The sequence below is a fragment of the Lagenorhynchus albirostris genome, chromosome 15, assembly GCF_949774975.1.
Source record: "Lagenorhynchus albirostris chromosome 15, mLagAlb1.1, whole genome shotgun sequence".
Lineage (NCBI taxonomy): Eukaryota > Metazoa > Chordata > Mammalia > Artiodactyla > Delphinidae > Lagenorhynchus > Lagenorhynchus albirostris.
In genome coordinates, this window is record NC_083109.1 from 27,058,597 (window position 1) to 27,130,685 (window position 72,089).

At 41.5% G+C, this 72,089-nt stretch overlaps 2 protein-coding genes across 2 annotated transcripts; one reads left to right on the top strand and one right to left on the bottom strand.

Moving 5' to 3' along the window:
* Positions 1-602: 602 nt before the first annotated feature.
* DEFB124 (defensin beta 124) lies at positions 603-2,590 on the top strand. Its single transcript, XM_060123916.1, has 2 exons — positions 603-660; positions 2,436-2,590. The coding sequence occupies exons 1-2, from the start codon at positions 603-605 to the stop codon at positions 2,588-2,590; spliced, it is 213 nt and encodes a 70-aa protein (XP_059979899.1).
* Positions 2,591-20,370: 17,780 nt separating this feature from the next.
* DEFB123 (defensin beta 123) lies at positions 20,371-20,779 on the bottom strand. Its single transcript, XM_060123917.1, has 2 exons — positions 20,764-20,779; positions 20,371-20,516 (listed from the first exon to the last, which is right to left on the bottom strand). Exons 1-2 carry the CDS (start codon positions 20,777-20,779, stop codon positions 20,371-20,373), a joined length of 162 nt encoding a protein of 53 aa, XP_059979900.1.
* Between the last annotated feature and the right edge of the window lie 51,310 nt (positions 20,780-72,089).

Here is a 72,089-nt window from a genome sequence, read left to right on the forward strand (position 1 = left end):
ATAAGTTATAGGCGGATTGTTGACTGCCGTTGAGGGTTGGCGCCCCTAACCCCTGTGTTGTTCAAGGGTCAACTGTACATGCTTGTTTGAACGCGTCAGTGAGTTCCGGTTCCGTGTCTTCTGCATGGGAAGGGAACCTCCATATATTTAGTCTTGCAAGGGAGGCTTGTCATCATTTCCATGACAACCTGGAGCTCAGAGAGGCTAAGTGACTTGTCCAAGGTATCATAGTGATTAGAGGGAGATGCTGGCATTGAACCAGGTCTCTCTGAAACCAAGGCTTTCCCCACCCTCTCAGGTGGGGAAGAGGTACGGTTTCTGACCCCAAGCATTGCTTCAGGACATTCTGTCCCCAGCTTCAGAGCTCAGCAACCTCCAGACGGTATGGCTGATCAGTTCCCCACGTAGCTGGCTGAGATCCACTCTATCCTTGGGGCCACAGGGCCTCAGGATCCCACTTAGGTCTCCTGCTGCCCACACTCCTGCCTTGATCTGCAGCCCAATAAAGGCTGGGCCATAGGCAGCAAGACTCAGTGTGCTTGGTTCCTCCTCTCTTGTGTTCTCCCCAGTGGCCCCCTGCCCTGCTCTAGAGCCCTGTGGCCATGACACAGCTGCTTCTGCTTTTTGTGGCTTTCCTGGTCCTGGTTCATGTGCCGCCAGGTAACATCACCTGTGTATGTGTGTGTGTGTGTGCGTGTGTGTGCGTGTGTGTGCGTGTGTATATGTGTATGTGTAGAAATGAAGGATAGGTTCTCAGCTTCTGGGGGACAGAGGAGGCCTAGACCAGCGTTTAAGTTCTGGCCTCACCACTGACTTGCTGGGCAGCTTAGAGTGAGTTGCTGAATCAGCCCATACCTCTGGTTCTTCATTTTTAAAATGGGATTCACTCAACAAATATTCATTATAAAGACATTTACTCTGTTCCAGGCACTATTACAATGTCTGGGGATCAAGCAGTGAAAGCAAACAAGGTTCTTGCTTTCATGGAGCTGATATTTTAGTCAGTAGAGACAGAAAATAACCAAATAAACATATAATATGTTAGAGATAAGTATTGGTACTACGAAGAATAAAAGCAAGACAAGACGCTAGTGTGTCAGGTGCATGTGGGGAGTGATGGAAGAGCTGATGGGGATGGTTGAAAAAGACCTCTGATACTTTTTTTTTTTTTTTGCGGTATGCGGGCCTCTCACTGTTGTGGCCTCTCCCGCTGCGGAGCACAGGCTCCGGACGCGCAGGCTCAGCGGCCATGGCTCACGGGCCCAGCCACTCCGCGGCATGTGGGATCCTCCCGGACCGGGGCACGAACCCGTGTCCCCTGCATTGGCAGGCGGACTCCCAACCACTGCGCCACCAGGGAAGCTCCTTGGGATCTCTTTTAATCCAGGGTGAGGCAGGGAAGCTTTTTCCCTCCATCTCCTACTCAGTCCCAGTTCTTCCGAGTTGCTGGGTCATATATCTAGAAATATCACTGTGACAGGCCTAAGTGGTCCTCCTCTCTCCTCACTTCCCACACCTGCCCTAATTGCATCACAGCACCCTGATCACTTATTTCAGGGCACTTACTGCAACTCTACTTACTGTATTTATTTGCTTGGGTTTTAACCCCCTTCTCTGTCAGGTGGAAGCTCCTTGAGGGCATGGACCATGGCCACCTTGTTCACTGTGATACTCCCAGTGCCCCATGTTTGCTGAATTAATAAATGAAGGAGGTGCCCCACACCATGCTGTGACCAAAGACCCTTGGAGGGGATATTGACCCAAAGCCTCACCTTTTTCATGGCCCATGGTTGGAAATTTCTTCACTAAATCGTAACATTAAACAGGTCCCTATGTGTGCAATGCAGTTTGAATAATGGTTACAAGTCTGGGCTCTGGAGCCAGATGGCCTGGATTTGAAGGCTGGCTCTGCTCCTTTAATGGCTGTGTGACCTTGGGCAAATTTGTTAATCTTTCCGTGCCTTGGTTTCCTTAACCCATATACTGGGATTATAATAAGACAAACTATAATTGAATACTGTTTTTATGAAAAGTGCTTAGAGTGTACCTGGGGTGTGGGTTAAGCTGAATGAGAAATTCATCTCTGATTTGTAACCAGTGGTTAAAATTATGATGTGTGGGTTAACCTCGACTGAGATCTGTGGTCTAAATTATAACTGATTGTATTATTTATGGGTAGTGGTCTAGCCTGTTACCTCTAGTCTAACCCTTGACCTGTGGTCATAGCTCTTCTTTTGTGGCCTAACTTATGACCTGAGGGCTGCTCTACGACCAGAGTCTATCTAACAAATGACTACAGAGCTAATTGGTAGCTTGTAGTCTAACTTGTGGTCAGTGGTCTAATCTGTGACCTTGATCTCTTGTTAAATCTGTGACCAGTGATATAACCTGCAACCCCTGGATGGCTCTGTGACCCGGAGTCTTCCCCTGCATAGGGAGAAGTGAATTCAAACGGTGCTGGAAGGGCCACGGGGCCTGCCGGCCTTACTGCACGAAGTACAAAACCTACATGCAGCTGTGCCCGGATGCCTCCCTGTGCTGTCTCCCCTATGGACTTATGCCTCTGGCCTCCAAGCCTGAAAATGTTTAGCTGGTTCTGGGGCTGACATCCTTGCTCTCCAGTAAAGCACAAGCTGCCAGCTGTCTCCTCTTGTCATTGCCTCGCCACCCCTGGGGCTGGGGTGAGGGGTGGGGGAGGTCCAGAATGTGGGAGGGATGGAGGGATGGTTGATGGAGGGAAGTGAGGTATCCAAGGAGAGTGGGCATTAATGACCATTGTAAATGGTTCCGGTTCAGCCTGTATCACTTTCACTCTATCTAACTCCGGAAAAATTACTCTACTTCCATAAGCCTTCCCAGTCTCCTCATCCGTAAAATGGGGATAATGATAATATCAGGAGATTAGGAGTTTATAGAAGGAATGCAAAAAGAAAGATAGAGTTAATAGTAATGATAACAAGTTAATAATGGTAATAATTAACTTAATAATGGTAATAACTTAATAATGGTAATAATTAGTAATAATAGAGTTAATAATAAGCCTCTGGTATTCAGAATGAGATGGTACATTCCGCTTGAAAGGCAGGGCCTGTTGAGAGTGAAAGGATTTTTCTGTGTTCATTTATCCTCTACGTTAGTATTTCAAGAGGCTGTCCAGGTAGGAAGGACCATGAGGATTTTATGAAAGTGAAGTTTTCACATATGCAGGGAGGGGTGACAGAGGAAAAGTCTGTTTCTCCCAGGACCAAGGAACTGGGAACAGCAAGGCAGGGAGAAAACATGAGCAGAGTCCGGGAAGTGGGTAGACAGACATGCATTCTAATTACCCCGTATCGGGATTGTGTTTGGCTGAAAAAAATAAGAAACTCAACTTGTAGGGGCTTATGATTCTTACATCAAAAGAAATCTGGAGGTAGGCAGCAACCATGTTACCTCCAGATTCAGGGCAAACATCTGGGATCCTCTTGGGTAACAAACGGCTACCAAAACCTCAGGCCTAACGTCCTTGTTTAAAGCAGGAAGTGGGGGAGGGTTGGCATGGGCTAGTTTCTCACTTGCACCAGGAAAGCAAAAACTTACCCTGGAATCCCCCTCAGCAGACTTCTGCTTACTTCTCATGGGCCAGAGCTGTGTCACATGGCTACTCCTGCTGTAAGGGGAGGCTGGGAAAGAAATTATCCAGCTGTTTTAGCCTCTATAGTAAACTTGAGCTTGGGAGAAAGGGAGTTGGAGAAGGCCCTCGGTGTTTGCCCACCTTCTCTCTGGGACTGAGCCCGGAAAGGGGCAGGCACATTGCATAAGTTGAGGGGAAGGCCAAGGGCAGAAGGGCTCTTGTCCACTGTCCTTTGAGAGTTTTTGGAGAAGGTCGGGGTAGCCTTGGAATAGGAGAATGGACCTTGCATGGCCAGGCTAAGAGAGGAGTGGTGAGTTTCAAAGTACTTAACCTCAGAAGGGATGCTGAGCCTGAGGCTGGAGCACAGTCTTGGAGGCTGCCTGCTGTGCCAGGTGTTAACTCCTTAGTTTCTGATATGAGAGGGATCTGGGGATCCCTAGGTCAGACAGAAGCAGCTGGAGTGGAGGAGGAGACACCCAAGGGCTTGGGGCAGCACCTTCTACCAACCAGGAGGGAAGCACTGCATTATTTAATAACAAAGCATCCCACCGGAATATCAGTCCTGCCTCCGTACCTTCCTTAGTTTCTGGGTGGCCTAGACATTGAACTGATTGCCAGTGGGCCTGTTTTAGGACCCAATGTGTTGGGGGCGAGGTGGGCTTGATGTTTAGAGCCTAGAAAGAGGATAAGAACCCCAGACAAGGCCACAGAATCACAGGGAGCTGACATGAAGTGACGTGTCAGTCTCCTGTCCCACTAGGCCTCAGTGAGTCTGAGGGATGCCAAGACCAGTTCACCAGCGACTTGACCTTAGCTGGAAGCAGTGGGTGTTCTCAGTGACAGACTCAAACTACCCAGACTCCAGCAGATGCCAGCCAGCACTGGACCATCGCACCTCCTCATTCCCGGCCACCACAATTGGGAGGAGCAGGGAGAGGAGAGGAGGAATCCGAAACCCTGAGCAATTTTACCGAATAGATTAAGTCCCTCAGAACTCAGGAAACCTCAAGAGACTATTTAAATTGTTGAATTAAGCTGGATTGAACTAAATTTAGTTCTGTACTCAGACCCCTTCCCCCTCAGTTGTTTTACAAAGAATAAAGAAGCTGTGTTTTCTTTGTATACTCCCAGATGTAGTGCAAGGGAATTTGTGACCTTCATGCGGTGGAGATGGTAATGATTTCTAGGAGTGAGGAGTCAGACAGACTCAAGTTCATACTCGGACATGTACAGGCCACAGGCCGTGTGATTGGGGCATGTCACTTCCCCTGTCTGATGCCAGGATCCTGCTCTTCAAAATGGGCGTAATGACAGGTCTTTGCGGGGTAGCTGTGGGGTCAGATGGGAGCATCTGGCACATTATAAGTGCTCAGCAAGTGAAAGCTGCTGCAATCGCTATCACTTCTATGGAGCAAGAGGCCCGCCGCTGGCCTTCTGCATGGAATTTCAGACCTACCGAAAATCTGTAAGAATAGCGCAACGAATTCCTGTAGACCTTTCACGCAGTTTTTCCAAATATGAATATTTTACCACTATAACCTTTTCATTTCCTCCCCATATATATATACATATATACACATACATATATAATTATATGTGAATATAGTTTCATATATATATGAATACATATATATACATATGCACACATACATATGTAATTATACATGAATATAACTTCATATATATATATATATATGGCAGATATGATACCCTTTTATACCTAAATAGCTCAGTGGATTTTTCCTAAAAACCAAAGGCATTTTCTTATATAACCACAGTACAATTATAAAAATCAGGACATTAACACTGACAAATTTTTATTGTCTGATCTTTAGATTAGCTGCAGAAAATCCCTGGATCACATATTCCATTTAGTTGTCATGTTCCTTTGATCTCTTTTAATCTGGAATAGTTCTTTAGTCTTTCATGACATTGATGGTTTTGAGGCATCCAGGCCAGTGGCTTTGTGAAATGTCCCTCAGTTTGAGTTTGTCTGATGTTTCCTCATGATTGGCTCTAGCTTTGGCATTTTTGGTGGGAATTCTACAGAAGTGATGCCGAGTTTCTCTCCGTCACGTCAGAGGTAGCCATTGTCCTTCTGAAGGTTGAAACAAGACAAAACAGATGAGATAGTTGTCTGAAGCTTACACATTTGCAGGGCTATTTCCCACACAGTATCCTAATAGACCCTCATCTAAGCCTATGGCCAACCTTCTAAACCCTAAGAATACACCTAAGAAGCCAAGAGAAACAAGGCAATTCTAGGGTGGAAGATTCCTCAAGATAATTTACAGATGAGGCTCCCAAGACCAGAGAGGGAAGGTAACTTGTCTAAAGCCACAGAGCTCCCAAGGCACAGAGCTAGGACTTGCACTTAAAGCTTTGGACCTCAAGTCAAGACCAGTTCTGACACAAAAGACCCTGAATAGACAAAGCAATCTTGAGAAAGAAAAACGGAGCTGGAGGAATCAGGCTCTCCTGACTTCAACCTATACTACAAAGCTACAGTAATCAAGACAGTATGGTACTGGCACAAAAACAGAAATATAGATCAATGGAACAGGATAGAAAGCCCAGAGATAAACCCACGCACATATGGTCACCTTATCTTTGATAAAGGAGGCAAGAATATACAATGGAGAAAAGACAGCCTCTTCAATAAGTGGTTCTGGGAAAACTGGACAGCCACGTGTAAAAGAATGAAATTAGAACACTTCCTAATACCATACACAAAAATAAACTCGAAATGGATTAAAGACCTAAATGTAAGGCCAGGCACTATAAAACTCTTAGAGGAAAACATAGGCAGAACACTCTATGACATAAATCACAGCAAGATCTTTTTTGACCCACCTCCTAGGGGATGGAAATAAAAACAAAAATAAACAAATGGGACCTAATGAAACTTAAAGGCTTTTGCACAGCAAAGGAAAACATAAACAAGATGAAAAGACAACCCTCAGAATGGGAGAAAATATTTGCAAATGAAGCAACTGACAAAGGATTAATCTCCAAAATTTACAAGCAGCTCATGCAGCTCAATATCAAAAAAACAAATAACCCAATCCAAAAATGGGCAGAAGACCTAAATAGACATTTCTCCAAAGAAGATATACAGATTGCCAACAAACACATGAAAGAATGCTCAACATCATTAATCATTAGAGAAATGAAAATCAAAACTACAATGGGATATCATCTCACACCAGTCAGAATGGCCATCATCAAAAAATCTACAAACAATAAATACTGGGAGGGTGTGGTGAAAAGGGAACTCTCTTGCACTGTTGGTGGGAATGTAAATTGATACAGCCACTATGGAGAACAGTATGGAGGTTCCTTAAAAAACTAAAAATAGAACTACCATACGACCCAGCAATCCCACAACTGGGCATATACCCTGAAAAAACCATAATTCAAAAAGAGTCATGTACCATAATGTTCATTGCAGCTCTATTTACAACAGCCAGGACATGGAAGCAACCTAAGTGTCCATCGACAGATGAATGGATAAAGAAGACGTGGCACATATATACAATGGAATATTACTCAGCCATAAAAATAAACGAAATTGAGTTATTTGCAGTGAGGTGGATGGGCCTAGAGTCTATCATACAAAGTGAAGTAAATCAGAAAGGGAAAAACAAATACCGTATGCTAACACATATATATGGAATCTTAAAAAAAAAATGGTCATGAAGAATCTAGGGGTAAGACGGGAATAAAGACGCAGACCTACTAGAGAATGGTCTTGAGGACACGGGGAGGGGGAAGGGTAAGCTGGGACAAAGTGAGAGAGTGGCATGGACATATATACACTACCAAATGTAAAATAGCTAGCTAGTGGGAAGCAGCCGCATAGCACAGGGAGATCAGCTCAGTGCTTTGTGACCACCTAGAGGGGGTGGGATAGGGAGGGTGGGAGGGAGGGAGACACAAGAGGGAAGAGATATGGGGATATATATATGTATAGCTGATTCACTTTGTTATAAAGCAGAAACTAACACACCATTATAAAGCAATTATACTCCAATAAAGATGTTAAAAAAAAAAAAAAAAGAAAGAAGACTAGTTCTGAAGTAGAACAAGAGCCACCCATTGGTAGGACAGGCCAGAGTGAAGGGGAAGCTTTGGGAGGAAGGGAGCTCCATGGCACTGGAGATGTGCAAGGTGAGCCAAGTGGATGGCGGATGCTAGAGAGGAATTTTTGCTCTGTATAGGTGCTTAGAAGTACTACTCAGAGCATAGACATTCCCCAGAGAATCACTGAATGGCCGAGCTAATGATAATAGATCAGTTTAGTAAGTACCAACAGCTTTACTTACATCATCTCACTTAATTCTCACAGTCGTAGGATATTATTATCCTCTCTTTTTCTATAAGGCAACTGAAGCTCTTAGTTAAGCAAGTTGCCCAGGTTGTACACCCAGTAAGTGGTGGAGCTGGCACTCCACCCTGGTCCTCTGGACTTGATTTTGTCTTCCATGCTCATCCTTTTTGTACTTTTTTTTTTTGCGGTACGTGGGCCTCTCACTGCTGTGGCCTCTCCCGTTGCGGAGCACAGGCTCCAGACGCGCAGGCCCAGCGGCCATGGCTCACGGGCCCAGCCGCTCCGCGGCATGTGGGATCTTCCTGGACCGGGGCACAAACCCGCATCCCCTGCTTCAGCAGGCGGACTCTCAACCACTGCGCCACCAGGGACGCCATTTTTGTACTTTTAAAATAACATTTTTCTTCTAATTGTAGAAGTAATACATGTTCAATGGAGAAAACTTAGAAAACAGAGAAGCACAAATAAGAAGGCAAAAGTCGTCAGTATTTTTGCTATACATAAATACCCACAAATAAAAAAATACATAAAATGTGATTTACAAATAAAATGGAATCAAGCTGTACATTTTTTTGTCTTTTTTTTTTTTAGTTGCCAGTGTATCATGAACATTTTCTATATGTGCTTAGTCTTCCAAAACAAGATTTTTAGCGCTAAAATGCCTCCTGAAAATTTTTAAAAATTTCCAATTTTTATAACTTGAGTAATATGCTTAGAACACATTATGGGAAAATAAAACATAAATGAGCTTCAAAATATTCACCACTTTTTCATAATCCCTGTTAGCTTTTGTTACATATTTTGTCAGAATGGATATATACATTTTTATATAACTTTAAAAATGTTATATGTATATTTTAAACAGTTACAATATGTTTGTGTATATATAGTGCTCATATATAAAATATGTAATATTCATACATATGTGTATTTTCACATGCGTCAGAGTTTCTTCAGTTAGAATAGAGGTTAGAGGAGTTTCTCATCCTGCTGGTCAGCTGGATCCCTTTGGGCTTACAAGAAAGGAAAAGAACAAAGTTACAATGATCGATAGCGTAGGAGGTTCAGGGTGGGTTTTTGTGACTCCCCACCCCCTTCCCCACCTGGGTTCTTGATGGCAGAGTGTTGAGTGGAATTTTTTATTGTGTCAGAGCTACATTTAAGTCTGAGAGCCAGGCGACAATCACATATGGCCCAAATTACTCTTGAAAATGGTTCAGGAAGTTGCCTTTCCGGAGACTGACATAGAGAGCTTTCCTCCATCAATGGAGCACATTGTGTTTCTCTGGTGATAACACCAAAGGAAGTAATAGTTTATGTTTAGGGGCCATTTTTATGAAAGATAAATATCTCTGGGCAGTGGAATCACACAATGAAGTGTGATGTCTTCATTGACAGGTACCTTCTTTGTGTAGGGATTGAGACAACTCCCTTCTCCCACTCATGCAGCCACTGGCTCAAGGAGGGATTCTCCTGGTTTATTTGGACTGCTATTGTTCATATTTGCAAAACATTTATCTGACAAAGGACTCATTTCCAGAATATTAAAGAATGCCTACAAATCTGTAAGAAAAAGGCAATCTAATAATGGAGTGGCCAATATTTAAACAGACATTTTACAAAAGAAGATATACAAATGGCCAATAAGCCCATGAAAAGATACTCAAAATCAGTAGGCATCAGGGAAATGAAAATTAAATTCACAATGGGATGCCATTACATACCACCAGAATGATTAATGTAAAAAAGACTGACCACAGAGAGTGTCAGTGAGGATACAGAGCAACTGGAATGCTAATATATTGCTGATGGGCATGTAACATGGACAACCACTTTGGAAAAATAGTTTCAGAGTTACTGACATGAATAGAAATATGTATATACAAAGACTTCCCTAATGTTTGTAGTGGTTATATTTATAATATCCCATAACTGGAAATAACCCAAATGGATTGTATTTATTTATAATATCTCATAACTGGAAATAACACATGAATAGATAAATTGAGTTACATCCATATGGTACGATAACAGTAAACAACAATAACAATACACTGAAACATACAACATGAGTTAATCTCAAAAAACATTATGCTAAGCAAAAGAAGCCAGATACAAAGGTGTACATACTGAATGATTCCATTTATGTGAATATTTGAAAAGCTCCCAAGTGCCCATCAACAAATGATTGGATTAGGAAGATATGATATATATCAATGGATTATTACTCAGCCATGAAAAAGAACGAAATACTGCCATTTGCAGCAACATGGGTGGACCTAGAGAATATCATGCTTAGTGAAATAAGTCAGACAGAGAAAAACAAATATTATATGATATCACTTACATGTGGAATCTAAAAATTAATACAAATGGATGTACATACTAAACAGAAACAGACTCACAGACATAGAAAACAAACTTGTGATTACCCAAGGGGAGAGGGAAGGGGGGAGGAACAAATTAGGGGTAAGGGATTAACAGATACAAACTACCATATTTAAAATAGATAAGCAGGCTTCCCGGGTGGCGCAGTGGTTGGGAGTCCGCCTGCCGATGCAGGGGACACGGGTTCGTGCCCCGGTCCGGGAAGATCCCACATGCCGCGGAGCGGCTGGGCCCGTGAGCCATGGCCGCTGGGCCTGCGCGTCCGGAGACTGTGCTCTGCAACGGGAGAGGCCACAGTGGTGAGAGGCCCGCGTACCGCAAAAAAAAAAAAAAAAAAAAAAAAAGATAAGCAACAAGGACTTACGGTATAGCACATGGAATTATACCCATTATCTTGTAACAACCTATAACAGAATTTAATCTGCAAAAATACTGAATCACTATGTTGTACACATGAAACTAACACAATATTGTAATCAATTATACTTCAATTAAAAAAGAATCCTGCTTGAAGGATCAGGTAGACAAAGGAATAAAAAAGAAGGCAAAATTAATTTGATTTAAAAAATAAGAAAATATCAGTAAGTTGAATAAAAAATCAAAACCCCCCTTGTCTCGTTCTCTCTCTCTGAGCACGCATAGTTGAATTTGGGTAAGTTATCTTGTTTATGATGCAGCTCCATTTGTCTCAAAAGAATAGACGATTCTGGGAGAGAGGACTGTTAATGGCCAGATTCTCAAAGGGGAGATACTGCCCTCTAGGGGTTACTTTGGGAATTTTCCGGGGGCAATTTTTGATCATCCAAATTAATGGACCCCCTACTGGAATTTGTAGACTGGGGACCCGGCAAGCCAAACGGAGGGGGAAGGGTAAGCTGTGACAAAGTGAGAGAGTGGCATGGACATATATACACTACCAAACGTAAAATAGATAGCTAGTGAGAAGCAGCCGCATAGCACAGGGAGATCAGATCGGTGGTTTGTGACCACCTAGAGGGGTGGGATAGGGAGGGTGGGAGGGAGAGAGACGCAAGAGGGAAGAGATATGGGAACATATGTATATGTATAACTGATTCACTTTGTTATAAAGCAGAAACTAACACACCATTGTAAAGCAATTATACTCCAATAAAGATGTTAAAAAAAAACAAAAACAAAAACAAACGGCATGCAACATGCGTGACTGCCCTGGAAAATGAAGTATTGATCCATTTCCTCCCCAAAATTCAAATGTCCTGTTAGATATTTATGTAGGTGAGAGCCCATTTGTAATTCTCTGAGCCCAGAATCTAAGGCTGTTTTGCAAGTATTTTTTGCACATTGAATTTTCCTGGAATGACATTACGGTGTAAATCAAGGAACAATTGTATTTTGTTTTGGTTAGAACTTTACCGTTTTGGAAAGCTGTTCACCGCTTTGGAAAGTCAGGACACAGATAGCAAACACTTTAGGTTGTATTTGAATTTGCACACATAACACACCCATTGGGGCCTGCATTTGTGTTTTTTGTTTGTTTGTTTGTTTGTTTTGGTTTTTTTTGCGGTACGCGGGCCTCTCACTGCTATGACCTCTCCCGTTGCGGAGCACAGGCTCCGGACGCGCAGGCTCAGCGGCCATGGCTCACGGGCCCAGCCGCTCCGCGGCACGTGGGATCTTCCTGGACCGGGGCACGAACCCGTGTCCCATGCATCGGCAGGCGGACTCTCAACCACTGCGCCACCAGGGAAGCCCTCTCCTTTTATATTATAGTTTATTTTTCTTGAAATTTTGTGAGTAGATAGGTTACAATATTTATGAATTTTATTTTTTAGGACAGAAAATATTTATTATAAACAGGAGCACTGGGTTGAATAGGAGTGAATGTCAAGCTCTTACTTAGTGGGATTTCATGAGGGGCATGAAGAGAGGGGCCATCCCCTTCCTCAGAATTCCATCAAGAATCCCATGTTTCATTGATGTTCATTTCTCTCTAAGCATAGGGACTCACTGTTTCATGGGGAGAGGAGCAGACATACGTATTCCTCCCTATAGAAGTCATTGTAAGGATACAGGGAAGTGTGAAGATATGGGACACTGTGCACGTGCCGGCCATTTATACTCTTCTCTGCTCACAGCCTTGGCTGAAGTGCCAGTCACATGTATAACACAAGGTCCCCTTCCCCTTGCTCCAGACACAGTTGATTGGACACGAGATGTGCAAGCCAAGCTAATCCCATAGGCTGGCCAGTGACCTATGAGATGGGTTGGTACAAAATGATTAACTGGATCAATCAGATTCTCTGTCACAAGAATTTTAATTGGGAAATACAGGGAATAAAGCAGTTTATAAATGGAGTTGAAGCTGAAAAGATGCCTTGGGAAAAGTCAAGACTGAAGAGTAGGGCGGGTAGTGGGAGGAGGGATGGGGTAAAGCATATATGAGGAAGCAGAAACTGTGAGTAAATACAAGTGATTGGAGGGAAGACAGACAGTTCTCTACTTTAAAACATAAACTTGTTCCTGAACTTGTCTTTTAAATCCAGATATCAAAGTATTGTGTGACCTACCACACTGCCTGCCTCACAGATCTCATTTTGTATCTCTCTTCCCTTGTACACCTTTAGCCACACAGCCATTCTTTCAGTTTCTGGAACACGCCACCCTTCCCCCAATGGCCTGAGCACATGCTGCTCTACCTGAAATACTCTTCTGCAAATCCCCTCCCAACTCTTTGCAAGCACGATTTCTCATCCTACAGATCACAGGTGAAATGCCACCTCCTCAGAGATGGTTACACTCGTTACTCATGGAGATCCACCTCCCTCACGACCTCCCTCCCTTATTCTCAATCACTATACTCTTCATAGCCTTTACCACCATATGTAATTTGAATTTATTTCTTGTCTCATGTCTTTTTCTCCCACAGGTTGTAGACTCCATGATGGCAAAGACCATGTTTGTCTTATTTACCAACATGGTGCCTGGCAAATTGTGGGTGATCAATAAATATCTGTTATATGATTAAATGAACAAATGAGTATATGTTTTATGGAGATCATGGTTCAGTAGATCTAAGACATGGTTAAAAAAATCTTTAGTTTCCCAACATTTTAGATGCAATTTTCAATGATATATTTCAGCATTATGTACATGTTCATTAATTTTGCTTCACTTTTTCCTAATTTGAACCTACAGTCCAATGAACATCTGGTTGAGGCTAAGGACCCCTGAGTTTGGCATGCCTAATGATTTCCATTGTCCCAGTTGTATTAAGATTATGATTCCAATCTTTCATGTCACTAGCATTAGCACTCTATTTTTTCTGTTTTCCATTAATTCAACCAATATTTATCGAATACCTACTATGTGCCAGGCATTATTCTAGCTACTGAGGATTCAGCAGTGGACAAAACAGACAAATTTCTGCTCTTATGGGAAAAGTCCCTTACTGATTTGCCTCAATAGAGAATCATGGCTTCTCCCTTAAATTCACAAACCAAGAGGCCCTTGGCCGAAGTGGAGACTGGTCCCTTAGAGGAAGGAAGGACTCTGTAACAATGCTACAAGTATATACTGAAAATCTTCCTTCAGGCTAAAGCACCTGTGGCCATCTACCAGGGTGATTTTATACCTTGGAAAGGCAGTTCTGTTTCTGAGTTGACACTAATAACTAGGGACCCAAAATGCCACGTGTCAAAATTGGAGGATGTATGGAGGTCAGATGATACATACATTTTTGGACCAAGAATATCTCACAATTGAACCATTGAATGCCCCTGAACCCTTCGGTGAGTCCACTCCATTTCTGAATGTATAATTAGAACAGACATATTTTGTAGTTGGCAGAATTTCACATTGGCTCCCTGACCTATGGAGTGAGGGCTACTATTGTAGAAATGGACAAGTGGAAGCCACTGAAACTTTCCCTACATACTATAGTAGAGAACCAACATCAATATTGTTTCCCTGCGGAATTGCAGAGATTAGAGCCACCATCAAACACTTGAAGATGCAAGGGTATTGATTCTCATCACATTCACATTTTATTTTTCCCATTTGCCCTGTGCAGAAGGTAGATGGAGCTCAGAAAATAACTGTGAAACGTATCTATATATCTGTCTATATCTAGATATCTAGATCTATCTATCTATCTATCATCTACCTGTCTATCATTTATCTATCTAGCTAAACAAAAAATGATTTATTTGCAACATAGCTCAGTCCTCATCACTTCAATACAGCACAGGAGTAGAAAAGAGTCACACTGAAAGGATGATAGTTAACTAATTGGCAACTCTGCAGAGACCGAAGTGGTAAATACCTGGACTTCACTCTCTCCTCCAAAAATCTTGCTGAGATCACCCCACTCCTTAAACCAAATGGGAGGCCAGAGGCAGGAGATCCTATTGATGCAGTCCTTCCAGGGGGTCAGACAGCTGGATGGAGAAAGGTGGGGAATGGAACTGGAAGAACTGGAGGGCAGAGGGAAGGGTCTCCCGGCCTTAGGAGTTGTGGCCCCTTCCTGTAGTTACTAACACCTGGATAACTTCAACTTCATTTTTGGCTTCAAGTGTTCCAACAAATGTGTGACCAATTTCCTGTATTAAATCCTTTTTTTGGAAATACCTACTCTGTTTTTTGTTTTCCTGACTGTACCCTATCTTTAGGAAAAATAAAATATTTATTTTAATGCTTGGGTCTTTGACAGATAACTGTAATGTATATTCAGTGTACGTTTATCACATTCTCATGGGGGGTAATAAACACAATAAAGAAAAAAGTATGGTAGATACTGACACACACTGTGGAGAAATTCAAGCCCAAAAGAAGCAAGGGAGAGCAGTTTTTGAAGAAAAATTTAAAATAAGGTATTTAGGAGAAGGCTGCAGTGAGAAGGTGATATTTGAACAGAGACCCAAAAGATGTTAGAAAGAGTCATTCAGAGGATTGGGGATGAGAGTGCCAGTGAGAGGGAACAGCAACTGCAAAGGCTGTGAGTTGGTGAAATGGAGCAGGACCCTATGGTCCTTGCCCCCCATGTCCTCAACCTGTCTTTTGTCTGTGGAAAAACTTTAGCCAAAGGATAAGCTTAATCAGAGAAGTGAGAAAATGCAGAAACAGTCCAACAAGGCTAGATAATAATAGTTTCATCATTAAGCATCGTCAAGGACCTTTAGTTCCTCCTCAAGGGCTGTAGATAGTATTCTGAGCCATATCCTGTGAGCTATCTTGAAAATACTGAAACCCCCCCAGTTGCCAGCATCTGAAATAAAATAAACTTTCCTTTCCTCCAAGCTTGCTCTTTATTAGCTTTATTGGCTTTTGAGCGGCGAGCAGCCGGACCCCACTTATGGTTACATTTGGACGATGCCTGGTGCGTCTGAGGAATAGCAAAGAGGCCAGGATGGCTTGAGTGGAGTGAACCAGTGGAAGAGTAATCGAAGATGAGGTCAGAGAAATAACGGAGTCCAGACTGCAGGGGTGCCTTGTAGGCTATTGTAAGGGCTCTGGCTATACTCTGTGTGAGATGAGAAATCACAGGAGGGTTTTGAGGAGAGGAGAGCCAGAATCACTCTGGTTGCTCTATTGAGAATAGACTGAACGTGGATAAAGGCAGAAGGAGGGAAATCAGTTGGAGGCCAATGTAACAATCCGGGTCAGAAATGATGGTGGTTTGGACCAGGGTAGTAGCAATGGAAGTGGTGAGAAATGGTTGAAGACTGGATGTGCAGTAAACTGCTATAATGTGACAAGTGGGGTTCCATAAATGTCAGCAGGTAAAATACGGGTCTCATCATTGAAATGAGGAGTGTCTGTGCAGCTAGCAGGCTGGAGTTCTCGTCCTGTGTGTGAGGTCCAAATTTGTCTTTGTGATAGCTGGCATATCAAGCCATCATGAGGCGGTGTGGCTTCAGTTTAAGTATTGATGGTGAGGATCCTGAGTGAGGGCAGCGGGGGAGTGGGGGGAGTGGAAGGGAAGGACTGGGTGAACCTTCCAGGATATCAGCAGTGATTCCAGGAGTCTTCCAGTTAGATGGTGCCCAATTACCAAATGGGCAATAGCTATCAGGGAAGATTGGGCTGAAGGAACACCAAAGATTTGGGGTTGATCTGTTGCCTGAAATGGGTTGTCTGCCATTTGTATCTATATTTGCAAAATAATTTTTAACTTGGGAAGTCCTCTAAGATCTAGCCCTTGTCCACCTCTTTGGTTTCATCACATACAGTTCAGTTACTCTATCTCTTTTTAAAAATATCTATTTTCCTTTAGCCTTTTTTTTCTCCTAAAAAACATTGTTTGTTTATTTACTTTATTGAGGTATAACTGACATATAATAAACTGTACTAATTTAAAGTGTGCAATTTGATTTTTTATCATACATGTGCACCCATATGAAACTATCACCAAAATCAAGATAATGGACATATCCATCATCCCCAAAAGTTTCCTTGTGCATCTTTGTAATCCCCTCTTAATACCACTCCCTGTTTCTCCTCTTCTTGCCCTGTTCTAGTACTGATGTACTTTCACTACATATTAACAGTTTCTAGAGTTTTTTACAAATGGAATAATACAATATATGTTCATTTTTGTCTGTTTTCTTTCACTTGGCATAATTACTTGGAGAATCATCCATAATCATTCATGTTTTTCAGAGTTTCAATAGTTAATCGCTTTTATTGCTGAGTAGTATTCCACTATATGGATACACCACAATTTGTTTATCCATTCACTTGTCAATGGACGTTTGGATTTTTTCCAGTTTTTGGCTACCACAAATAAAGCTGCTGTGAACATTTACTTATAAGTCCTCGTGTAGACATGTTTTCATTTCTTCTAGGTAAATACCTAGGAGTGGAGTGGTTGGATCCTGTGGTGTATTAAACTTTTTGAGAAACTGCCCAATTATTTCCAAAGGGGTTGTATTACCATTTTACATTCCCACCAGCAGTGTACAATACCTTCAGCTGCCAACCCTTGTTCCTCATCAGCAATCATTATGGTCAATCATTTTAGACACTCTGATATGTGTGTAGCAGTATTTTATTGTGATTTTAATGTGCATTTCTCTAATATCTATCCATTTTCTTGTGCCTATTTGTTACATGTGTAACTTTTTTGGTGAAGTGTCAGTTCAAATCTTTTGCTCATTTTGTTATCAGGTTGTTTTGTTTCTTTTTATTGAGTTTTGAGAGTTCTTTACGTATTCTGAAAAAATATTTTATAGGATATGTAATTTTCAAATATTTTACTTTCTAGGATTTTTAGCTGATTTAGTTTTTGCATTTTTTTCTTTTCATAACTTTTATTTCCTTTTAAAAAAGCTTGATTTTATTATATATTGAGAAAGCAAAATAATATTTTTAAAATATATAAAAGTATAAAAAGCAATAAGACAGCAAACATCTCTATAACTACCATCCAGATAAAAAAATAGAATATTAGCATTTCCTTTTGCAATTCCTATATTCTTAGAATAACCATTATCCTATATTTGTGCTTTATTGATATTTTTGTCATCTACGTCTATGTCCCTAATAAAATATTTGTTTATATGTGCACAATTTTGAACAGATTCTGGAAAAAATTTTGTTAGTTTTTTGACTGGAATTTCAATGAATTTAGGAAACAATTAGTGTAGAATTGACATCTTTAAGATACTGAGTTATCTAAGTTGTGAAATATTATGTCTCTATTAATTTAGGTTTTTTATAGTGTCTTTCAATAAGGGCTTCTAATTTTCTCCATTAAATTCCTGAACATGTTTTGTTTGAAACATTCACAGTTATCAGGAAGTACTTTTTCTTTTGGTTGTTAACAGTTTGATTATGCTATGCTATTTTGATTTTCTTTGTGTCTATCCTGCTTGGAGTTCCCTAAGTTTCTTGAGTCTGTGGATTAATGTCTTTCGACAATTTTGGAAAATTTTCAGCCATTATCTTTAAAAAATATTTCTTCCCCATTCTCTCTTTCTTTTTGTTCTGAGACTCCAACTATATATATGTTAGACCATTTGATATTGTCCCATAAGTTTCTCATGCTCTGTTCTAGTCTGCATTTCTTTTTTCTCTCTGTGCTTTGACTGTATTTCCTATTGATCTGTCTTTGAGTTACTGATTCTTTCTTCTACTATGTTCAGTCTGCTGTCAAGCATAACCAATAAATCCTTAATTTTAGATTTTGTATTTTTCAGTTTAAAATGCCCAGTTTATTCTTAGAGATTCCATTTGTGATAGACTGATACACCAGTGATCCCCAGTGAATCATGCCTGCAGTATTCATGTCCCTGTGCAGTTTTTTTTCCATATTGACCCTGGGTCACATGACTTACTTTGGCCAATAGGACTTAAGAAAACATAATAACAGAAGTTTGATAAATGATGCATATTGGGGCTTACCCTCTTAGACCTAGCCATCATGTTAGAAGCCAAGGTTAACTTCCTTGAAATGGGGAGGCCACATGGAGAGAGATGTAGTTACATCAGTGACCCCAGATGAGAATATCAGAAGAACCACTTAATTAACACACATAATTCTGAGAAATAATGAATAGTTGTTATTTTAATCCACTGAGTTTTAGAGTGCTTTGTAATGCACTGATAGAAAACTGACACACTATTTTTCTGTGTATTGGTTTAAATTATCCTTTCAGTCAATCTTCTCCTCTAATTTCCTTGAAATATTTATAATGGTTATTTAAAGGTTGTCTGTTGCTTCTACAACTAAAGATATAAAGAAGGAAACACAATGAGATGGGTAGGAGGGGTGGAGTCATGGTAGAGTCAACACCCATAACCCCTGGGGTGGGCGATCCACCAATAGGAGGGTAATTACCACTGCAAGGTTCTCCCCAAGAGCAAGGGATCTGAGTCTCACATCAGGTTCCCCAGCCCAGCAGTCCTTCATCGGGAACATGAGCCCCCAGAATGTTTGGCTTTGAAGGCCAGTGGGGTTTACTTTTGGGACAACCAGAGCACTGTGGGAAATAGAGACTCCAGTCTTAATGTGTACACACAAAATCACACACACTCTGGGACCTGTGGCAGAAGCAGTAATTTGAAAGGAGCCTGGGTCAGACCCATCTGCTGATCTGAGAGAGCCTCCTGGAGCTCACCCTGGGACACAGACACTGGTGGCAGCCATTTTTGTGAGTTAATCCTAGCATGTGGACACTGGTGCTGGCAAGTGTCATTTTGGAATCCTCCTTCTAGCTCATTAGTTCTTGGAGACCTGGCTCCACCCACTAGCCTTTTGGCACTAGTACTGGGACACCTCAGGTCACGCAACTAGCTGGGCAGGGACACAGCCTCACCCCAGCAGGCCTAACTGCCCTAAGGCTCCCTGAGCCCACAGCTGCCTGGGACATGGCTCTGTCCATGGACCCAACCCTGCACACCAGTGCACTAGCACTAACCCTAGGACCCCAAGAGCCCTGCAGCCAGAGACCCTGGGATCCTGCTCCACTCACCAGTGGGTGGGCACTAACCCTAGGACCCCAGCCCTGGGACTCCCAGATCCTGCAGACAACAAAATGTTTTTAGTTTTTGTTGTGTTTCCACATGGGTAAAAGGAAAATTTTGGAATTTCAAAGCAGTGATTTATTAGATGATAACGAGGTTCCAGAGATTAATAATATAGCTAAAGATAGCTAATAAGAGTACCATAGAATTACTGAGAACAACCTGAGTTAATCTCTGAAAATGAACACATTTATACCTTAAGGTTCTATCTTAAAAAATTCTAAAAACGTAAGGATCCATACACACACCTTTCATTAGCTGCCAGAATGATGATATTATTGTGTGTCATGTAGATTCCAGAAAATTTCACACTTGTGAGAAAGTGAGACAAAATGGCAAATAATGTCTTATTATTATAATGAAAATAGTTTTGACTTAATGGACCATCTGTAAGAGGACTTCCTGAGAACCGCTGGATAGACTAACAGGCAAACATAGGGGTCAGCCAGAAGTGTTTATTGACAGAGATTGAGAATCCACTGTGGTCAGACTCAGCATAGCTTCACCTGCCTTTTGATGACTTCAGGTTTCAAGGAACTTAAGCTTTCCGTGGAAGGTTTTTTGGCTGGTACTTGGGCTTCACACAGCACATTTTATTATTTGTGCAGTAAACATAGACCCTTTCCTTCCTGAAACATTTCTGGCGGCATTTGCCATGACGATTCCAGCATTTTCGGGTGCTACCTGAAAAGAAAGAAGAACAGAGACAGTGTCAGTCCTAAGAAGAGGTAGATTCTGGATTTGAAATGTCTGTAAAAGGATTAGAACAGATGTGATAGAGGGTGCTCAGTTTCCTTTGACTCTGACCCTGGTCCTCTCTTTTATTCCCTTCTTCTCCCTTTCGAAAAATTGTGGTAAAATACAAATAACATAAAGTTTATCAGTTTAAGTATTTTAAAGCGTACAGTCCAGCGGCATTAATTACACTCACAATGTTGTGCAACCATCATCACCGTCTAGTTCCAGAACTTTTTAATCATCCCAAACAGAAACCCTGCACCCATTAAGCATTTTCATTTCTCCTCTCCTCATCCCTGAGCAACCACCAATATGCCCTCCTTGCTATAGACTTGCCTAATCTAGATATTTTATGCCAATGGAATCATATAATGTGCAGCATTTGGGGCCTGGCTTCTTTTTACTTAGCATAATATTTTCAGCATTCATCTGTACTGTTTTTATAATTAAAAAAATTGAAGCATAGTTGATTTACAATATTGTGTTAGTTTCAGGTGTACAGCACAGTGTTAGATATTCTTTTCAGATTCTTTTCCCTTATAGGTTATTACAAAATATTGAGTATAGGGCTTCCCTGGTGGCACAGTGGTTGAGAGTCCGCCTGCCGATGCAGGGGATGCGGGTTCATGCCCTGGTCCGGGAAGATCCCACATGCCGCGGAGCGGCTAGGCCCGTGAGCCACGGCCGCTGAGCCTGTGCGTCTGGAGCCTGTGCTCCGCAACGGGAGAGGCCACAACAGTGAGAGGCCCGCATACCGCAAAAAAAAAAAAAAAAAAAAAAAAAAATATATATATATATATATATAGAGAGAGAGAGAGAGAGAGAGTATAGTTCCCTGTGCTATACTGTAGGTCCTTGTTGGTTATCTATTTTATATATAGTAGAGCATATATGTTATTCCCAACCTCCTAATTTATCTCTCTCCCCACTCCCCTTTCCCCTTTGGTAACCACAAGTTTGTTTTGGAAGTCTGTGAGTCTGTTTCTGTTTTGTAAATAAGTTCATTTGTATCATATTTTAGATTCCACGTATAAGTGATATTATATGATATTTGTCTTTCCCTATATGGCTTCACTTAGTACGATCATCTCCAGGTCCATCCATGTTGCTGCAGATGGAATTATTTCATTCTTTTTTATGGCTTAGTAGTATTTCATTGTGTATGTATATATATACACACACACACTATACATATATATATATTTGGCTGAAATTCCATCAGTTTCTTCATATCCTTATTTTTGTTTTGTTTTGTCTTTGCCAAGGCCTATCATCAAGAAGGTGGCTGTACTTACGTTTTTTCAAATGGCGGTAAAATACACATGACATAAAATTTATGTTAACTATCTTAAAGTGCACAGTTCCGTGGTATTAAATATGTTCATATTGTTGTGCAACCATCACCACCATCCATTCCCATAACTCTCTTCATCTTGTAAAACTGAAATTCTATTCCCATTAAACAATAACTCCCCATTCTCCCCTCCTCCTAGCCCCTGGCAACAGCCATCCATTTTTTTTTTTTTTTTTTTTTTTTTGCGGTAAGCGGGCCTCTCACTGTTGTGGCCTCTCCCGTTACGGAGCACAGGCTCCGGATGCGCAGGCTCAGCGGCCATGGCTCACAGGTCCAGCCGCTCCGCGGCATGTGGGATCTTCCTGGACCAGGGCACGAACCCGTGTCCCCTGCATCGGCAGGCGGACTCTCAACCACTGCGCCACCAGGGAAGCCCCCATATTGTTTTTGATACCTTTCCTGTCCCAGAATCTTGGCTAACTGACAAACTCAAGACTTGCAAAAACAGCTCTCAAAAGAACTGCTCTGACAGTTTTGGGGATGGGATTGCACCAATGGCCTCAACCAAGAGGCAAAAAAATCTGGAAGAGTTTCTCATTATTCCAAACACAAGTTTTGCAGCAGTTAAAGATGAAATCTGCTACTTGACCCAAACAAGAACATGCACCCCTCTCTTCTCTTTATTCTATCAAAACTCCAAGCTGCCCTGACTTGGGTCTTCAGCTGCTCCCTGATGTCCATCAGCTGAATAAAGTCTGTAACCTCTATCTGTGTCAGTGAAACTACTTTCTTTAGGCAGCTTGGTGCCGTGACTATTCTTTATTTCATTCATTTTGTGTTTATTGTTTCCTTCTTTCTGTTGTAGGTTTAGACCAAGTTTATTTTGTGATTAGGAATAAGTTTTCTTTGAGATTATTTTTTTGACCAGTATGGGGGAGACTAGGGAAAATTCGTGCTTTAGAGGAAAACTTGGCTCAAATAGGGAAATTTTGCTCACCAGGGGATGTTTGTCAATGAAATGTTCGGAGACGTTTTTAGTTGTCACAACTGGTGTGGGGTGCTACTGGCGATTAATGAGGCCGAAGGTTCTGCTAAATATCTTGCAATGCACAGGACAGCCACAATAAAGAACTGTCTAGCCCCAAATGCCAACAGTGCCAAAATGTCAATCATTGCCAATCGTGTCAGAAGTCCCTGGTCTAGACAGATCACAGACTTCAGAGTTATCTGATTCTGATTATGTGGGAGTTTTACATCTCTATGAGCTCTTGATTCATGATTGTAATGCAAAAATAATTATTTCCTATATATTCAAGTAAATTCTGTTCCAGAGGGGTTCAATTGACTCCCTCCCTTCCCCTGCCCCGTGGGGGAAAAAAGAACCAGTTTCTGTCTTGTAAATTCATTTCAAGAATCCCTTACTCCACTAATACCTTTATGCTTTTTAAAATTTCTCTAAAAAATATTTTATTAGAGTATAGTTGAGTTATAATGTTGTGTTAGTTTCAGGTGTACAGTAAAGTGATTCAGTTATACCTATACATATATTCATTCTTTTTCGGATTCTTTTCTCATATAGGTTATCATAGAATACTGAGTAGAGTTCCCTGTGCTATACAGTAGGTCCTTGTTGGTTATCTATTATATATAGTAGTGTGTGTGTACCTTTATGCTTTAAACCAGTTACAAAATCTGCCTTGTTCTCTCATTATGAGTTAAATAAAATCTCTAACATGTGTTCATTTTTATATCTGTATGAGAATCATTAGTTTACTTTAAAAAATTATCTTTTACAACTTCTCTGGAACCTTGAGCAAACTGTCATCACAAGCACCAGATCCTGAAAAAATAAACTGAGAGAAATCTGGGGTTTTACTTCAGTCAGATGGATTATGGAGACACTAAGATGGCTGTGGGGTATTTCTCAACTGCCTGAAATGAAGCTTGGTAAAGAATTTGACCCATCACATTCTTTAAGTTTCTTTAAAACTTAAAAGCTATTCTAAGACAATATTGGTATGGAACTTTTAATTTGACAGTGGGGATTGCTCCAGGAACTGTCCCACCTATTGAAACCCCCAAAGTCTGGATTTGAAAGCTCCACCACATGTAAACTGGGAGATATTGAGCAAGTGACTTCCCTTCACAGAGCTTCATTTTTCTCTTTTGAAAACAAAAGACATAATAGCACCGATCTTAGAGAGCTGTATGTAGTAAATAAGATATTATAAAATCCGCTAGCATTAAAGATTTCAGAAGTGCAGTGACAGATATAATTAGGAATTAAAGAAAATTCTTTTCAGAAAAAAGTCTAACTTGAAAGGGATACAAAAGCAAATAATCTCAACGGATAATATTTTAAGAGAAATAGAAGAGAAAAAAGAGAAAAAATGTAAAAATTTTAAAAAAGAAATGGGATATCTTCTTCAGGCTGAGATGGAGTGACAGGAGCCATATTGATTTTCCTGCTTTAAACAACAAGATAATTGGACAAAATGTATAGGAAACAATGATTTTCAAACATGATCCCAGAGAGAAGGGAAACAAACAAGATGAGCCCTCTGGTTGCACCAGTTTACGGACTAGAAGCAGTTTCTGGGCTGTAGTGCAGGAAGAGGAATTCAAACAAGCCCTGGTGATCTTACTGAATGGAGGATATAGAAATTGAGGTTCATGGAGTTCAAGGAGGTCAAGTCAGCTAGAATCTGTGGGTCACAGAATCAAAGAAGAGGGGGCTATACACAGACAGAGAGAGACACACACACAAAGGGGGCGTACTACAGAGCTCTGCAGAGCAGTCCTCTAGTCTTTAGGTATTATCTGTGCAAGTGTAAGAGGAAACTACCAAAGGCCTAGGAAAGAACCACCAAAAAGAAGTAGGCAAAACAATTCCCAGAGATCACACAGGGCTGGGAATATCTTGTGTCCCCACCTGCCTGAGTGGAAAGACCTTGTAAAATCTTCAGCACGGTGGGGCTAAATTACCCCTAGATTAAAGGATGTCCCATACCCATCCTAAAAAGATTAAATGCCAATCTTGAAAGGATTCATCTGATTCCAACTAACTTACTGCATACCAGAACAAAAATCAATACTCTTTAAAGGAAAAAAAAAAATCCAGTAACCAAAAGTATAAAATCCACAGTGCAAAGAATCCAAATAATTTTCCAGGCATTAAAAAAAAAAAAAAAAAAAGCAGGAAAGTATGAACGACAACCAGGATAAAATCAATCAACAGACCCAGAAATGACAAAGATTATGGAACTAGCAGACAAGAATGATGAAACGACTATTATAAATACACTCCATAAGCTCTAGAAGATTGAGGAAAACATGAACATTATGAGGAGAGAAATAAAGATATAAAAAATTCACATGAAAATATTTGGCAGATATATACTACTGTATGTAAACTAGATAAACAACAAGAACCTACTGTATAGCACAGGGAATTATATTCAATATCTTGTAATAACCTATAATGGAAATAATCTGAAAAGTTACATGTATAGTCATATATATAAAACTGAATCACTTTGCTGTACACTTGAAGCATTGCAAATCAACTATACTTCAATAAAAATATTGGAAAAAAAAGAAGAAAAATTTTCTAGTTTATCCAATGGTAAATTTGTTCAAATGATACCTATAAGGAGTAAAAATCAGACAAACAAAACTGAAATAAACCCCTAAATGATTAAAAAAACTTGAGATGAAACATTAAATATTAAATGAAAAACATAGTGATGTTAACAATAGAGTAGAACACTGCAGAAGTAAAGATAAATGAACTTGAAGACATAGCAACAGAAACTATCCAAAAGGAAGTAGAGAGAAAAAATATTGAGAAAAAAAAACCCAAAACAGAACATCAGTGACCCATGGGACAATAATAAGCAGTATAATTTACATACAATCAGATTACCAAAAGGAGAGGAAAGGGGAGGGACAGAAACTTTTCTTTTTTTTTTTAAATTTTTGAATTTTATTTTATTCATTTTTTTATACAGCAGGTTCTTATTAGTCATCAATTTTATACACACCAGTGTATACATGTCAATCCCAATTGCCCAATTCATCACACCACCACCCCCAGCCCTCCGCCGCTTTCCCTGCTTGGTGTCCGTACATTTGTTCTCTATATCTGTGTCTCAATTTCTGCCCTGCAAACCGGTTCATCTGTACCATTCTTCTAGGTTCCACATATGTGAGTTAATATACAATATTTGTTTTTCTCTTTCTGACTTACTTCACTCTGTATGACAGTCTCTAGATCCATCCATGTCTCTACAAACGACCCAATTTCATTCCTTTTTATGGCTGATATTCCATTGTATATATGTACCACATCTTCTTTATCCATTAGTCTGTCAATGGCATTTAGGTTGCTTCCATGTCCTGGCTACTGTAAATAGTGCTGCAATGAACATTGGGGTGCATGTGTCTTTTTGGGTTTTTTTTGTGTGTGTGTGGTACGTAGGCCTCTCACTGTTGTGGCCTCTCCCATTGCGGAGCACAGGCTCTGGACGCGCAGGCTCAGCGGTCATGGTTCATAGGCCCAGCCTCTCTGCGGCATGTGGGAGCTTCCCAGACCGGGGCACGAATCCGTGTCCCTTGCATTGGCAGGCGGACTCCCAACCACTGCGCCACCAGGGAAGCCCTGCATGTGTCTTTTTGAATTATGGTTTTCTCTGGGTATATGCCCAGTAGTGGCATTGCTGGATCATATGGTGATTTTATTTTTGGTTTTTTAAGGAACCTCCATACTGTTCTCCATAGTGGCTGTATCAATTGACATTCCCACCAACAGTGCAAGAGGGTTCCCTTTTCTCCGCACCCTCTCCAGCATTTGTTGTTTGTAGATTTTCTGATGACGCCCATTCTAACTGGTGTGAGGTGGTACTTCATTGTAGTTTTGATTTGCATTTCTCTACTAATTAGTGATGTTGAGCAGCTTTTCATGTGCTTCTTGGCCATCTGTGTGTCTTCTTTGGAGAAATGTCTATTTAGGTTTTCTGCCCATTTTTGGATTGGGTTGTTTGTTTTTTTAATAGTGAGCTGCATGAGCTGTTTATATATTTTGGAGATTAATCCTTTGTCTGTTGATTCGTTTGCAAATATTTTCTCCCATTCTGAGGCAGAAACAGTTTTTAAAGAAATACTGGTTGAAGAGTTTCAAGTTTGATGAAAATTATAAACCCATAGAATCCAGAACCTCAGTGAACCCCAAGCAGAATAAAATCTAAAGAAAGCTATGCGGGCTTCCCTGGTGGCGCAGTGGTTGAGAGTCCGCCTGCCGATGCAGGGGACACGGGTTCGTGCCCTGGTCCAGGAAGATCCCACATGCCGCGGAGCAGCTGGGCCCGTGAGTCAAGGCTGCTGAGCCTGCGCATCTGGAGCCTGTGCTCCGCGACGGGAGAGGCCAGAGCAGTGGGAGGCCCGCGTACCGCATTAAAAAAAAAAAAAGAAAGCTATGCAAAGCCATAACATAATCAAATTTTTGAAAATCACGTTAAACATCTTAAAACCAGCTAGAGGAAAAGACACATTAAGTACGTGGGAAAAACAGTAACAATAATAGAAGACTTCTTATCAGAAACCATACACAAGAAGACAGTAGAAAGATATCTTTAAAACAACAAAAGGAAAAAAGACAATCCAGAATTCTTTACACAGCAAAAATCCTCCCCAAATGGAGAAATAGACTTTTTCAGATTTTTAAAAACTAAGAAGATTTGAGGAGTAATGTCAGCAACATTACTCATCTCCTCCTACAAAAACACCAATTTGGCAACCATCCAAACATGAAGATATAAAACTTAGAGCAACCATTAAAAAAAAGAGATATAACTATTAAGGCAATACTGGATACAGATTGGAATCATAAAAAGAGTCAAGTAATCTGAAAGAGGGGAAGCAAAGAAGATAAAGTGAACAAAGAAAGGATAGGCAGATAGAAAACAAATAGACGGTAGGTTAAATGCAACCATATTGATAATTATATTAAGCATAATGATCTGCACATCTCAATTAAAAGGCAGAAATTGTCAGATTGGATGAAAAAGTAAGACCTAATCACATGCTGTCTATAAGAAATTCATTCTAAATGTAGAGACATAGCTATATTAAAAGTAAAAGGATAAAAAAAATACCATGAAATCACTAATCAAAGGAAAGCTGCAGTATTATTAACATATTAGCTATGCTAATATTTAAAAAGTAGATTTCAGAACCAACTAAATTACTAAGTATAAACAGGTCATTTCATGATGACAGTCTCAATTTATCAAAAAGACATATTAATCCTAAATCAAATACACCAAAAAACAGAGCTTGAAAATACATGAAACAAAAAGCTGAAAGAACTGAAAGGAGAAATAGACAAATTCACAATTATAATTTCAGATTTCAACATTCCTTTCTCAACAATTGATAGAACAAGTTAATAGAAGATATAGAATACTTGAACTAATGAGTTTATCAACTAACTTGACTTAAAAGATATTTACAGAACACTCCAAGTGCTCACAGAATATTCACCAAGATATACCATTGGTGGTATATCTCAAGATATACCAAGATATACTATTGGTGGTATATCTCAAGATATACCAAGATATACCATGTATTCTGGGTAATACAGGATCTCAATAAAAATGGAAGGATTGAAGTCTTACAAAGGTGATGTCTGTCCACAATAGAGTTAAACTAAAAATCAATAATAGATATGCATCTGGAAAATCCCTAAATACTAGAAAATTGAACAATGTACTGGTAAATAACTAATGGGTAAAAGAGAAATCAGAAGAGAAATTCGAGATGTTTGAATTGACTAAAATTAAAAGTACAATACATAAAAATATTTGTGGAACCAAGATAAAGTAGTAATTAGACGGAGATTTATACTTTAAAAAGCGTATTTTTAGATAGAATGGTCTTAAATCAATGATCAATACTTATATCTTAAGAAGTGAGAAAAATAAGAGCAAGTGATACCTCATTGTAGTTTTTTTTTCTTTTTTACATCTTTATTGGAGTATAATTGCTTTACAATGGTGTGTTAGTTTCTGCTTTATAACAAAGTGAATCAGTTATACATATACATATGTTCCCATATCTCTTCCCTCTTGCGTCTCTCTCCCTCCCACCCTCCCTATCCCACCCACCTAGGTGGTCACAAACCACCAAGCTTATCTCCCTGTGCTATGCGGCTGCTTCCCACTAGCTATCTATTTTACGTTTGGTAGTGTATATATGTCCATGCCACTCTCTCACTTTGTCACAGATTACCCTTCCCCCTCCCCATATCCTCAAGTCCATTCTCTAGTAGGTCTGTGTCTTTATTCCTGTCTTACCCCTAGGTTCTTCATGACATTTTTTTCCCTTAAATTCCATATATATGTGTTAGCATATGGTATTGGTTTTTCTCTTTCTGACTTACTTCACTCTGTATGACAGACTCTAAGTCCATCCACCTCACTACAAATATCTCAATTTCGTTTCTTTTTATGGCTGAGTAATATTCCATTGCATATATGTGCCACATCTTCCTTATCCATTCATCTGTCGATGGACACTTAGGTTGATTCCATGTTCTGGCTATTGTAAATAGAGCTGCAATGAACACTTTGGTACATGACTCTTCTTGAATTATGGTTTTCTCAGGGTATATGCCAAGTAGTGGGATTGCTGGGTTGTATGGTAGTTCTTTTTTAGTTTTTTAAGGAATGTCCATACTGTTCTCCATAGTGGCTGTATCAATTTACATTCCCACCAACAGTGTAGGAGTGTTCCCTTTTCTCCACACCCTCTCTAGCATTTATTATTTCTAGACTTTTTAATGATGGTAATTCTGACCAGTTTGAGGTGGTACCTCGTTAGAGTTTTGATTTGCATTTCTCTAATAATTAGTGATATTGAGCATCTTTTCATGTCCCTACTGGCCATCTGTATGTCTTCTTTGGAGAATTGTCTGTTAAGGTCTTATGCCCATTTTTTTATTGGGCATATACCCAGACAAAACTATAATTCAAAAAGATACATGCACCCCTGTGTTCATAGCAGCACTATTCACAATAGCCAAAACATGGAAACAACCTAAATGTCCATCGACAGATGAATGGATAAAGAAAATGTGCTACATATATACAGTGGAATACTACTCAGCCATAAAAAAGAATGAAGTAATGCCATTTGCATCAACATGGATACAACTAGAGATTATCATACTAAGTGAAGTGAGTCAGAAAGAGAAAGACAAATACCATATGATATCACTTATATGTGGAATCTAAAATATGGCACAAATGAACCAATCTACAAAACAGAAACAGACTCATAGACATAGAGAACAGACTTGTGGTTGTCAAGGGAGGGGGTGGTGGGGGAGGGATGGACTAGGAGTGTGGGATTAGTAGATGCAAACTATTATATACAGTATGGATAAACAACAAGGTCCTACTGTATAGCACTGGGAACTATATTCAATATCCCGTGATAAACAGTAATGGGAAGGAATATAAAAAAGAGAATGTCTGTATGTGTATAACTGAGTCACTTTCCTGTAGAGCAGAGATCGGCACAACATTGTAACTCAACTCTACTTCAATAAAAAAGACTGTATTTCAATACACTAGCAACAAACAACTGAACCTTTAAAAATATCATTTACAACAGCTTAAAAATACATAACAGTGATGAATTTAACAAAATATATGTGTATTAGTTTCATATCGTATTGCTGCTGTAGCAAAATTACCACAAACTTAGTGCCTTAAAACAACACAAATTTATTGTTTCACTGGGCTAAAGTCAAGGTGCCAGCAGGGCTGGTTCCTTCTGGAGACTCTTAGGGCAGAAGCTATTTTCTTCCCCTTTTCACTTTCTAACAACTACCTGTAATTCTTTGCTTACAACCACTTCCTTACATTACTACAACCATTTTCTTATCTTCTCCTCCACAATCTGATCTCCTGCTGCCCTCTTATTAGGTCTCTTGTGATTACATTGAGTCCACCCAGAAAACCCAAGATAATCTCCCCATCTCAAGACACATGCAAAATCTCTTTTACCATGTAAGGTAACATATTCATGGGTTTTGGGGATTAGGACTTGGACATCTCTGGGGAGTCATTATTCAGCCTACTACAATATGCAAAATATAAAAACCACAAAACATTTCAGAGAAAGAAAGGAAGACATAAAGAAATCGAGAGAGATACCATGTTCATGGATTCAAAGACTTAATTTTGATAAGATCTCAATTCTCCTTAAATTGATCAATGCAGTCCCAAGAATATTTCCAGCAGGCTATTTTGTAGAATTGAAAAGCTGATTCTAAAATTTATATGAAAATGCAATTGACCTAAAACAGATAAAACAATCTGAAAAAGAATGAAGTTGGAAGACTCACAGTACCTGATTTTAAGGTTTACTGCAAAGTCATAGTAACCAAGACAATGTGGTATTGGCATAAGAATAGACATGTAGGTCAGTGGAATGGCAGAGAGAGTCCATAAACAAATCCCAACCTATATGGTCAACTGATTTTCAACAAAGGTGCCAAGGTAATTCAAAGGGGGAAAAGGAAATTCTTTTCATTAAATGATGCCGCACATCCATATGTAAATAAGTGAAACTCAACCCTTACCCCACACTGTACACAAAATGAATCATGGACCTAAAATGTAAGAGCTAAAACAATAGAACACCTGGAAGAAACCATAGGAGAAAATGTTTCTGACCTTGTGTCAAGCAAGATTTTTTTTAGATAAGATACAAAAACATGAGCCACAAAAGAAAAAATGAACACATTGGACTTCTTCAAAACTAAAAGTTCTTACCTTTCAAAAGACACTGTTAAGTAAATCAAAAGGTAATTTACAGTCTGGAAGAAAATATTTACAAAGCATACATCTTTTAAAAAATGTTTATCTAGAATATGTAGAACACACAACTCAACAAAAAACCTGATTAAAAGTGGGCACTACAACAAAGAAGACATATACATGGCAAATAAGCACATCAAAGTGTGTTTAATATGATTAGTCATTAAGTATTTTAGCCATCAGTAAAACAACAGTTAAAACTACATACCCACTAGAATGGCTAAAATTAAAAGACAGACAATACCATGTGTTGACAATGATGTGAAGCAACTGTAAATCTCTTATTGCAAATGGGAATGCAAAATAGTATAGCCACTTTGGAAAACAGTATGCAGTTTTTTATAAATTTTATCATAGCCTTATCATACAACCTAGCAACTACACCCTTAGGTATTTACTCTAGAGAAATGAAAACTTCATTGGACCATTCATAGTAGCTCTATTTATAATAGCTAAAAACTGGAAACTGCTCAAATATCTAACAGCTAGTTAATTGATAAACAAATTGTGGTATGTATTCATACAATGGAATACTACTCAGCAACACAGGGTAACAAGATATGGATACATGAACAACATGGATGAATTGCAAAAGCATTATGCTAAGTTAAAGAATCCAGGCACAAAAGCCATCCTGTTGTTTAATTCTAAGAAGCCAAACTAAAGTGACACAATGTAGATTAGTCATAGCTGGTGGCTGGGGGACCGGGGAGGCGACTGCAAAGGGGCATGAGAGATCTTTTTGGGGTAACGGAAGTGTATTATACTACAACTGTGGTAGTGGCTACCTGGATGTATACATTTGTTGAAACTCATGTTGTATACTTAAAATGTGGACATTTAGGGCTTCCCTGGTGGCGCAGTTGTTGAGAATCTGCCTGCCAATGCAGGGGACATGGGGTCAAGCCCTGGTCCGGGAAGATCCCACATGACGCAGAGCTACTAAGCCCGTGCGCCACAACTACCGAGCCTGCGCTCTAGAGCCCGCAAGCCACAACTACTGAAGCCTGCGTGCATAGAGCCCGTGCTCCAACAAGAGAGGCCACCACAATGAGAAGCCCACGCCCCACAACAGAGTGGCCCCCACTCGCCGCAACTAGGAAAAGCGCACGCGCAGCCAAAAATAAATAAATAAAATAAATAAATTTTTTAAAATGTGGACATTTAATCTTATGTAAATGATAACTCAATAAAACTGGTGAAAAAGAAATGATAAGGAAAAAATTCGATAGAAGGTGAGAAAAATCGATAGAAGGTGACAAATACTGAGGATAGGGAAAGGAGATTCAACAGAGACAAGGTGAGGCCTTGAGAAAGAAAATCAGAGCAAGATGTCTGAAAAAATACTACAAACTATAATTCAAGAAAACCTTCTTCAAATAAAAGATGACTTGAAAATGCCGAAGAAGTACACAGTATATCTGAGAATATTGGTGCGGAAGAAAGAACATACAGAAGTAATATGGAATATTTAAGTACAAATCCTGAAGTCCTCACTTTGAATAGGAATTATCAATATGAAATCATGAGGTATTTCACATATATTCAATGTGTTGATTTTCTCACCTGCTCTGAAAAGATATAGAAAGAAGGGCTAATTTAGTAGCATTAATGTCTCTAGCATCTACATCACAGTTTGTAAATACCATTTTCCTACTTAAAAAATTAGGGCTTTTTGAAGAAATGGCTAATTCAAGGTCTGGTGCAGGAGTTGTACAAGATAAGCCCAGAATATCTTGTCACACCAGATAACCAGTTGTGTACCAGTGAAACTGCTTTTGTAAATTAATAAAAGGACGAAGTGCTAAGAAATCCTGTTTTCTCAAATCACACTTATCAGAATCTTTGTATCTGAAACCATATCGGCAAGGCTGGAACGTTACATTTTTCCCTGAGGAATCAAGTCTTTTTATACAGAAGAACAACCTTGATTTCAGAGCCAGGGACAGAGTGTCAGAGAAAGAGTTTGGGGATATAAAATTCCACATCTCTCTTAATTTTGTACTTCCCATGGAAATGGGACCTAGAACAGATGTTAACCTCTTTACACACCATCCTGTGGCCCTTGAAGTCTATCAAACTCTGCTTCATTTACATTTTATCTAAAACTCTGCTATTCTCCTTAGTCCTATAATAACCTTATTTGTTCCTTCATTTGGTGAGATGTTCCACAGTTCCTTTGGTGTGTATCTTCCTTTGCTTCAGTAAGTTAATATGCTTAACTTTGTCAGACCGCAGGTGTGTCCCTCGTGGTGTTTATAAGATGGACTTTATCACAAGGAAACTACCAAAGACTAACAGGGATACGTAAAATAAGGCTTAGGCTTCCACTGGCTGAGTTTCAGTAAGAATAAAGACTGCAGTGGGGACTTCCCTGGGGGCGCAGAGGTTAAGAATCTGCCTGCCAATGCAGGGGACACGGTTCGATCCCTGGTCCGGGAAGACAAATAAGCCCGTGCGCCAGAACTACTGAGGCTGCATGCCACAACTACTGAAGCCCACGTACCTAGAGCCCGTGCTTCGCAACAAGAGAAGCCACCGCAACGAGAAGTCCATGAACCACAACACAGTGGCCCCCGCTCGCCGCAACTAGAAAAAGCCCGCGTTTAGCAATGAAGACCCAAAGCAGCCAAAAATAAAATAAAATAAAAAACTTATGAAAAAAAGACTGCAATGAATGAAAAGTCATCAAATATATTTAAATCTATGAGTTTATGATGATATTAAAAACTATTTTGTCACATTTGGTGGATGATAGGAAAAGAAATCATTATCTTGTAGATTCACATGTAAAGAAAAATCACCAACCATTTATTCTGTCTTTCTTATATGAACGTACTGTTGAGTAACCAAATAGTAGATGCTGAGGAGTGTCTTTATTATATTAGTATTCCAGCTGACTAGTGAAAATCACGTAATAGAATATCACCGTTTTGCAATAGGCAAAGAATTAACGCATCTCAGCTTTGAGCATTAATTTGTCACTGAAAGAGAGATAACAAACTTATTATTTGCCTTCTGATGAAAAAGGCAAATGCCATCCCCCAACGTTTTGCCAAAAAGCCTAGAACTTGAGCCTGATCAAACCTCTGGATCCAGTCACCAATTTGCAGGAAATACAGAGGTCCGAGGAACACGTTGAATTCACTTTGAATATGCGGTTAGCAAAATCTGTACTGTGGGAAACTATGGGTCAAATGACCCAACAGATAAATTATAGAGACAAGAAAGGGAAGAAGATATAACCAGTAAATTAAAAAACTAAAAATCTTAAGAAATGTTAGATTTTAAAAGTGGGCATGGCAAAAATAGGGTTTCTAGGGATGCAGCCCTGGCAATGAAACTATAAAAATGCGCAAATAGTTGATCGCTATAAAAGTCAAGATAGTACTTAATTTGGGGAGAGAGACAGTTGTGATGGGGCATAGGTGGAGGGGTTTTTGAGGTGACTGTCAATGTTCTGTTTATTGACCTGGATGGTGTTACAAGGGTGTGCGCTTTATAACAGTTCATTAAGCTGCACATTTGTTTTATGTGGTTTTCAGTATCTGTAATTGTGTTTTATTTTACAAAAAAGGTAAGAAAAAAATCCCCACCATTTAACAATGAAATCTCAATTTTTTTTTTTTTTTTTTGCGGTACGCAGGCCTCTCACTGTTGTGGCCTCTCCCGTTGCGGAGCACAGGCTCCGGACGCGCAGGCTCAGCGGCCATGGCTCACGGGCCCAGCCGCTCCGTGGCATGTGGGATCTTCCCAGACCGGGGCACGAACCCATGTCCCATGCATCGGCAGGCGGACTCTCAACCACTGTGCCACCCAGGAAGCCCACAAGATAATACTTTTAAGAACCGAAATTTATCTAGAAAGGTCAGGGATTTCCAAATTTCAAAGGGCTCCTTTATATATTATTAGCTGAGCCTGGTGGATTCAGATAATACCACCTCACCATAAGCCACAGGAGGCAAAGGCTTGAGGGTCTGGCCAAAGAAACTTCCATTTAATATCCTTTACCATCACCACACCCAATAGGAAGTAGAGGGAAATACTCTCCCTAGGGGAAACTGGAGTGCTTAAATCCACTTCCTGCAGCAGCAGCAGGAGGAGGCCTTAGAGCTCCACCAGAGCCCACACCTTGCCTCTGCCAGCCAGGTTGATGATGGACCCACCAGCAAGCTAGAGACAGAGGCCTTCCTCCTGGAAGACAAAGGCCTGCTGGTCGACCTGAACATCTAGGAAGTAGAGATAAGTAATGTGAGAAGGACAGGGGCAAGAGAATCTCTTGCTACATACACCCAGATTGGTCTGGAGAAACTGCCAGAGAAGAGGGCATTTACTTTTTGCCCTCAGACTGCAGCCCAGGAAAATTGCTAACAGCATCGGCACAGCACATTATGGTGCCACCTGGAGGAGGTTTTAGAAATGGCTGAGGGAAGTGGCTGAGCTTCTCCCTCTCCTCTCCTATGGCATAAAATAGACCCAGAAGGTCCCCAAGTTCCCTTGTGTCTCTAGTGAAGACAGGAAAACCAGTGATGAGCTGCGAGCCCGAGAGACCCGTCAGGAGTAGATCCCTATGCAGAAGGCAGTGGGAGGGGCTGTGTGTGAACAGCCTAAACCTAGGGATCGGATGGAAGATTTGGCTGAGATGAAGGGCTGAGTCAGTGGGGCTCTCGACAGGACCAAGAGGTTTCATCAGTCACGGGATCACACACAATGAGGGACATCGTCCTAGAAGTCAGTGAAGGTCCAGCGCCGAGCCCTACCTCCTCACGCTCCTGCCCCAGGATCTTTGCACGTCACGTTCCCTCCAGCTTGAATGTTCTTCTCCACAAATCCACATGGATCACCCCTTATTCTCCCTCAGGTCACAGTGACCCATTCCATGAGCACCCCTTTAAAACAGCAAATCCACACCCCCCCGGTATTTGCTATCCCCTTTCTCACCTATTCTGCTCATTATACTCACCACCTGACATTTTGTATGTTTCAGTTATTTAAAAATTTTTTCTGTTTCTCTCAGTAGAATGTAAACTCCGAGAGGCTGAAGACTTTGCTTACCTTGTTTTGTTCTGATATGTTCACTGTGCTACCTCCTGCACCTATCAGAGTGCCTAGAACATGAAATCCATTCAATCATGTTTACTGAATGAACCAATAAATTAAATCATGACGTATCAAGTTACCTTCTCCTGAACCCAGGGGCTATCCTGGGAAGGAGCAGGGGAGCAGAAGGAGAAGTGCTCAAAGACTGAGTATTTATTCAAAAGAGACTGAATTAACTTGAAATGGTTTTAAACCAGGACTGATGAATATTTATTTGACTGCTGAGTTTAGGCACAGTCCCTAAGTGCCCTCCACCACCCCTCTCCCTAAACTGTCCCATCAGCCGGATGGAAGTTCCTGGGAAAATTTAGATGAGTTATATAAAATGAAGAAGTTACACTTGTTTTCGCATACCAAAATTTCAGTGTGTTCAATGTTGTGCCCCCAAACTGATATTACTATATACACGCCTTTGTTGCAGCAGACTGAGAAGTGAGGAAATTGCAATTCTGAGCCGCTGAGCTGCTTGCTGGAGGTCACAGAGTTAGAAAATGGTTGAGCAGTTTCTAACCTGGGTTCTAAGTTTCTAACCTGGGTTCTAAGGCTTTCCTGTCTATCCCCAGCTGAGTGGTGTTTCAGGCATTTGCCACAGGCAAAATACAAGGGCTGAGGTGAGGAAATGCACACCTTCCGACCCTGTGGACAGGTGAGCTCAAAGCCTTGGCTGGGCAGAAATTTCTGCCAGGTGAGCAAGAGGGGCCAGGTAGGTATGCTAGAGTTGGTGGAATGGGCAAGTCTGACCATGGCCCCCCTCTGCTACAGCCTTCCCATGGCTCCCCCACCTGGCATTCAAGGCTCATCAAGACCTGGACATTGAGTGCTTCCTCAGCCCTACCCCTTGCCGCACCCCTAACCCACCCCTCCGTTCTGTACCAGCTCACTGAAGGCACAGTGCTCTCTCCCACATCCGGGCTTTTGCATTAGAGCATTTCTGCCCGGGACACCCTTCCTACTTCCACCTCTTCTCCTTCCCCTTCTAATTTCTAACCACTTTTCAGGACTCAAGAGTATCCCTCCGGGAGGACTCTCTTGGCCCTCAGCCAGGGCTGGTCCCTCCCATGTGCACCCCAGGACCCTAGATCCCCTCTATCACAGCTCACGGCACTCTGGGTTGTAAATGCTATTTCATCCCCCCTGCCCGTGGGATTCCGTGACCAGGTCTCACTCTCCACAGCTCCCCCTCCCCTGAAGAGGTCCAGGTTACCTGGAGTGAGCTGGGACAAGAGGAGCAGTGCGGCCAGAGTCAGCAAAAGGAGCTTCATGGCTGGAAGTGGCCTAGTGAAGCTGCAAGTCCGATGCGATGGCAAAGCTAATGGGGGAGAGCTCTGGCCTCTCTGGCTCCCGTTCCCTTGGTCCAACCGGAACAGATGTCACCCGCACGTGCCCTCAGCCGCCCGTGGGTACAGCCCCCGCGCCCCCTGAGCCCCACAGAGTGCAGCCACACGTCCTGAAGTGGCACGCTTTCTTTTCTTCATTTAGGTCAAGCAACAAGGTCCGACCTCCAACCAAGGGACCACAAGGGGGCGCCACGCACACGGAGTCCGGAAGGTCGGAAAAACTTCGCCGAGAAGGTGGCACTGAACCGCGCTTTGAGGAATAAATACAAAAACGCCAGGCAGATGAGCCTAAATGGTGTTCCAGGCAAAGGAAAGTCTGTACAAAGGCTTCTGTTGGTGTTGAATATGAGAAGTATGATGTAACTGGGGCGAAAACCGGCAGGAGAACGGTAGTAAGAGATGAAGCTCCCCTGACCAGCCTGGCTGTGCCGTCTCAGAAGTACTAGCAGCCACAGCCCCCTGTCATCTGAGGGCTACCCATGGGGTCAGGCCTTCTGGACGCCAGGCTGTGCCCCTTCCTCGGAGGTCCAAGAACCAGCTATTGGGGGGGTCCCTCCTCTGAACTCTTAGGTTTTGAAAATCCGTTCTCTTCCCTCAATTCCTGCAGCCTGAGGGTGCTAGCTGCATTCTGTGGTTACTAATATCTGTTTCCTCAGGGTCCTCTTCTTGCTGTTTCTGCCTTCCGACAACAGTGTCACCAATTCCCTATATTAAATATCCTACGTGGCTTCCGTTTCCTGATTGGACCCTATTTGATACAGAGGTCAAGGGTATAAAATCATATATAAGGCTTACAAGACAAAATAACATTGAAAACCATTTCTGTAAGGGCAGAAAACAGATTGAGGAGGTTGAAGACTGAAAGGTAAGTGAAAGAGAGAAGTGTAAACAACTCTTTCTAAAAGCTTTACAATGAAGTGGAGACAGTAGCTAGGAAGGGACTCAGTGCCTAAGGCCTAGAAATCCATGACTGTCCTTCACTTCTGTTAAGGAGGCTCATTTTTCCAAACATAATTAAGGCTCAATCAGGGAAGCAGCAGAGCTGCTATCAGCATTATGGAACAAGGAATTTATTATAAGGATGAGATTCTATTCAATTGTGGGAGGAGCTGGGAAAGTAAAGATCTTTCTGGGTGGTAGTGGGGTCACTGAAGGAGCTGGTGTAGAAGTCCGTGAAAGGTTGTTTGCTCTTCAAAACTACTGCCTGTTTGAGTTCATAGAGAAGTGTTTAGTGGAGGGTCTGGGCCCTGGTCGCTTGGTCAACAGGGCTGACAGTTGGGAAGGAGAGTAGACATGCAGCAGAGAACAGCAAGGATAGACTGAAACCCGTAGACACCCCTCACCACCTCTAACCAATGACAACCTTCAGAGCACAAGGATGCTGCTTCGTGTCCACCTCCCCAATCTCTTGCAAAAAAAAAAAAAAAAAAGAAAGAAAAAGAAAAGAGTTTGTGGCAAAGCTTAACTCAATTCCATACAGGGAAAGGAATTGTAAAATGTAATTTCATCCTAGCTTGGGCTGTCTGAGTACCCGTCAGGCTGTGCTACAAAAACATCACCAAATGCATATGTTCAAACTAATTGAATTGTATACATTCAATATATGCAGTTTTTTGTCTACTCAACAAAGCTATAAAAAATTGCAAAATGCAATTTTCTATTCTGGTGGCTAGGGAATGGGGCAGAAATGTATCTGTTGGAATCTTTCCTTCCTGAGAGAAGAGACTCTACTGTCTAAAATGTCTGGATAGTGGACTTTCCTGGTGGTCCAGTGGGTAAGACTCCGTGATCCCAGTGCAGGGGCCCCAGGTTTGATCCCTGGTCGGGGAACTAGATCCCACGTGCTGCAACTAAGAGTTGGCGTGCTGCAACTATGAGCCCACATACCACAACTAAAAGATGCCACATGCCTCAACGAAGACCCGGTGCAGCCAAACTAAATAAATACATAAAATAAGCATTAAAAAAAAAAGTCTGGATATATATAGGATTTTGGTGTGGAGGGTGGGGAAGGCAGAGCTGAAAATATACAGTCCTGACTCTATGACTAACTTTCTGTGTCATCTTGGGAGAATCACTTTTTTTTCTGGGCCTCAGTCTCTTCGGTCAGGTATTTGGGGCAGATCTGCAGTAGGGAGTCATCATGTATACTTCTCTAGATCCTGAAATGACATAAAAAGTAAGAGAATGCGGGAATCTATGTTTTAAACACCCAAACAGGGCAAGGTAATTGGGTTTGCACCTGAGCGTAGTCTGGGTTGCCTTCAGTCTCCAAGTCTCTGAAACAGTTAGGTCAGAGGTCTTTTCCCTTGACCCCAACTCCCAAATACACTGTGTGGCTCTTGCAAAAACCACAGTCTGCCTCTGGGCCTGCTCCTTGCATAGTCAATGTACTACTTTAGCTCTGGTTTTGAAGCCTTTGTTAGCCTCCTGAGGACGCCAAAATATGTGTAACCACAGTGAGCATCTTAGTCACAGAGGACAAGGGAGGAGGGGAAGGCTCTACCACGTGTGTTCCCCTAGGCACACCTCTGACATCATAGCCTGTCCGTGGTGAGTCAGGAAGACCAACTTCCCAATCTTACCAGGAATCGAAGAAAAACAAATTCAAATGACAGGGAGGTATCATTTCTCCAAATTGGCAAGAATTCAATTTTATTAACAATTCCAGAATTTTCTATGATGTAGGGAAAGAGTAATATCTTGATCATGAAAATGCAAACTGGTGCAACTTTTTTGGAAGCGTGTTTGCCAATACCAAAATCCTTAAAATGTGCATGCCCTGCACTCCAGCAACTTCACTTCCCGGCCTGTGTAGTGGCCATCGGCATGCTCAGCAGTGATGTCCCTTTCTTCTAGTCACAGCCCCTTGATTTTCCTTTAGGGAACCACCTCTCCTTCACTCTCATATTCAGGCAGGGCTTCTAACCTTGCTTTTGGACATTCCGTTCTCCACTGATCAGAATCATCATTTAAAAATATAAATTAGATAATGTTGGTTTATCTGATGACTATCCTTTGTAATTTAGGATGAAATTCAAATTCTTCTCGCTGGCCTACCTGATACAGCTGCTGTGTACCTCTCTGGGTTTATCTCATACAAATTCCCACTCACTCCCTACTCTTCAGCCATGCTGGCCTTTATTCTTTCCATTGAACACACTAAACCTGTTTGTGCTTGCTATTCCCTTCAGCTGAAATATTCTTCCTGATTTTCTTGTGATTGGCTCCTTTGTTCCACTCATGTCACTCTATTTTGAATTTATCGAGCCCCTACTGTATACTAGTCCAGGATCATGAACTTTTTAAATTTATTTATTTATTTATTTATTTTGCGGTACGCGGGCCTCTCACTGTTGTGGCCTCTCCCGTTGCGGACGGAGCACAGGCTCCGGACGCGCAGGCTCAGCGGCCATGGCTCACGGGCTTAGCTGCTCCATGACATGTGGGATCTTCCCGGACCGGGGCACGAACCTGTGTCCCCTGCATCGGCAGGCGGACTCTCAACCACTGCACCACCAGGGAAGCCCAGGATCATGAACTTTTAAGTCCGATAGACTTAGGTTGAGTCCCTGACCTTCAAATTGTAAGCTTTCTGATATTGTATAAATAACTTAACCTCTATGGGCTTAAGGTTTTCACAGATAAAAAGAGATCTTAATGTTATCTAGCTCACTGAATTGTTAAAAAGATTAAACACATAAAGTTCTTAGGACAATACTTGAAAAAGAGTAACTTCTCAGTAATTGTTAATGACCATTCTATCACATATAATAATCACTTAATTAATCCCAAACTGTAGAGAAAACAGCATCTAATAAAAATGCCTGGGGCTTCATCTGGAAAGACTCAAAGCTTTTCCACTCACATCTGGCACCTGAAGGCTAGGCTCACCTGGGAATGTCAACCAAAGCATCTATGTGATCATTCCGTATGATTGGGCTTCACTGAAGTCCTACATGGGACCTCAGGGGTCCAAGAGTAAATGCTCCAGCAAACTGGCAGTAGGTTTTATGGCCTTTTATAACTGAGTCTTGGAAGCATCACTTTTGCAGAACTATATATACGTCCAGATTCAAGGAGATGGAAATTTCTTCTCTTGATGGGAGGCATTTCAAAAAACTTTCAATTATATTTTAAAAGCAACTTATGCACGTTAGACTTTCAAGTGGACATGTCAAGTTAGAAACATTATGAGTCAAAAGAGATTGGAGAAGAGCTTAAGGCTATCAGGACAACTTTTGGAGTTTTCAGGTTATGGTTGGGGAAACTGAGACTCAGGCTGTTGAAGTGATTTACCCAATGCCAGTTACATAACTAACATGAGGAGGTGTTGGGATTACATACTAGCCTGAATATAGGCTTGCAAATAACTCCCTGCCTCCTGGACAATCATGAATATTAATACAAATGCATATTGTATTTATTTGAATCTCTCTAATAGAAAACTGGGGGTAGACAGCATTATAATGGGGTCTTATTTTCTGGGATTGTTAAAGAAACTGTTAAGCAGGAAAATTAATCCCCAGGCCGAATTCTCACTCCATTGTTTCTCTCTTTTTTATATTTAGTTTAAATTTTCATCAAAGTCATACATCCACATGATTTTAAAAATTCAATTTATTTAAACTAAAAACAAAACCAAAAACATTCATCCACGTGATTTTGAGTCAACTTTGAATAAGAAATTATAATAAAATATAGAAGTCACACATTTCTCTTTCTCCATTTCTTGCTCTCCAAAGAAAACCACTTTCACATCTTTTGTTTGTTTCTTTGGATTCTATTTCCATATTTATAAGTAATATGCTTACCTGTATTGCTACTTATTATTTCTTTTTTCAGTTTCAGGTATTATCCATTGAATTCCTGCTATGAAAGATGAGAATTTAGCTGTCTTTCATCTCTTTTGAATACTTTCAGAATCATTAGTTATTTATTTCATCAATTTTATCTTCCTGGCAGCCTCTCTCCCTGGGCACTTGGACCTGCTCTTCTCTGAATGGATGGATTCTATATCTGGTGACCTGCTGCCATCCTGGGGTTCTCTTTGAGAACCCATGGATGAATGTCCTGCTTTTTGGATCCAAGGTCTTCCTTGTTCTACTCCTTTATTTTGGTAGAGCATCTCCTGGTAGCTTCCTGAAAATGTCTGACTTCATGTACTAATCTCACATTTGGTTAGTAGTTTGGTTGCTCATTTCATATTGGAAGTGTTTTTCTCTCTGAATTTTGAAGGCATTGCTCCACTCGCTTTCTGCTGAGTACTCAGTGGGCCCTGTCAATCTGGAAACTCATGAACTTGAATTCTAGGACACTGTTTTCCTTGACTTATTTCTTTGATGATTTCCCACCCTTTGTTTTCCTGCTCCCTATTCTGGAATTGTTATTTTTCAAATGTACAATTCCCTGATTCTCTAATTTTCTTATATTTTTCTCCATTGCTTTTTTCTCTGCCACTTTATTCTTATCTCTAGACATTTCTTTGTATGTTGTCTTTGTATGTTGATTCTCTAAAGTTTTTTTCTCATTCTTTCTTTTTTTTTTTTTTTTTTTGCGGTATGTGGGCCTCTCACTGTTGTGACCTCTCCCGTTGTGGAGCACAGGCTCCGGACACGCAGGCTCAGTGGCCATGGTTCACGGGCCCAGCTGCTCCGCGGCATGTGGGATCTTCCCGGACCGGGGCACGAACCCGTGTCCCCCGCATCGGCAGGCGGACTCTCAACCACTGTGCCACCAGGGAAGCCCTCTCATTCCTTCTTTTTTCTTCCTTAAAAAGTAGCATCCTGTTCTTGTTTCATGGTTTCTCTCTTGTACTGGCCAGATTTCCCTGGGAAGAATCCTCTACAATCCTGATACATTGAATGTGTCCCCCTCTAAATTCATATATTGAAGTCCCAACCTCCAGTGTGATAGTATTAGGGGGCAGGGCCTTTAGGGAGGTGATTAGGTCATGAGGGTAGATCCCTTATGAATGAGGTTAGTACTCTTTTAAAAGAGACCCCAGAGAGCTCTCTTGCCCCTTCTGCCAAGTGAAGACGCTGTGAGAAGGCCGTCTGTGAACCAGATGCTGAATCTGCTGATGCCTTGATCTTGGACCTCCCAGGCTCCAGAACTGTGAGAAATAAATGTTTATTGTTTAAACCACCCAGTCTGTGGTAGTTTGTTATAGCAGCCTGAACAGATTAAGAAACACGGTATCTGTGTCTTCAGGTTTTTTCTGTGAGATTGTGCCAATTTCCCTGGGAAGAATCCTCCACAATCCTGCTCAGAAGGTATACGTTTGCCTGTCACTATCCTCAAGGTTGAGATGGGGAAGAAAGCTGGGTTTTAACTTTATATATAAAATTTTACTTGACTCTCCTGGGTTCAGTATGATACCCTTGCTCTCAACTGGCATTGTGTCCCCTGTGCCTCTAACCAGACACTCTTCGTATTAGCCTCCTCAGACAGTAACACTCTAGTTTTCTGCTGGGATAGTAGAGGGATAGTCATCACTCTACTATCCCAGCAGAGATGAGCAGATCACCGAGGTAATCTGCAGAGCTTGCCCACAGGGGATCAGATAGGGATGGAGAAGGGAGGCAGGGCTTACAGCAACCAGTGCTCAGATCTTGGTGGACCACATTCTTGCTCGCAGCAGAGGCTGGGCAGGGATCCCAGCCAGCAGCTTTGCTCATCTGCAGAGCCAAGCATGTGACCCCATGTGGCCAGGGAGCTCAGTTGCCAGTTCTGCCTGATTTGGGTCCCCAGCCAATTAGCCATAACAGCCATGAGCTCATTCTATTACCACCCAGGCAAGGAAGCAAATTCACACCCCTGCCCAACTGCTGAGTGCAGCCTCCAGTCCCCCTGATCAGGAAGCATGGCCAGAGATCCTGGGAAGCCACAGAGCCCATTCTACAGTCACGCTAGGGCAGGGAGCCAAGCCAGCAGCTCTGCCCAACTGTTAAGCATAGCCTCTGGGCCCATATAACCAGGGAGCCTGAACAGTGACCCTGGGCAGCCTTGGAATTCAACTTAGGGCAGAGTCTAGCCTACAGCTCTGCCCTGCAGCCCAGCCCAGCCTATGGCCTTACCCAATTGCTGAACACAGCCTGGGGAATCTAACCCAGGCAGGGAATCTAACCAGTGACACCACCCAATCATGGAGCATAGCATGTAGCTCCACCCAACCAAGGAGCACTGCCTCTAGTCTCATCCAACTGTGGGATACATCTGTAGGCCCCAACAGCAGAGCACAGCCTGTGGCTTGCCTGATTGTGAAGCCCAGGCCTGTGGCCCTGCTTAACTTTGGGACACAGCTTATAGACTTACCTGACTGCAGAGCACAGCCTGAGGCCTCCTTGGACGACAAAGCTCTGCCTGTAACCCCACCTGAACACAGAGTCCAGCCAGTGACACCATCTGGTTGAGGACCCCAGCTTGAGACCCCACCTGACCAGGAGGAATTGTGGAGCCTAGTCTGTAGCCATTCCCAATTGTGGAGTACAACCCGTGACACGTCCCTGCCAGGGAACACAGCATGAGAACCTGCACACTCAGAAGTAATTGCAGAGCCCTTCCAGTGGTCTCACCTTACCACAGAGCACAGCCATCAGCCCTGCTTGAATGCAGAGCCTAGCCAGCAGGTCCATCCAACCATGGAGTCTAGCCTGATGCAATCCCTCCATCCCTCCAACCACAGAACATGTCACACTCAGTTGTTAAAAGTTGAAAGCTTTTCCTCTAAGATCAGGAACAATAAAAGGGTGCCCACCTTCACCACTTCTATTCAACATAGTACTGGAAGTCTTAGCCAGAGCCACCTGACGAGAACAAGAAATAAAAGGGATCCAAGTTGGAAAGAAGTAAAATTTTCTCTGTCTGCAGATGACATGATCTATAGCAAATCCTAAAGATGCCACCAAAAAACTGTTAAAACTAATAAATGATTTGAGCAAAGCTGCAGGATACAAAACCAATATACAAAAATTGGTTGTGTTTCTATACATTAAGAATGAATTATCTGAAAAAAAATAAAGAAAAATAATTCCATTTACAATAGTATCAAAAGCAATAAAATACTTAAGAATAAATTTAACAAAGGATGTGAAAGATTTGTACACTGAAAGCTACAAGACTTTGATAAAAGAAGTTGAAGAAGATACAAACAAATGGAAAGATATCTTTTGTTCATGATCAGAAGAATAAATATCATAACAGTGTTCATACTAGCCAAAGCCATCTGTAGAGTCAATGCAGTCTCTATCAAGATTCCAATGACTTGGGAGATTGGGATTGACATATATACACTACTATGTATAAAATAGATAACTAATGAGAACCTACTGCATAGCACAGGGAACTCAACTCAATGCTTTGTGGTGACCTAAATGGGAAGGAAATCTAAAAATGATTGGTTATATGTATAAGTATAACTGATTCACTTTGCTGCACAGCAGAAACTAATGCAACATTGTAAACTGTATTCCAATAAAAATTAATTTAAAGAAGATTCCAGGGCTTCCCTGGTGGCGCAGTGGTTGAGAGTCCGCCTGCCGATGCAGCGGACACGGGTTCGTGCCCCGGTCAGGGAAGATCCCACATGCCGCAGAGCGGCTGGGCCCGTGAGCCATGGCCGCTGAGCCTGCGCGTCAGGAGCCTGTGCTCCGCAACGGGAGAGGCCACAGCAGTGAGAGGCCCGCGTACCGCAAAAAAAAAAAGTTTGGCTTTCGGCATTCTAGGCTAATGGTAGGACTCACTTCTTGGCCCTCTTGTGGTTGTATGGGGCCATGTCACTGTTGTAGGCAGTGAGTTATGAACTATGCATTACTTCCAAGGTCAGGGCCTATAACGGCCAGTGCAAGGCCCTCCAGAACTCTCTTTCCATCTGCCATGGTGATCAGCAACACTTGAGTGGCTATTCAATCAGTTTGGGTTTCAGAGTGAGAAGATATGGAGAAGTGTCACTAGCAAACCTGCAATGGATATGCAGCATGAATGAAAATTAAACCTTCGTTCCTATAAGCCACCAAGATTCTTTTTTCGGTTACTGCATCATAACCTAGTTTATCCTAATATATTGGATATTAGGGGATACTAACCTATACAGCTCTGTATTTCTGGTGCTTAATAGAGGACCCTAATACCTAGTATATGCTTAATCGAGATTCAATTTATTTGGCAAACATTTCTTGAATGTTTTCGAAAGGATATGAAGTTCATTTAAAAATGTTTGCTTTCCTTTTCCTAAAAAAGCTGTAAGCATTTTAAGGACAGGAACCCTCTTAGACAGTTCTTCTCCCATCACCTCCCCAGCGCCTTAGTCCTTAGTCCACAAGAAACTCAAAATGGCCTGGGTAGTTTTGGATGGGGTGAAGTTAAAGAAGGACATTCTAGGAGGGATGAAAATATGACCTGACATGGAGAGATCAGTGTATGGTTCCTGGGAAAGAAGACAGTGAAATGAAGTATTGAGGGAAAGAGCAACTTCTAGAAAAGTTTAGGCAACAGTAAAGATAAGAAACCAGGGAAGACATCCTGGGAGGAACAAGGAGAGCTGGAACAGGGATAAGCTTGGAGACACTCTCTGATAAAATGTTGGGAACCTTCCTTATCATCTTTCACTAGAGCTCAAACAGAGTTACATCGTATACACTCCAGACACAGAGGAGAGATCTGTCCTTGAGCTTGGATTCTAAGTAATCACTTAGACTTGAGACCCAAAGTTTTGATAATTTCAACCTTGATTTGGAAAAGCACAGGGAGCAGAGAGGTCTCTGAATCACTGACAATCCTTGTCCCTTTTATTGAATATTGACTATGTTCTCAAGAAGGAGAACAGGGGAGCTTCAGGGAGGAAAGAAGTCAAGTCAGATGCTTCAAGAAATCAAGAAAGGTGAACATTCATAGTAAATGACATTGAGGGCTTCCTGTCTACCAGGTACTGCTCTGTGTGCTTTACAGAGGTTACCTCTTAATCTTCACAGCAAACCTCCTGAGGTCAGTAATATTGTCTCCTTATCAGAGATGACAAAACTGAGGTTCAGATACACTAATTGGCTTGTTCAGCATCACATGGCTAATAAGTGGCCAAGTGAGAATTTGAACCCAAACTTGTCTGTCTCCAGAGCTCATGTTATTTTCATTACCCCGCACAGCCTCTGGTGATAGACCGTCAAACATCATTTCAAGTAACATGAACCACGCCCATCCCCCAACCCCAGCCTATCTATTGCCATTGCTAATTACATTTAGTACCAGGAGTCAGAGAGTTGGAATGTAATAGAAAGTGAGAAAATTTCTAAGCCTTGTTTGGACCAGTTAGTTTCATTTTCTTTCATCACTCCCCTCCAATATCCCCCACCCCTAAAAAAAAAGGAGGGAAATGTAGATTATTTACTTCCCTTCGATGCAGTGATAGAAGCGGGAAAAACCAGGGGCTGGTGGCAGAAATCTGAGAAAGGAGTGGAAGGGTCCTGGGCAAGATGTGATGAATCCACTGGAAACATAAGAAAGTTCATTTTCTAGGCTAGGCCCACTCCAACTAGGGAGGCCAAAGCAAGAGTCGATGGCCAGGCAGGGAACAGATGCAGAGTTTTCTGAATCTCAGACACCACCTTATCTTGCACTAGGCCAGAGGTGGCAACAGTACCCACTTAAGGCTCAGGAAGAGGTAAATCGTGTTGAGTAAAGGCCACAGCACTGCAGGAGCATATTTAAAGAGGTCAAGCACGTTCAATTGGCCTCAGGGCCAGGTTTCTGACTACACCTTCAGTATGGGGACTTTGGGCTCCTGAACATTTCATAGCAAAGTCCACTCATCAGCGTGAACCCCTTCCTGCTGAATGCCTCCTACTTTTCCACATCCTCAGATAATCTTCTCAATGGAACATTTATAGACTCGTTTTTTTTGGCTGTGCCGCATGGTCTGTGAGATCTTTGTTCCCTGACCAGGGATTGAACCCAGTCCCTCAGCACTGAAAGCATGGAGTCCTAACCACTGGACAGCCAGGGAATTTCCTAGACTCCTTCTTTCTAATTTCATAATTTTATCTGGAAAGCACACATTCTCACAAAGATTACCTCTAATCTTTATTCCTTTCTCTCTCTTTTTTTCACTCTGCTTCCATAATTTTCTTTGCTCCTTTTCTTTTCTTACTGACAAGCATTCACCTCACTCATCAAGTACATATGACTTCATGTTTGCCAAAAAAGAAAAGCTCAGATTTGCAGATATCAGTGAGGGAGGCAGTTCTATTATTTTCTGTCCTTTCACAATAGTTTATCTCTATTAGCTAATAAATCAGATTCTTTTTAGCCAGTCAGATTATTTTCTTGGAGAGCTTTGAATGAGAGCCATGGCAAAATAGTTGGTTATCAGTAGAGATGAGGAAGTGGAGATGCTGAAGCTTAAGAATGCTGGACACCCCAGAGATGGAGATGAATATAGCTCAGGTGTGGGGGAGTCCCTTTTTAGCCTGTGGAGAAATCAGGCATTTTGTCTTGCAGTACCTTACTCCAGTTGGGGAAGTGTTTGTTATAAGAGTCTCCTCTATTGCTGAAAACCAGTGTTGATTCTGTTAAATAATGCACATAATGGATTCAGTTCATCCCTTCATTAGGCCACCTTATTCTGCTAATCAGCGATCACAAGAACAAACGTTCAAGGCTATGATGGAGTTCTTTACCGGAGGAGAAGTAGATCTCAAAACAGTGGTTCAGTGTTAGGGGAAACTCTGTGCCACTAAGGGTTCTTTGGATGTACAAAGGAAGTCCTTTCTAGACTAAAGCTTCTGTAAGAATGGTGCCCCCGTGAGTTTCTCCTCTTCTCTCTTCCCAGTCCTACAAGACTCTCAGCTGGGTACCCTACCCGTCTAACTAGAAACAACTTCGTTCATCAAGAATGGAGGAATCTGTGCCCTTTGGTCTTGTAAACTCAAATGGCACCTCAGGTTTCTTTTCTACAGCCCTTTCTGGAATGGGAGGAAATGAGTTCCAGGGCTGATTTCCTCACTACTAATCCTTAGAAGTAAGCCCCTTGTCAATAGAGCTTTTTCTCCTTTCTTTTAGCCCTCTTTTCCCAAGGGTTGAGTTAATTATTATGGCAAATTTGTCATCATTGGTCTTATACAAAGCCTTTCTCTTGTTTTATTTTACTGATTTATTGATTTTTACCCCCATAATCAACTCCCACCCATGTTCTGCATAGGCATCTCTTCCTATGTTTTATTATGTATATTATAGTGTGTATATCTCTTTATTTTACATGTGTGGTTTTCTGTCATATATCTCATTCTTATTTTTTTTAATTGCTTTTTTTTTTTTTTTTTTTTGGTACGCACGCCTCTCACTGTTGTGGCCTCTCCCGTTGCGGGGCACAGGCTCCGGACGTGCAGGCTCAGCGGCCACGGCTCACGGGCCCAGCCGCTCCGCGGCATGTGGGATCTTCCCGGACCGGGGCACGAACCTGTGCCCCCTGCATCGGCAGGCGGACTCTCAACCACTGCGCCACCAGGGAAGCCCTAATTGCTTATTTTTAAAAAAACCAGCTCTAGTTTTTAAAGAAGTCAACTTTACTGAGGTATAATTTACATAAAATAAAACACACACCCCCATTTTAAGTGTAAAGTTTGATGAGTTTTGACACCTGTGTTTAGAACATTTTCATCATCCTCAAAGTTCTCTCATAACGGTTTAGTAGTTACCAAAAGGGAAGAGGCAAAATGTGGAGGGGAGGGCAAATTGTGTAAAGTGGGTCAACTGTATGGTGATGATGGAAACAAAACTTTTGGTGGTAAGCACGGTGTAGTGTATACAGAAGTTTAAATACACGTAAAACTTATGTAATGTTATAAACCAATGTTACCTCACAAAAAAGATTTGGGGAACCAGACACAGAAAGACAAATACTGCATGATATCACTTATGTGTGGAATCTGAAAATTTTTTTTTTATTTTTTAAAGTCCAACTCATAGAAACAGGGAATAGAATGGTGATTGCCAAGGGCTGGGGGCGGGGTGGTAGGTCAAATCAAGAGAAGTTGGTAAAAGGGACACATTTCAGTTATAAGATAAATAAGGCCTGAAGAGCTAATGTGTAACATGGTGGCTATAGTTGATAATACTGCATTGTAAAATTGAAATTCGCTAAGACAGTAAAACTTAAATGTTTGTACCAAAAAAAAAAAAAATGGTAAAGATGTGAGGTGTTGAGATGTGAGATGATGGGTGGCTGTGTTAATTAACTGGATTGTAGGAATTCTTTCATAAGGTATGTGTATATCAAATCATCACTGTGTACACTTTGAATAAAAATTGACAGTTTTATTTGTCAATTATACCTCAATAAAACTGAAAAAGATAAGCTCTCTCATGACCCATCCTACTCAATGTCCATCTCCTCTCACCAGCTCCAGGCAACCACTGATACATTTTTTTATAACTGCAGATTAGATTTGTCTTTTCTAGAGTTTTACACAAATGGACTTATTCAGTATACAGCAAGTCCCCTACATATGAACGAGTTCCGTTCTGAGAGTGTGTTTGTAAGTCCCATTTGTTCGTAAGTCCAACAATGTTAGCCTAGGTACCCAACTCACACAATTGGCTATTGTAATAGGTTTATAATACTTTACACAAATAGTGCATAAAAAACAACCACAAAAATAAAGAAAATGTTTTAAATATTACAGTCCAGTACCTTGAAAAGTACAGTAGTACAGTACAACAGCTGGCATACAGGGGCTGGCATCTAGTGAAAAGGCAAGAAGAGTCACTGACTGGAGGAGGGAGAGGAGGTGGGAGATGGTAGAGCTGAAGGATCGTCAGCAGTAAGAGATGGAGGGCGAGCTGCAATTTCACTCACATCTGACACTGATGGTACAGGTTCTGGTTCCTTGCTGGATTCAATTCTATCTACGTTCTTGAAAAAATGATCCAGCGATATCTGGGTAGTAGCTCTTTTTTTCTCGTCATAGATGACATGGTAACACTGGATTGCATTCTGAACAGCAGCTGCAACCTTTGTGTACCGTTCTGTTTGGGTTCTGTGCCTCAAAAACTAACAATCCCTCCTCAAATAAAGAAAATCCTCTTGTCATTTCCTGCATGGTGAATCTCTTCGGTTCTTCAGTTACTTCTTCTTCTCTTGTCTCTCTTTGTCCTTTCTCTGAGCCTCCAATTCCATCAGGTCTTCATTAGCAAGCCCCTCGTGTTGCACAGCAAGGAATTCAACGAAGTTGTCCTCTTGCAGATCTAGCTCCAGCTTCTTGCTGAGGGTCAGTAAGTTGCTGAAGACCTCTTTGAACTCCTCATCCACCTTCTCAAATCCATGAAAATCTTGAATGCGGACAAATGTTCTTCCAAACCCCATTCATAGTGACGACCGTAACCCTCACGCCTAACAAAGTCAATGTGTTTTTTGTTTGTTTGTTTGTTTTGCGGTATGCGGGCCTCTCACTGTTGTGGTCTCTCCTGTTGCAGAGCACAGTCTCCGGACGCGCAGGCCCAGCGGCCATGGCTCACGGGCCCAGCCGCTCTGCGGCATGTGGGATCTTCCCAGACTGGTGCACGAACCCATGTCCCCTGCATCGGCAGGCGGACTCTCAACCACTGCGCCACCAGGGAAGCCCAAAGTCAATGTTTTTTATGGTCTTGTAGATGTTATAGTCCTTCCAAAATTGTCGCAAGGTTTTTCCTGATTCGTCACTCACCTTTACTGCCTGACAAAAAGTGTGATGTAAATAATATTTCTTGAAAGTCGCTATAACTCCCTGGTCCATAATTTGGATGAGTGATGTAGTATATAGTGGCAGATGCACTACTTTGATGTTGGGATGAAAGTTGTCCATGAATGGGGGGTGGCCCAGAGAACTGTCGAGCAGCAAAAGAATGTTGAATCGGATGTCCATCTCCAAGCAATATTTCTCTACCTCCGGGATAAAGTGGTGGAAAAATCAGTCCTGGAGAACGGCCTGTGTAACCCAGGCTTTGCGGTTACTCTTCCACACAATGAGAAGAGAGCCCTTGGCTATGTTTTTAAGGACTCTTGGGTCTCTGAATGAGAAACTAAGAGTGGCTTCAGCTTCATATTGCTGGGAGCATTGCCACCAAACAACACAGTTAGCCTATCATTTGCTGCTTGGTAGCCTGGCGTCAACTTCTCCTTACTGATGTAACTTTGGTCTGGCATCCTCCTCTAGTACAGTCCTATCTCATCCACATTAAAAACCTGCTCAGGTAAATAAGTACCTTCCTCAATAATTTCTTGAAGTGTTTCAGGAAATTCCTGGGCAGCTACCATATCTGCACTCACTGCCTCGCCACTTATTTTACATTGTGAGGGTTGGTTCTAGCCTTGAACCTATGAAACCAGCCATGGTTGGCATTAAGAGATGTGCCTTCTGATTCTTCACTGTGTTTCTTCTTCAAGTCTTCATAAGGGCTTTTAGTTTTCTCTTGAATCAGCATTAAGCTGAGCGGGACTTGACACTGATGCTGATCCTGTATCCACACACTGAGCAGTTTCTCCATCTCCTCCATCACTTTTCCATGCTTCTTCGATATTATTGTCGATGTCATCGCACAGCAGACTTCACGTGTTCCGTGATCTTGTCCTGTTCTTTAGAATTGTGCTGATGGTTTAATGATTCATGTTATAAGAACAAGCAATGTCTACCATCTTTTCACCTTGCTCCACGTTCTCAGTTATTTTCACTTTTGTTTCCATCGTTATCACTTGGCGCTTCTTAGCAGTACCTGCTACATCAACACTGCTCTTAAGCTTGCTTCCGGACATCCTGGGCTTGAAATAAAGATACTGTACTCTATACAGTACTGTACAGTAAGGTACACAAAAGCACAACCACTTGTACAGGGGGCACTCATGTGACAACATACGCCAGACACATGAACTAACTTACGTGATTGGACATGCCAACGCACGTTTGCATCTTTGAATGTTTGCAACTTGAAGGTTCGTATGTAGGGGACTTACTGTATTCCCTTTTCATCTGACTTCTTTTACTCAGTCAAATGCTTTTTAGATTCCTCCAGATCGTGTGTAGCAGCAGTTAATTCTTCTTTATTGCTGAGTAGTATTCTATTGTATGGCTATAGCATCATTTATTGTTTACTACTTGATAAATATTTAGGTTGTTTCTACTTATGATGGATAAAGCTGCTATGAAAATTCATGTGTCTGGGACACAGGACTTGATTTATCTGGAATAAATACCTAGGAATGAATTGCTGGGTTGTATGATAAGTGTATGTTTAACTTTATAAGAAATTGTCAAACTGTGTTCCAAGTGGTGATGCCATTACAGTCAGCACTAGTTTTTTTTTTTTTTTTTTTCCAGCACTAGTTTTAAACATCCATCCATACTTATTTGTATACACCCAATTCTCTAACTTACGACAGTTACATAACACTCTATGGAGTGTGTCCATCACGTTTTACCTTTCAACTCTCCCAATGACGGAGTCCAGATTATCTACAAATCCCTGTCACCATGACCTTTCTTTAACAGAAGTCCTGTGCATATTCTCTTATGGACATGTGTGTAGCCTTCTTTGGGACATGTACCCAGGAGTAGAATTTTTAGGTTAGAACAAATGCTTACACTTAATTGGACTGAAGGTCATTAGATTCCTACCCAGAATGGCTGCCTCTATCTCAGAGGAAGATCTAGGTTTTGTGGGGCCTTATACCTTTACAATTTGGGGATTCTTTTTAAGAAGAACACAAAATTAAAAATTCAAAGTTAGGTCCAAGAGTTAATATTTATTTAGAAGAAGCTAAGAAATTACAATAGATTATTGGGATCTCTTAAGATAATTTACCTGAAATGCTTACTTACCGATGTTTCCTGATTGCAACCTGGTTTTCCCTCCTTACCTAGAATATTTTAGAATTCCCATCACTCACATGGGTCCAAGCAAGTGAGGGGCCCTAAACCTTCACAGTTGTTTTGTCTCTGATCTACATCCCACCAGCAGCACGTGACTATTCCTCTATCCCATGTCCCTGACATTATTTGGCATTATTCATCTTTCTAATGTTTGCCAGTCGACATCTAGCTGGCTGCCTGATTTTGCATGGCCTATGAGCTAGGACTGGTTTTTACATTTGTAAGTAGTTGAATAAAAATCAAAAGAATAATAATTTTTGACATGAAAATTATGTGAAATTCAAATTTCAGTGTCTATAAATAAAGTCTGATTGGAACAGAGCCACACCCATTTATTTACATACTGTGTATGGTTGCTTTCGTGCTATAAATGCAGGGTTGAGTAGTTGTGACAGACTGTGTGCCCTATAAACTCTAAAATATTTACTACCTGGGCCTTGACAGAAAATGTCTGAAGACCCCTAGTCTAAAGCATTAATTTTTCTTGGAGACGACAGTCCTATTCTATATCGGAAGGAATAGTTTCTGATATAGTTTGTTAGTTTGTCTTTGTTTCTACCCATTTTGAAATGATAGACCCAGCCATCATTGTGCTAAAAAGCATTTGGCTCTTTTCTGATCTAACTGCTGACCTTATGGATTAGGACGCCATTTCTATGTAACACTCCACTCCAAAACTTTGGCTTAAAACAGCGATCCTTTATTATTGCTCATATGTCAGCAGCTAGCTGGAGTTTGGCTGGATTACTCTGCTTGAGGCTGGAGTGACAGGGGCAGCTCTATTTCTCACTGTAGATCTGTGGGTCATCTGGAATGCCTCTGCTCTCTGCTCCATGTATCTCTCACTGTCTTTGCACCATCAATGCATATTCTTCTCAAGGTGATGGCAGAGGCACGAAAGGGCAAATGAAAACATTCATCACCTCTTAAAGCCTGGGCTCAGAACTGGCACACTGTCTCTTCTGCCCATACTTCATCGACTAAAGCAAGTCACACAGCCAGGATGAAAATGAAGGGACAGGGAGTACCTTCCCTTTAGGATGAGACCTTGACAAAAGTGTGGATTCAAGTAGGGGTGAAGGATTGGGGTCAATAATGCAATCTGCAATACGTTATAAGAAATACCACAATAGTGGTAAATGGCTTTTCTCTGCTACCTACCAGGATGCTACTTGTTCTTATTAAACTTGTGCTGTTAAAAGTAAGGTCTGTGATCTTCCTGCTTATCCCACTTCACAAATGTTGACATTTTAGTTTCCAGTGGTGACGGCCATGGAGCTATCAATGTGTTTCCTTCTGCTTCTGCCCTTCTTTCAGTGTCCTTAAAATGAACCACTAACATATGGGACATCCTAAGATGTCCTATTGCTGGAAAGACCCCAAGGAACATAGAAGTACCATTTCTCTCTCTCTCTCTCTCTCTCTCTCTTCTCATTACCAGAAATGAATTAATAGTAAAAACAAACATATATAAATAGCTCATACAACTCAACTTCAAAAAAACAAACAACCAAGTTGAAAAATGGGCAGAAAAACTGAAAAAACATTTTTTCCAAAGAGGTAACGCAGATGGTCAAGAAGCATATGAAAAGATGCTCAACATTGCTAATCATCAGGGAAATGCAAATCAAAACCACAATATCACCTCACAATTGTCAGAATGGCTACATTAAAAAGAACACAAACAGCAAATGTTGGCAAGGATGTGGAGAAAAGAGAACCCTCGTACACTGTTGGTGGGAATGTAAATTGCCTTACAGTCTGCTACCCTGGGACCTGGTTCCACCAACCAGTGGGTTGGCAACAGCCCCAGGTGTCCCTGGGCCCCCAAACAAGCTGTACTCGGGCCCATCTCCACCCACCAGCAGGCTAGCACCAGCCATGGGCCCCAAGGGCCAGGCAGCCAGCCACACTAGGACTTGTTCCCACTCACTAGTGGACAAGCACCAGCTTCAGACACTCCAGCTGTGCTGGAACCAAGCCCCACATACCAGTGGGCCAGCAACAACCCTGGTCACCCCAAGCCACAGAGCCAGTCAAACCAGGAGTTGTCCCCATGCATCAGTGGGCTGGCAGCCTCCACATGAGACAAAGCATGACAGCCAACCAGGCCAGGGGCCTACCCTGCCTACCATCATGCCCACAGTAGTCAGCTATCCTGCAGCAGAACAGCCAATGCAGCCCACACAGAAGGCACCTCTAGAGCATATACCACTGTTAACCAGAGGAAAATGTGCTGCTGAGTCCCATAGGGTATCTCTTACACAGGGCCACTTCTCCAAATTCAGGAAATGTAACTGACCTACCTAATACATAGAAATAAAAACAGAGAATTAAGCAAAATGAGGAGACAGAGAACTATTTTCCAAAACCAAAAACAAGACAAAAACCTCAGAATAAGAACTTTATGGAGATAAGCAGTCTACCTGATAGAGTTCAAGGTAATGATCATAAAGATGCTCAATGAACTCAGGATAAAAATGGATGAAAACAGTGAGAAGTCTAGGGGTGCTGAACAGAAGCCAGTGAGTCCTGTGGCTGAAGCTGGCCCAATAGTGGGCAGGTAAGCCCCCAGCACTAATAGGTTAGGAGGGAGACTCAAAAATGGTGATGCTAGAACCAGTGTCTCTGTGGTAAAATGACTTCCCAAAATGGCTGCCACCACCATCTGTGTCCCCGGGGGAGTCCAAGTTGCCTCCTGCCCCGCTGGGAGGTTCTCCAAGTGGGTCTGACCCAGGCTCCTTTCAAATTCTTTCCTCTGTGCCAGGACTTGGAGTCTGTGAGATTTTGTCTGTGCCCTTTAAAAGCGTAGTATTTGTTTCTTACAGCTATCCAGTTCTCCCATATGCAAGCCCCACTGGCTTTCAAAACTGGATATTCTAGGGGCTCATCTTGCCAGTGCAGGAACCCCAGGCTGAGGAGCCTGATATAAGGCTTGGACCCTTCACTCCTTGGGAATACCTCTGCAATTGTGATTATACTCCCATTTTTGTGGGTTATCTACCTGGGATCAGGCATCTTGACTATACTGTATTCCTGCCCTTCCACTCATCTTGCTGTGGTTCCCTTTTTAAATCTTTAGTTGTGGAAAATCTTTTCTGCTAGTCTCCAGGTCTGTCTCATAGATGGTTATTCTCTAAACAGTTGTGATTCTGATGTGCCCACTGGAAGAGGTGAGCTCAGGGTCTTCCTACTCTCCCATCTTGGGCACACCTTCTCTATCAGTAATTACATTAAATGTGAATGGATTAAATTCTCAAACACACCCACACAGACTGGCTGAGTGGATTGAAAAAACAAGATCCAACTAAATGCTGTCTATAAGAGGCTCACTTTAGCTTTAAGAACATACATAGGCTGAAAGTGAAAGGACGGAAAAAGATGTTTTATGCAAGTGGTAGCCAAAGAGAGTAGAGCTGGCTCTATTTATATCAGAAAAATTAGACTTTTAGTAAAAATTAGTCAAATGAAAAAAAGGTAGTCACTACATAATGATAAGGGATCAATTAAAGGGATATAACAATTATAAATATATACACCTAAAATTGTATTACACAAATATATAAAGCAAATACTATCACGATTGAAGGAGAAATATACAGCAATACAATAATAGTAGAGATCTTAAATACCTCACTTTTAAAAATAGATGGATCATGCAGATGGAAAATCAATAAGAAAACTGGATTTTAATAATATGATAGACCAGATGGACCTAACAGACATTAACAGAATATTCCACTCAACAGCAACAAAATAAATATTCTTTTAAAGTACATGTGGAAATTTCCCATGACAAATCAATTATATGTTGGGCCACAAAACAAGGCTCAACAAATTCAAGAAGATAGAAATTATATCATGTAGCTTTCCAGACAACAATGGAATAAAACTAGAAATAAGTAACAGGAAAAAAACTGTAAAGTCCACAAATATGTGGAAATTAAATACACATTCCAGAAGAACAAATGGATCAAAGAAGAAACCAAAAGGAAAATTGAAAAGTACTTGAGACAACCAAAAATGAAAACTAAACATACTCAAAGTCTTGGGATGCAGCAAAAGCAGTTCTAAGATGGAAGTTTTTAGTGCCAACTATTTATATTAAGAAAAAAGACAGATCTCAAATCAATAACCTACTTTATGGCTCATGGAACTGGGAAAAGAACAAACTAAGCCCCAAGTTATCAGAAAGAAGGAAATAATAAAGATTACAGCAGAAATAAAAAGAGACTAGCAAGACAATAGAAAATGTCAACAAAACTGAGTTGATTTTTTAAAAACATGAACAAAATAACAAAGCTTTAGTTAAACTTAACCAAGGGGGGAAAAAAACATATTACACCATACACAAAATCAACTCAAAACTGATTAATGACTTAAATGTAAGACCTGAAACCATAAAACTCTTAGAAGAAAACATAGTAGAAAGCTATGTGAAATTAGTCCTGCAATGTTTTTTTTTAAATTTGACTCTAAAAGTACAGGCAACTAATGCAAAATTAAACATGTGACTACATCAAATTAAGGAAACAATCAACCAAGTTAAAAGGCAATCTCCAGAAATATTTGAAAACCATACAACTGATAAGTAGTTAATATCCAAAATATATAAAAAACTCATACAACTCAATATCAAAAAACAAACAAGACAATCAAAAAAATGGGCAGAAGACCTAAATAGACATTTTTCCAAAAAAGTCATACAGATGACCAAAAGGCACATAAAAAGATGTTCAACATCACTAATTATCAGAGAAAGGCAAATCAAAAGAAAAATGGTACAGCTGGACCTATTTGCAGGGCAAGAATAGAGATGCAGATGTAAAGAATGGACATGTGGATATGGTGGGGAAGGGGTGTGGGATGAATTGGGAGATTGGGATGACATATATACACTACCATGTGTAAAATAGATAGCTAGTGGAAACCTGCGCTATGTGTATAATGGAATGTTACTCATAAAAAAAGAATGAAATATTGCCATTTGCAGCAACATGGGTGGACCTAGAGAAACTAAGTGAAGTAAGTCAGAAAAAGAAAGACAAATAACATATGATATCAGTTATACGTGGAATCTAAAACATGATACAAATGAACTTATTTGCAAAACAGAAACAGACTCACAGACATAGAAAACAAACTTATAGTTACCAAGGAGAAAGAGGGTGGGGGAGGGATAAATTAGGAATTTGGGATTAGCAGATACACTCTACTATGTATAAAATAGATAAAGAACAAAGCCCTACTGTATAACACAGGGAACTCTATTCAATATCCTGTAATAAAGTATAATGGAAAAGAATATAAAAAAGAATATATATATGTATAACTGAATCACTTCACTATACACCAGAAACTAACACAACATTGTAAATCAACTATACCTCAAGAAAAAAAAATTTTAAAGGGCAACAATATGAGGTGGTGGCTGTGTTAATTAAGTCGATTATGTATACATATATCAAATCATCATGATGTTATCTTAAATATATATACAATTTTTATTTGTAAAAATATAAATAAAGATTCCTCTCGAGGAAAAAAAGGAATGAATATATGTGGCTTAGGGAAGGTAGAAGAACTGTTCGGGTGTTGCTTACAGAGAAGCATAAGTCTGGTTTGCAAGAAGAATCTTCTCAGCAAAAGGGGACATGTATAAAAAAGGGCAAGAAATATATTAATTCCCAAGAACACAAGTTGCTTGTGAGGTCCATGGTGGGCATTGAAAAGGACACTACTGAGGTGAGCAGGGGATTATCATAAAGGGAGTTTAGAATTGATTACTGTAATCACTGTACAGCTTTTGAAGGGTTTGGGAGGAAAAACAAAAATGTCAGATTTGGGTTTTAGAAATGATCCCCTGGCAACTGTATGGAAAGATTGGAGTGAGTCAAAAGCATAAAGAGAGACAAAGAGGTCAATAGGATACAAATGTTACAGTATGTGTGCATTAATCTTATAGGGTTGCCATAATAAAGTACCACAGACTGGGTGGTTTAAACAGCAGAACTTAATTTTCTCACAATTCTGGAAACTAGAAGTCAAGGTGCTGGTGAGATTGATTTCTTCTGAGGTCTCTCTCCTTGATTTGTAGATGTCCATCTCCTCTGTGTCTTCTCATGGATTTCCTTCTGTGGTGTGTGTTTCCTAATCTCTTCTTATAAAAATGTCAGTCATTTGGATTAGGACTCACCCTAATGATCTCATTTTAACTTAATTACCTCTTTAAATTACCTGTTTATCCTATCTCCAAATGCAGTCCCATTCTGAGGTACTGGGGATTAGGACTTCAACATATGAATTTTAAGGGATCACAGTTCAGCCCATAACAATGGTCAAGGAAAGATGATGGCTGAATTAGAATAGTAGAGGTAGGGATGGAGAATAGGTGCTATGGAGGCAGACTTGGAAGCTCTTTGTGGCTGACATGATGAGTGGGGGCAGGGAGCAGTGAGGAAGAAGAAGGTATCTAGGATGTATTTTAGGATTACGGTTTGAGTATTTATGTTGAGAGCACTCTCCTCTTTCTCAGTCTCTTTTCATTCTTCATGCCTTTGCTATCTAAGATGGCATCTTCTGAAGTCATAGGTAAAGAATGGATCTTCATCATAATTTAAAGAGTGAAAATGGCTTTAAGAGTTGAAAGGCATATGGATTTTATAATCTAATACTTCCATTTTGGGGCTGGACAAAGTAAGTAGTAATGTGACTTAGTCCCATCCTATTAACATATCTGTATTTCCCCTGCATCCTTTTCACTTCTTTGGGACTGTGGACATGGAGTCATGTTTATGAAACTCTCTAAGACTCCTGGGTCTACTTGTGGGCATAATTCCTCTAGCCAAAAAATACATTAAAACACTTAGTTCAAGAACAGGTAGGCTTGTAGGTATTATCTGCAGCCATTGGTGTAGTCTGGGTTGGAATTGAAGTGTTAATTGGAATCACTGTGCCTAGGTAATCTGAGATCCAGTCTCTAAGCCACTCCCCAGATATCCCAAGGACATCCTTTAAGGTTTGGGACATGAATGTTACCGCATATTATCACAGTGGGAAAAAAACTAGAGAACTGAAGTGAAATTACTTTGAGAAATGAGTTGAAGGGTTAGAAATTGACATTATTTGATGATTTATGTACCTTATCTTCAGTGTACATTCTCCAGTTATTATGTCAACAGAGGCTAGGGATAATATTCAACTTTAGACCTGACTGGCATTGGCCTCTAAACCAAGACTGTCTGCTAAATGGGAACAACTTCCTCCTTATTTGCAACTGGGGATAATTTCTATTTGTGCCTGGATATATAATTTAGTGCTGGGTTTGTTACACATTTTAACCACAAGAAGTCTCACAAAACTTTCCCTTTCACTACATCTTCAACATTAAGGAAGTAGATCCTGGGTGGGAAGAGTAAAGGGAAGCTTTTATTACTGCAGCAATCATTTTTCCACCTTAAGGAAGAATAATGTCTGAGCTCAGGCATCATGGGTTCAAAGTCCTGCTACTGAGCTAGATATTTGTACCACTTGGGGCAAGTTACTTAAACTCTCTGTGACTTAGTTTCCTCTTCTGACCAAGGGACACAATACTATTTCCTACCTCATGGAGCTATTGTTAGGGCAAAATGAACTTATATATGTAAAGTGCTTAAGACAAGGCCTTGCACACAGTAAGTTCTCAGTAAAATTTGAGGGGTTTTTGTTGTTCAGTTAGTTAGTTTTCTTGTTTTACTATTTTCCCCTTCCACTTGTTTGGGACAGGTAATTGTTGTCTCCTGGTCAGAAGGCATGCCAATCTTTTAACAGCCAAGTGTGATTAAGGGGTTGGGGTAAGGGGCAGATTCCAAGAGTGAGACAATAAGGCAGAGCCTTGGGGTAAACCTTGAGCCAAAGAGGCAAAAAAAGATTTCTGGATCACACTGGCCTGTCTCAACAATCCAGGATGAGACATTAGATAAGAATGTGTGACCACGGTGGAATTTGCAATAGCCTGGAAAACTTCCACATTCAGAGACGTACAGCATCTAGTTAGAGGCTTAGGAATTCAGGATTCAGATTCTATAAAACTGGTTTACCATGAGAACTGATATCCCCGTCATACCCTGGGACAACCTAGGGATGTTAAGCTATAGAGGACTGGGAGACAAGAAAGAATGATAGCTGGAATGAGCATATATATATATATATATATATATATATATATATATATATACATATATATATTTTAAGAAGATGTTGGGGTAGGAGTTTATTAATTAATTTATTTATTTTTGCTGTGTTTGGTCTTCATTTCTGTGCGAGGGCTTTCTCTAGTTGTGGCAAGCGGGAGCCACTCTTCATCGCAGTGCGCAGGCTTCTCACTATCGCAGCCTCTCTTGTTGCGGAGCACAGGCTCCAGACGCGCAGGCTCAGTAGTTGTGGCTCATGGGCCTGGTTGCTCTGCGGCATGTGGGATCCTCCCAGACCAGGGCTCGAACCTGTGTCCCCTGCATTAGCAGGCAGATTCTCAACCACTGCGCCACCAGGGAAGCCCGAGCATATATTTTTTAATGGATCATGTAAGGACCCAGTATCCTTAGCTACTAAAGATCTAAGGACCATGCAAGTGACCTGGATGGCCACCTTACTGACTCATTACAGTAACTGCCAAAACTCTCTTGTCAAAAGTCTTAAGTTGATGCTTAGCTGTACTTGCCATAGCCCTGTAGGTCATCTCTTCTTTCTTGGCAGGTTCTGATGGTTTATGCTTTGCAGGGATGCAGCAAAGCTTTCTTAACCCACATTTTTCTTTCTTCTTCTCATTTTCTTTGCAATGCTTCCTGCACCTGCCAGTTCCATAACCACACTTTCTGGCCCATCCATCTATCAAAATAAACAAATACATGAAAAAGTAAAGACAATTATACTAAAGACATTGGTAATTGCAGTAATAATGGTTAGAACAAACTACTGAAGTGCAATGGCATTCTTGGGAATATCAAATAAAGCTGTGCATGTAGAATGCTTACTGCTGGTCTTGATATGTATTAGATATGACTAGTTATTGCCCTTCCTCCAACCAGATCTAATTGGACTTTATTTTTATGCTTAGGATATTTCCATCTCCATCAATTTTCAGTCTCACCAACACTGGTTCCTCCTTGTTCCTAAATCTACATGCTTGCCAAGGAATGAGACTATGCCTTCAATCACCTGTTTTTTCCCTCTGCATTCATTATTCACTCAACAGTGAGTTTTGAGCACCTACCATGTGTCAGGCACTGTTCTAGGTGCATGCCCCAGATGACATCTGGAGCAGTACTTTGAACACTGAGTGATCAATTTGTATTGCTGATCGGCAGGCAGATGTTCTAAGCTCTACATAGGTCAATAGAACACAGAGTATAGACCCAGCTTCTTCAGCACATTAAGTTCAGTTGAGAGACCATAATATCTTGGTTTAAATTATGATTACCTTTACTTGTTTTTTCCTTCAAACTCCCCTCCTGGGAGATAACTCCTAATTTTTTATTTCTCACTAGGATATCTGGACTGGAAAAAAATCAGTCAGGATGACTGCACTCCCTCATCCATTCCAATTGCCCTCACTGTAGTTTAAGGCAGGTTGAAGCCAACTCAGGGTTAGCCCATGATTATCTTCTTTTGCTTCTAGAACAAATGAGTGATTAACAAATACTTTCAGTTTGAAAAGGTGAATCAAGAGAGGATGCAACTTCCAACAGCAATGACCCAAAGGGAAATCATGGAATTAGAAATCATAAACTTTAGAACCCCTGGGAAACCCCAAGTAGAAAACATTTTTGTTAGAAAGTTATTCACCACTTGGCCATGAAGTCTGTTGTATTGTTACAGTGCTTTGGCCACGTTCAATCTGGAATCCAGAATCTTCTGTCGTAGCCCAAGCTCCACACCTTGAGCCTGTTTTACAAACCTGTAGATAACCAACATCAACCTACAAAATTTTCACTATACACGCTAAGAGCAAGATGCCCCCTCTGATTGATTTAAAGGAGGATTCAAAGACAAACAACAATGGAGAGGCAAAGTAGTGGGACTGGTTACTGCAAGATGTGGTACAGAAATGGTATCAGTTGGAAGTGATAGATGCCTGGGATGAGAACATGTTGACATTTGGGACAGGATATTAAGGACACTAGGAATTTGGGGGTTGCTTTCTGCATATGGAAGGGGATTCATTCAAGAAACACTGGAGATATTCAAGATGGCAGGGGAGTAGGTGGACATGGAGTTCATCTCTCTCCACAGATACATCACGAATACATCTATAGATGCAACAATTCTCACAGAACACCAGTTGAAAACTAGCAGAAAAACTTGGACACCAGAAAGGACTATAAAGATCCCTTCATAACTAGTATCAAGAGATCAACTTTCAAGTGCTCAGATTCTTTAGTTTGCCTGATAAACCTGCTGTAGAAGATCTTTCTTTTTTTTTTTTTTTTTTTGCGGTACGCGGGCCTCTCACTGTTGTGGCCTCTCCCGTTGTGGAGCACAGGCTCCAGATGAGCAGACTCAGCAGCCATGGCTCATGGGCCCAGCCGCTCCGCGGCATGTGGGATCCTTCCGGACCGGGGCACAAACCCATGTCCCCTGCATCGGCAGGCGGACTCTCAACCACTGCGCCACCAGGGAAGCCCTAGAAGATCATTTTTGAAGGAACTTCAAATGGCAGAGGAGTAAGACGTGGAGATCACCTTCCTTCCCACAAATACATCAAAAATACATCTACATGTGGAACAACTCCTAGAGAACACCTACTGAACGCTAGCAGAAGACCTCAGACTTCCCAAAAGGCAAGAAACTCCCCACATACCTGGGTAAGGCAAAAGAAAAACGAAAAAAAAGAGACAAAAGAATAGGGATGAGACCTACACCTGTGGGAGGGAGCTGTGAAGGAGGAAAAGTTTCCACACACTAGGAAGCCCCTTCACTGGTGGAAACAGGGGGTGGGCGGGGAGGGGAAGCTTCGGAGCCATGGAGGAGAGTGCAGCAACAGGGGTGCAGAGGGCAAAGTGGAGAGATGCTTGCACAGGGGATCAGTGCCACCCAGCATCACCAGCCTGAGAGGCTTGTTTGCTCACCTGCTGGGGCGGGTCGGGGCTGGGAGCTGAGGATCAGGCTTCGGAGTTCAGATCCCAGGGAGAGGACTTCGTGAACACAGCCTGAAGGGGGCTAGTGCACCAAAGCTAACTGGGAGGGAGTCCGGGAAAAAGTCTGGAACTGCCTGTCAAGAGACCATTGATTTGGGGTGGGCAAGGAGAGGGGATTCAGAATACCACCTAAACAAGCTTCAGAACACCACCTAAATGAGCTTCAAAGATGGACGGGGGCCGTGGCTATCAGCGTGGATACCAGAGACTGGCATGAAATGCTAAGGTTGCTGCTTCAGCCACCATAAAGCCTGTGTGCAAGCACAGGTCACTATCCATAACCCTCCCAGGAGCCTGTGCAGCCCACCACTGCCAGGGTCCCATGATCAAGAGACAACTTCCCCCGGAGAACACACTGCACGTTTCAGGCTGTTGCAACATCACATCAGCCTCTGCCACAGCAGGCTCTCTCCATGTTCCTTACCCCTCCCTCCCCCCAGCCTGAGTGAGCCAGAACCACCTACTCAGCTGCTCCTTTAACTCCCTCCTGTCTGGGCAAAAACAGACGCCATAGGGTAACCTAGATGCAGAGGCAGGGCCAAATCCAAAGCTGAACCCAGGAGCTGTGCGAACAAAGAAAAGAAAGGGAACCTTTTCCATGCAGGCTCAGGAGCAGCAGATTAAGTCTCCACAATCAACTTGCTGTACTTGCACCTGTGGAATACCTGAACAGAAAACTAATAATCCCAAAATTGAGGCGATGGACTTTGGGAGCAACTGTAGACTTGGGGTTTGTTGTATACGACTGATCAGTTTCTGATTTTTATGTTTATCTTAGTATAGTTTTTAGCACTTGTTATCGTTGGTGGATTTGTTTATTGGTATGGTTGCTCTCTTTTTTTTATTACTTTTTACATTTTAATAACTTAATTTCTTTTTCATTTTAATAACTTTATTTTACTGTATTTTCTTTCTTTCTTTCTTTCTCTTCTCACTTTTCTTCTGAGCCATGTGGCTGACAGGGTCTTAGTGCTCCAGCTGGGTGTCAGGCCTGAGTCCCTGAGGTGGGAGAGCCGAGTTCAGGACATTGGTCCACCAGAGACAACCCGGTCCCATGTAATATCAATTGGTGAAAGCTCTCCCAGAGATCTCTGTCTCAACGTTAAGACCCAGCTTCACTAAACATCCAGCAGGCTCCAGTGCTGGACACCACATGCCAAATAACTAGCAAGACAGGAATACAACCCCACCCATTAGCAGAGGGGCTGCCTAAAATCATAATAAGTTCACAGACACCCCAAAGCACACCACCAGATGTGGTTCTGCCCACCAGAAAGACAAGATCCAGACTCATACATCAGAACACAGGCACCAGTCCTCTCCACCAGGAAGCCTACGAAACCCACTGAACCACCCTTACCAACTGGGGGCAGACACCAAAAACAATGGGAACTACAAACCCGCAGACGGCAAAAAGGAGACCCAAAAACACAGTAAGTGAAGCAAAATGAGGAAACAGAGAAATACACAGCAGATGAAGGAGCAAAGTAAAAACATACCAGACCAAACAAATGAAGAGGAAATAGGGAATTTTGTAGCAATACAATTCTACCTCAAGAAACAAGAAAAATCTCAAATAAACAACTTAATCTTACACCTAAAGCAATTAGAGAAAGACAAACAACAAAGTTAACAAAGGAAAAGAAATCATAAAGATCAGATAAGAAATAAATGAAAAAGAAATGAAGAAAACAATAGCAAAGATCAATAAATCTAAAACCTGATTCTTTGAGAAGATAAACAAAATTGAAAAACCATTAGCCAGACTCATCAAGAAAAAAAGGGAGAGGATTCAAATCGAGAGAATTAGAAATAAAAAATGAGAAGTAACAACTGACACTGCAGGAATACAAAAGTCCATGAGAGATTACTACAAGCAACTATATGCCAATAAAATGGACAACCTGGAAGAAATGAACAAATTCTTAGAAAAGCACAACCTTCCGAGACTGAATCAGAAAGTTATACATAATATAAACTGACAAATCACTAGCACTGAAATTGAAACTGTGATTAAAAATCTTCTAACAAACAAAAGCCCAGGACCAGATGGCTTCATAGGTGAATTCCATCAAATACTTAGAGAAGAGCTAACACCTATCCTTCTCAAACTCTTCCAAAATGTAGCAGAGGGAGGAACACTCCCAAACTCATTTTATGAGGCCACCATCACCCTGATACCAAAACAGGACAAACACGTCACAAAAAGAAAACTACAAGCCAATATCTCTGATAAACATAGATGCAAATTCCTCATCAAAATACTAGCAAACAGAATACAACAGCACATTAAAAGGATCATACACCATGATCAAGTGGGGTTTATCCCAGGGATGCAAAGATTCTTCAATATATGCAAATCAATCAATGTGATACAACATATTAACAAATTGAAGGAGAAAAACCATATGATCATCTCAATAGATGTAGAAAAAGCTTTCAACAAAATTCAGCACTGATTTATGATAAAAACCCTCCAGAAAGTAGGCACAGAGGGAACTTACCTCAACATAATAAAGGCCATATATGACAAATCCACAGCCAACATTGTTCTCAATGGTGAAAAACTGAAATCATTTCCTCTAAGATCAGGAACAAGATAAGGTTGTCCACTCGCACCACTATTATTCAACATAGTTTTAGAAGTTCCAGCCTCAGCAGTCAGAGAAGAAAAAGAAATAAAAGGAATCCAAATAAGAAAAGAAGAAGAAAAGCTGTCACTGTTTGCAGATGACATGATACTATACATAGAGAATCCTAAAGATGCTACCAGAAAACTAATAGAGCTAATCAATGAATTTGGTAAAGTAGCAGGATACAAAATTAATGCACAGAAATCTCTGGCATTCTTATACACTAATGATGAAAAATCTGAAAGTGAAATTAAGAAAACACTCCTATTTACCATTGCAACAAAACGAATAAAAATCTAGGAATAAACATACCTAAGGAGACAAAAGGCCTGTAGGCAGAAAATTATAAGACACTGATGAAAGAAATTAAAGATGATGCAAATAGATGGAGAGATATACCATGTTCTTGGATTGGTAGAATCAACATTGTGAAAATGACTCTACTACCCAAAGCAATCTACAGATTCAATGCAATCCTTATCAAATGGCATTTTTCACAGAAGTAGAACAAAAAATTTCACAATTTCTATGGAAACACAAAACACTCCGAATAGCCAAAGCAATCTTGAGAATGAAAAATGGAGCTGGAGGAATCAGGCAGCTGGACCTCAGACTATACTACAAAGCTACAGTAATCAAGACAGTATGGTACTGACACAAAAACAGAAAGATAGATCAATGGAACAGGATAGAAAGCCCAGAGATAAACCCACGCATATATGGCCATCTTATCTTTGATAAAGGAGGCAAGAATATGCAGTGGAGAAAAGAACACTTCTTCAATAAGTGGTGCTGGGGAAACTGGACAGGTACATGTAAAAGTATGAAATTAGGGGCTTCCCTCGTGGTGCAGTGGTTGAGAGTCCACCTGCCGATGCAGGGGACACGGGTTCGGGCCCCGGTCCAGGAATATCCCACATGCCGTGGAGCAGCTGGGCCCGTGAGCCATGGCAGCTGAGCCTGCACGTCTGGAGCCTGTGCTCTGCAACAGCAGAGGCCACACCAGTGAGAGGCCCGCGTACTGCAAAAAAAAAAAAAAGTATGACATTAGAACACTCCCTAACACCATACACAGAAATAAACTCAAGCTTTTTGTTTCCTGGTGCACGAGGAGAGGGGATTAAGAGCGCTGCTTGAGAGGGCTCCAGGGACGGGCGCGAGCCGCGGCTAAGATTGCGGAGCCCAGAGACGGACATGGGACGCTGAGGCCGCTGCTGCTGCCGCCAGGAGGCCTGTGTGCGAGCACAGGTCACTAGCCACACGCCCTTCCGGGGAGCCTGTGCAGCCCGCCACTGCCAGGGTCCCGGGATCCAGGGACAACTCCCCCGGGAGAGCGCACGGCGCCCTCAGGCTGCAGCGTCACGCCGGCCTCTGCCGCTGCAGGCCCGCCCCGCACTCCGTGACCCTCCCTACCCCCCGGCCTGGGTGAGCCAGAGCCTCCGAATCAGCGGCTCCTTTAACCCCGTCCTGTCTGAGCAAAGAACAGACGCCCTCCGGCGACCTACACGCACAGGCGGGGCCAAATCCAACGCTGAGCCCCTGGGAACTGTCAGAACAAAGAAGAGAAAGGGAAATCTCTCCCAGCAGCCTCAGAAGCAGCGGATTAAAGCTCCACAACCAACTTGATATACCCTGCATCTGTGGAATACCTGAATAGACAACGAATCATCCCAAATTAAGGAGCCCTGTGGATGAAAGGCTCTTGGTGCTGCAGCCAGGAGTCAGTGCTGTGCCTCTGAGGTGGGAGAGCCAACTTCAGGACACTGGTCCACAAGAGGCCTCCCAGCTGCACATAATATCAAACAGCAAAAATCTCCGAGAGATCTCCATCTCAACACCAGCACCCAGCTTCACTCAACGACCAGCAAGCTACAGTGCTGGACATCCTATGCCAAACAACTAGCAAGACAGGAACACAACCCCACCCATTAGCAGAGAGGCTGCCCAAAATCATAGTAAGTCTACAGACACCCCAAAACACACCACCAGACGTGGACCTGCCCACCAGAAAGACAAGATCCAGCCTCATACACCAGAACACAGGCACTAGTACCCTCCACCAGGAAGCCTACACAACCCACTGAACCAACCTTAGCCACTGGGGACAGACACAAAAAACAACAGGAACTACGAACCTTCAGCCTGCAAAAAAGGAGACCCCAAACACAGTAAGATAAGCAAAATGAAAAGACAGAAAAACACACAGCAGATGAAGGAGCAAGATAAAAACCCACCAGACCTAACAAATGAAGAGGAAATAGGCAGTCTACCTGAAAAAGAATTCAGAATAATGATAGTAAGGTTGATCCGAAATCTTGGAGATAGAATGGACAATAGAATGGACAAATTGCAAGAATCAGTTAACAAGGACCTAGAAGAACTAAAGATGAAACAAGCAACGATGAACAACACAATAAATGAAATTAAAAGTACTCTAGATGGGATCAATAGCAGAATAACTGAGGCAGAAGAACGGATAAGTGACCTGGAAGATAAAATAGTGGAAATAACTACTGCAGAGCAGAAAAAAGAAAAAAGAATGAAAAGAACTGAGGACAGTCTCAGAAACCTCTGGGACAACATTAAACGCACCAACATTCGAATTATAGGGGTTCCAGAAGAAGAAGAGAAAAAGAAAGGGACTGAGAAAATATTTGAAGAGATTATAGTTGAAAACTTCCCTAATATGGGAAAAGAAATAGTTAATCAAGTCCAGGAAGCACAGAGAGTCCCATACAGGATAAATCCAAGGAGAAATACGCCAAGACACATATTAATCAAACTGTCAAAAATTAAATACAAAGAAAACATATTAAAAGCAGCAAGGGAAAAACAACAAATAACACACAAGGGAATCCCCATAAGGTTAACAGCTGATCTTTCAGCAGAAACTCTGCAAGCCAGAAGGGAGTGGCAGGATATATTGAAAGTGTTGAAGGAGAAAAACCTGCAACCAAGATTACTTTACCCAGCAAGGATCTAATTCAGATTTGATGGAGAAATTAAAACCTTTACAGACAAGCAAAAGCTGAGAGAGTTCAGCACCACCAAACCAGCTCTACAACAACTGCTAAAGGAACTTCTCTAGGCAAGAAACACAAAAGAAGGAAAGGACCTACAATAATGAACCCAAAACAATTAAGAAAATGGGAATAGGAACACACGTATCGATAATTACCTTAAATGTAAATGGACTAAA

Excerpts from the sequence above, each read along its gene's own strand:
- DEFB124 (XM_060123916.1), top strand. The coding sequence starts at position 603 with ATGACACAGCTGCTTCTGCTTTTTGTGGCTTTCCTGGTCCTGGTTCAT. Across the intron at positions 661-2,435 it reads CCTGGTTCATGTGCCGCCAG|GGAGAAGTGAATTCAAACGG; the intron begins GTAACATCACCT and ends TCCCCTGCATAG.